Genomic DNA, 71,404 nt, shown 5'->3' with positions numbered 1-71,404 from the left:
TTGTCAGGCATGGCTGCACTCAGCGCCGGCTGACCGCGGGGCCGTACTTCCCGACTGGGCGTCGCCGGCGGCCGCCGCAGCGGCTGAAGCGGCGCTCGTGACGACGTTGGCGGCGTACTCCGCCCGTGTATAAGGCGCGGATGGCGGACAGCAGGCACCACTCTTTCTGCCGGTGTCATGTCGCTCCTGCGTGTTCTTCTGCTGACAGTCGCCTTGAGTCCGGCCCTGCTCGATGCGTTGGAAAGCGCTGGGCAACAATTTAGAAATGAAGATGGCCTGCAACAAGCTGAAGTTTCTAATGGCACCGAGGTGCTCCCTAGCGAGCGGCAGACCAAGTGGACGTTCATCGCGCTACTGGGGGCCCGCCAGCCGGACGGCTCGGTCCGCTGGCTGTGCGGCGGCTCACTGCTCAGCCCGCGTCACGTGCTGACGGCGGCCCACTGTCTGGTCAGCGTGGCGCCCAGTCAGCTGGTGGTGCGGCTCGGTGAGACCCGGCACGGCACCACAGCCGACGGCCAGCACGCCGATCGGGACGTGCTGCGCGTCGTCGTGCACCCGGAACGTGTCGGTTTGAAGAACGACCTGGCCATGCTGACGCTGTCGGCGGCCGTGAGGCAGCAGCCGGCACAGCTGGGTTCGGTGCGGCCCGGCCAGCGCGCCACCGTCGCCGGCTGGGGCGTGACGAGGTTTGCCGGACGCCCGTCCTCCGTGCTGCTGGAGGCGGACGTGACAGTGACGGATCCGACCGAATGTGAGCGCTTGCACCTGGACGGCGCCGCGCCCAACTCGCTCGTGCGCCAGCTGTTCCCGGGCGGCTTCGGTGGCCTTGTGCTGTGTGCAGCCGACGTGACCGGCGGTGGCCGGGACGCGTGTCGCGCCGACTCCGGCGGTCCGCTGGCCGTCGGCCCCGCCGGCCGGCAGCGGCTGGTGGCCGTGGTGTCGAGTGGCCGCGGCTGCGGCGACGCGGGACTTGCCCAGCGTCTACACCGACCTCAGCAAGTATACCAACTGGATAGAGCAGCAGCTGAACGACACACTTGTATTACATCAAGCGTTCCAAAACGCCTTGGACGCGATTCAGCCTATTGACCTAAGCTTTCTTAGATCAGAGGGCTGAATCGCGTTTTTTGTGTGGAAAAAACAGAACTGCGGAGATAAATCCCAGCGGCGCTCGCCCTTCCCGCCAAGGTGAGAGGCAAGCGGCACCATATAGCCTCAGCAGCTGAGTACGTTGTAAAGCCTCAATGTTGACCACCTAAGCTCTCTCAGTAAAGCTTAGGCTGCGATGTTGAGCGCGAAAGATTGTGTTCGAATGTTATCAGTGCGTGACTTGATTGATAGATTCGCAGAGATGCTCATTATGGCAGCGGGAAGATTGGTTTTAAGTAGGTCTAACGTGCGTCTTGTTAGGTGTAATTGTTTCCGCGTTACAACATCTGCTCATTATTTATGCAGGCTTTGAGAGTGTTTGCACGTTGCATGAAGTCTTTAAACAAAATAATGGACATGACTAGTCACAATGTGGAAGCTAAAACGACTACTGACAGGTGAGTTACTTAACATATCGGTATACCTTCATGCAATATTATTTTCCTGCGTCGGCTTCGAATCAGCTCCTTCCTATCTCCTCTCCAGGCTCGCAGGAAAGAGCACCAGTGACGTATGTCCCATCAGCGGCGGGCCACGCGACCAATGCTCTGTTTAGCTTTGTTGAAAATGCGCTTCTCACGCTAGCTGGAGGCTTTGTCAAAAGCCCTTGATACGCCGAACATGTATCAAACCGAATTTGCTAATACAACACACGGTCTGCACGCTGGTGTCTTCCTTCGTCCGCGTTGGAGTCGGACGAGGTTTAAGTGCAGCATGAAGAAAACCAGAGCTGCTTCGAACGTCACTCTCCCGACAACATCTCCATGCACGTGCAGAGGTGTTTGTTTAGTCACGGAATCTCTTTGGTGTGCCATCTCACCACGCCAGGACCACATCTTATGAACACGCGACGTTTGACTACTCGGCTCTGGACTCTGACTCGAAACTCTGCTCGGCGAGGGAAGACACGTAAGGTAACTGGAAAGACGAGCGAGGCGTGGAAGGCATGAAACGCCCCGCTCGTTACCTCCTTCTGACAGCGCCCGGCCGTAACGTCGGGTTTCGTCAGAGCTGCGGTTAGAACCCCACTTGGTGAATCATGGGACGGTTCGGGACTTACAGTCGTACGCGGGCAGGCGTCGGGTTATGTTGCCGGCCGCCCCACCACACCTGTTATGTCTTACTATGCATAACAGCTTATCACACAAGATGTGTGGCTCCAATGGACCCGCTGGTATAACGTTCAGTTGTGGAATCTGTTGGCGTGTAACTGGTTTCTTCATAGCTTTAAGTTAGTTGTAAGCCGATTTTTTTCATTTTCGAACAAGCCTCTCAGGTATCATGGCACATGCGAGCACAGAATGATCCGTAAATATAAAGCTATCTTCAGCGCAGCGTGACCATGTTGGAAGTAAATGACCAATGACGTCTTGTGGACAAGATATAAATTGCCCCCTTTGAAAGGCTTTGGTCGTGTCCATTTTCCCCTCCCTGATTTGTAAGAATTGCACAAACTGCTGTTTTGTCTCTTAACTGCAAGTGAACCCATCCATATAATTCAGCAGTCCGTCCTTTTCAAACACCAGTCTGTCCTGACCTCACGTCGATAAAACGGTCTGTCCTAACCAAACGTCGGTACACCAATTTGTCCTGATGTCTACACGATGATCTGTGCTGACCTGGCGTCGGTACACCGCTCTGTCCTGACCGTATGGCAGTACACCGATCTGTCCCGACCTTATGTTGGCACACCGATCGATCCTCACTTGGCGTCAGTACACCGATCTGCTTTGACCTCACGTCGGTATACCGATCTGTCCTGACCTGACGTCGGTACACCGATCTGTCCTGACCTGACGCCCGGTGTGTCGTGTTCTGTTCTCGCGCTGCCTCGGCACGTTACTACTATACCGGCCTACTTCTACGGTCTATTTTCGCCTATCAAATTTGTTCAATTTTTTGGATAATTCCTAGAACAGACATTCGGCATTCTCGACTTGTTAATTGTTATCCAGCTTGATCCTTTGTTCCACCTTCTGAACCACCTTCTTAGAAAAGAGATATAAGGAGACAAACAAAAATGCGCCTCTGTCTGTGATAGATAATATGAAATTTAAGATGGCGCGTTGATTTCACGCGTGCTTGCGTTTAAGACCTTCTCTTCATTGGACTCATTGATGGAATGATACTACACATACTACACGTAATGATACACAAACTACACATAAGGATCAATTCTGGCAACCGTGTTCAACTACAGCTTCCGCTGCCGTTTTCTTTCGGGTTAAGTCGCGGTCTGTTATATGCATAGGGGTAATTCTACTTCAGATGAGAAATCAGACAGCGCTTTAGGTGACAGGTCGCTGTTGGCGCATGTTGTCGACTGCGCCGAAATTGCTCTGAATGAGAGAGAATGCGCCCTGTTTGGTTTGTTTGGGAGTTTGGAGAGATTTGCCATCACATCGGAAATTTCCCAGTCGTGTGATGAGCTAAATTTTAGCCCGCGTATTGGTTAGTTTTAGAGGTTTCCATGCTACATCCCGATTCACCAATCTTTGAGTGTAGACACGTGAGTGACTCATGTTGTTGCGTTTCCAGCGTCGATTGTGAGTAGTCTAGTTCACTACGTAAATGCAGTTATGATTTCTTAACTAGCGGTATAACCCGCTCAAGAATTCCATTAATTATTCATACTGCATGCATCTAGGCAGGACAAATCACCGATCTGACCTTGGCTGTGTTGTGTATTTCCGCGAGCAGCTACGGCAGGATCCGTGGCATATAGCATAAGTGAGCGTACTGCCAGCCATGAGCTCGTCATTCGATGTGGGTTTGTGGTCACATTACATGACTATATTGTGCTGCATGGTCTGATCACATAAGCGGTCATAATACCAACTTCGGGACCGCTGCGCCAACGGTCGAGTTGATCCATTTCCCCGATCGCATCCAGGTTAGGATTCGCCTGTTATCCACGCTCCCGCCCGGCCCGTGTCGGCCGCTACTCCCGGTTTGATCCATATCCCCGCAGCATTCAGGTGAACACATGCGTTTCGATATGACCGTTTAATTTATGCGATGGTCTTCGGTGATGGTCGAAGATATGCATGCCGATATCTCCGGAACTGGTGTGACGTCATTGACAGGTCTTCAGTAATCGTCATGCACGATGTCTGCGGTTGGGTAACTACCTGCAACTGCGTCATTACTGTGCGGTAGACATGGCTTCGTCGCAAGGCAATGCCGGTTACGCTGCCGTTGGGCGTAACAGAACCAGTGGCGTGAGTGTGTGTGTGGGGGGGGGGGGGGATATGGAGCAATAACAGGACGACGTGCAAGAAGCAAACGTTGAGGGTCGGATGCCTCTAGAGCATAGCTACCGAACAAACGGTGCTGTGTAATTATCCGGTGAAACATTTCATTTAGTGAGATGTGTGATCTAGTTAACTGTACCAACTAGTGAAAAGATGACCTAGTAGATTATTTAGTCTGGGAAAATATCAAGGGAAAGTCGTTTTAGTCCAACTGAATACTGTGTTAGTTGATTTTACAATCGTGCAATAGTCTAGTTCGTGCTCAGCGCTGTTTCCCGTCTAATAGCTAAGGAGAGCGCTGCACTCGAAAATGACGCGTCCAAGAAACTGCCCGGAATTCCCCGCCCGCTACCGACTCTGACAGCGCCTGGTCGTAACGTTGCAGTTTCTCAGAGCTGGGTGCAGAGCCCCAGCTGGTGAATCATTGGTCGGTTTGGGGCATGTGACAGTCACATGCCGGAATGCGTACGGTGCTGTTGTCAAGTAGCCCACCTCAGCCGCGTGTATCTTGCTGTGCACAACAGCTCATCATACAACACGTGTGACCACGTCAAACCGTCTGGTACTACGTCCAATTCTCAAATTGGACTGCGGGTATTATTTTGTCGTGGCTTTTAAAGAAGATGTGTGACATTTGGAGAGGCATCAGATATTAAGAAATGGGCTCAGTTATCACTACTGGTGTACGTCAAGTGGGAAAACTGCTTCAGGCATTGCGGTTCCTCTGTTTAGTAAATATGCTCGTCAATGCTTTAATGTCTGATACCTCTTTGTGTAATGCATAATATTGGCTAAGAGCCAACTGTCGGCCGCTTTATATGCAAATGACGTTCACAAATGACAGAAATGAAAGGCACGACAGTTTATCTCTTTAGCCTCGGTCGCCGCACGGCTAATGGCATGACAAGATTTCAATGACGTTATCATGATATCATGAATGCCTGGGTGACCTTAAAATATTCTCCCGAAAACAGTGTGCACGTCCTCGTCCACGTCCGACGTAAGTCCTCGCGGTCGTTGAGTTAAGAAACTAGAAGGACAGGTCTTGAGATGGGCGGCATTGTGAACCACACCAAATGATCTTGAAGATGGCTCTTTCAGTTCAAAACCACGTACAAATGTGGAACACTATTTTTACGTTAGTCACGAACTGAATTTGATTGTTTTCGAACAAGATTTCAGGTATTTCGGGGGCATGCAAGCCTTACGATCATTCATAGGATTAACTTTGTCCTCAGTGCACTGTCACTATGTTGGTGCACGTTGATAAGATAATCAATGATATCTTTTAAGCCCTACGTAAGTCCTACACTGTCGAAGGCTTTCGTTCGTGCACATATTGCACTCCATGATTTGTAAGAATCATGCAAGCGGTATTTTAGCCTGTGAAATGTAAGCGTACCCTTCCTTAGAACCTGTTAGCCCGTCCTTGTTGGCGCCTTACAAAGTCCAAGCTAAAAGTTGCTCACACCGAGTGAGCACAAAATGCCTCAAAGAGAAGTTTCCGTTGACAGTTATCGCTACAAAACCACGCATCGTTTGTGTTCCCACTCGGAGCCAGTATTGTTACCAGTGGCTGGCTGCATTTTCATGGACAGCGAACAACCTTCTGATTATCAAAACGGTGTATCACAGCAACGCTCCTCTTTCCTGTGCTTGTTTGTGAAATTTGAAGCGTTTCAGGGAGAGGCTCGCGTAAGTTTGCCTTTACGAAAGACGATAGCATTGTCGCAATGCCAACAGAGCGCCAGAAATGCAACTGACTGTTTATTGTGGTGCCGTGTCGTGGCTGGATGCATCCGAGATTGCATCTCCCGAGCCGAACTTCCCCGTCGGCTTTTGTCTCCGCATCGGGTGGGGGACCCCAGGCCCCGGCTTGTCAAGTATGACGGCACCTAGCGCCTTCCAGGTATATACGGCGTGTCGGCGGCGCCGGCTGACCGCGGAGCCGTACTTCCCGACTGGGTGTCGCCGGCGGCCGCCGCAGCGGCTGAAGCGGCGCTCGTGACGACGTTGGCGGCGTACTCCGCCCGTATATAAGGCGCGGATGGCGGACAGCAGGCACCACTCTTTCTGCCGGTTGTCATGTCGCTACTGCGGGCTCTTCTGCTGACAGGTCGCCTTGAGTCCGGCTCTGCTCGATGCGTTGGAAAGCGCTGGGCAACAATTCTCAGAAATGTAAGATGGCCTGCAACAAGCTGCTAGTTTCTAACTGGCATCGAGGTGCTCCCTAGCGAGCGGCAGACCAAGTGGACGTTCATCGCGCTACTGGGGGCCCGCCAGCCGGACGGCTCGGTCCGCTGGCTGTGCGGCGGCTCACTGCTCAGCTCGCGCCACGTGCTGACGGCGGCCCCACTGTCTGGTCAGCGTGGCGCCCAGTCAGCTGGTGGTGCGGCTCGGTGAGACCCAGCTCGACACCACAGCCGACGGCCAGCACGCCGATCGGGACGTGCTGCGCGTCGTCGTGCACCCGGAGCGTGTCGGTCATAAGAACGACCTGGCCATGCTGACGCTGTCGGCGGCCGTTGAGACAGCAGCCGGCACAGCTGGGCTGGGTGCGGCCCGGCCAGCGCGCCACCGTCGCCGGCTGGGGGCGTGACGAGGTTTGCCGGCCGCCCGTCCCGCGTGCTGTTGGAGGCGGACGTGACAGTGACGGATCCGGCCAGAATGTGAGCGCCTGCACCTGGACGGCGCCGCGCCCAACTCGCTCGTGCGCCAGCTGTACCCGGGCGGCTTCGGTGGCCTTGTGCTGTGTTGCAGCCGACTGACCGGCGGTGGCCGGGACGCGTGTCGCGCCGGAACTCCGGCGGTCCGCTGGCCGTCGGCCCCGCCGGCCGGCAGCGGCTGGTGGCCGTGGTGTCGGGTGGCCCGCGGCTGCGGCGACGCGGACTTGCCCAGCATCTACACCGACCTCAGCAAGTATACCCGCTGGATACAGCAGCAGCTGACGACACACCCTGTGTTCCATGAAACGTTCCAAAAACCCTTATTTGCACTTAGCCTATTGACCTAAGCTTTCTTAGATCAGAGGGCTGAATCGCGTTTTTGTGTGGAAAAAACAGAACTGCGGAGATAAATCCCAGCGCGCTCGCCCTTCCCGCCAGGGTGAGAGGCAGAGCGGCACCATATAGCCTCAGCAGCTGAGTACGTTGTAAAGCCTCAATGTTGACCACCTAAGCTCTCTCAGTAAAGCTTAGGCTGCGATGTTGAGCGCGAAAGATTGTGTTCGAATGTTATCAGTGACTGATTGATAGATTCGCAGAGATGCTCATTATGGCAGCGGGAAGATTGGTTTTAAGTAGGTCTAACGTGCGTCTTGTTAGGTGTAATTGTTTCCGCGTTACATCTGCTCATTATTTATGCAGGCTTTGAGAGTGTTTGCACGTTGCATGAAGTCTTTAAACAAAATAATGGACCACTAGTCAACTGTGGAAGCTAAAACGACTACTGACAGGTGAGTTACTTAACATATCGGTATACCTTCATGCAATATTATTTTCCTGCGTCGGCTTCGAATCAGCTCCTTCCTATCTCCTCTCCAGGCTCGCAGGAAAGAGCACCAGTGACGTATGTCCCATCAGCGGCGGGCCACGCGACCAATGCTCTGTTTAGCTTTGTTGAAAATGCGCTTCTCACGCTAGCTGGAGGCTTTGTCAAAAGCCCTTGATACGCCGAACATGTATCAAACCGAATTTGCTAATACAACACACGGTCTGCACGCTGGTGTCTTCCTTCGTCCGCGTTGGAGTCGGACGAGGTTTAAGTGCAGCATGAAGAAAACCAGAGCTGCTTCGAACGTCACTCTCCCGACAACATCTCCATGCACGTGCAGAGGTGTTTGTTTAGTCACGGAATCTCTTGGTGTGCCATCTCACCACGCCAGGACCACATCTTATGAACACGCGACGTTTGACTACTCGGCTCTGGACTCTGACTCGAAACTCTGCTCGGCGAGGGAAGACACGTAAGGTAACTGGAAAGACGAGCGAGGCGTGGAAGGCATGAAACGCCCCGCTCGTTACCTCCTTCTGACAGCGCCCGGCCGTAACGTCGGGTTTCGTCAGAGCTGCGGTTAGAACCCCACTTGGTGAATCATGGGACGGTTCGGGACTTACAGTCGTACGCGGGCAGGCGTCGGGTTATGTTGCCGGCCGCCCCACCACACCTGTTATGTCTTACTATGCATAACAGCTTATCACACAAGATGTATGGCTCCAATGGACCCGCTGGTATAACGTTCAGTTGTGGAATCTGTTGGCGTGTAACTGGTTTCTTCATAGCTTTAAGTTAGTTGTAAGCCGATTTATTTTCATTTTCGAACAAGCCTCTCAGGTATCATGGCACATGCGAGCACAGAATGATCCGTAAATATAAAGCTATCTTCAGCGCAGCGTGACCATGTTGGAAGTAAATGACCAATGACGTCTTGTGGACAAGATATAAATTGCCCCCTTTGAAAGGCTTTGGTCGTGTCCATTTTCCCCTCCCTGATTTGTAAGAATTGCACAAACTGCTGTTTTGTCTCTTAACTGCAAGTGAACCCATCCATATAATTCAGCAGTCCGTCCTTTTCAAACACCAGTCTGTCCTGACCTCACGTCGATAAAACGGTCTGTCCTAACCAAACGTCGGTACACCAATTTGTCCTGATGTCTACACGATGATCTGTGCTGACCTGGCGTCGGTACACCGCTCTGTCCTGACCGTATGGCAGTACACCGATCTGTCCCGACCTTATGTTGGCACACCGATCGATCCTCACTTGGCGTCAGTACACCGATCTGCTTTGACCTCACGTCGGTATACCGATCTGTCCTGACCTGACGTCGGTACACCGATCTGTCCTGACCTGACGCCCGGTGTGTCGTGTTCTGTTCTCGCGCTGCCTCGGCACGTTACTACTATACCGGCCTACTTCTACGGTCTATTTTCGCCTATCAAATTTGTTCAATTTTTTGGATAATTCCTAGAACAGACATTCGGCATTCTCGACTTGTTAATTGTTATCCAGCTTGATCCTTTGTTCCACCTTCTGAACCACCTTCTTAGAAAAGAGATATAAGGAGACAAACAAAAATGCGCCTCTGTCTGTGATAGATAATATGAAATTTAAGATGGCGCGTTGATTTCACGCGTGCTTGCGTTTAAGACCTTCTCTTCATTGGACTCATTGATGGAATGATACTACACATACTACACGTAATGATACACAAACTACACATAAGGATCAATTCTGGCAACCGTGTTCAACTACAGCTTCCGCTGCCGTTTTCTTTCGGGTTAAGTCGCGGTCTGTTATATGCATAGGGGTAATTCTACTTCAGATGAGAAATCAGACAGCGCTTTAGGTGACAGGTCGCTGTTGGCGCATGTTGTCGACTGCGCCGAAATTGCTCTGAATGAGAGAGAATGCGCCCTGTTTGGTTTGTTTGGGAGTTTGGAGAGATTTGCCATCACATCGGAAATTTCCCAGTCGTGTGATGAGCTAAATTTTAGCCCGCGTATTGGTTAGTTTTAGAGGTTTCCATGCTACATCCCGATTCACCAATCTTTGAGTGTAGACACGTGAGTGACTCATGTTGTTGCGTTTCCAGCGTCGATTGTGAGTAGTCTAGTTCACTACGTAAATGCAGTTATGATTTCTTAACTAGCGGTATAACCCGCTCAAGAATTCCATTAATTATTCATACTGCATGCATCTAGGCAGGACAAATCACCGATCTGACCTTGGCTGTGTTGTGTATTTCCGCGAGCAGCTACGGCAGATCCGTGGCATATAGCATAAGTGAGCGTACTGCCAGCCATGAGCTCGTCATTCGATGTGGGTTTGTGGTCACATTACATGACTATATTGTGCTGCATGGTCTGATCACATAAGCGGTCATAATACCAACTTCGGGACCGCTGCGCCAACGGTCGAGTTGATCCATTTCCCCGATCGCATCCAGTTAGGATTCGCCTGTTATCCACGCTCCCGCCCGGCCCGTGTCGGCCGCTACTCCCGGTTTGATCCATATCCCCGCAGCATTCAGGTGAACACATGCGTTTCGATATGACCGTTTAATTTATGCGATGGTCTTCGGTGATGGTCGAAGATATGCATGCCGATATCTCCGGAACTGGTGTGACGTCATTGACAGGTCTTCAGTAATCGTCATGCACGATGTCTGCGGTTGGGTAACTACCTGCAACTGCGTCATTACTGTGCGGTAGACATGGCTTCGTCGCAAGGCAATGCCGGTTACGCTGCCGTTGGGCGTAACAGAACCAGTGGCGTGAGTGTGTGTGTGGGGGGGGGGGGGGGGATATGGAGCAATAACAGGACGACGTGCAAGAAGCAAACGTTGAGGGTCGGATGCCTCTAGAGCATAGCTACCGAACAAACGGTGCTGTGTAATTATCCGGTGAAACATTTCATTTAGTGAGATGTGTGATCTAGTTAACTGTACCAACTAGTGAAAAGATGACCTAGTAGATTATTTAGTCTGGGAAAATATCAAGGGAAAGTCGTTTTAGTCCAACTGAATACTGTGTTAGTTGATTTTACAATCGTGCAATAGTCTAGTTCGTGCTCAGCGCTGTTTCCCGTCTAATAGCTAAGGAGAGCGCTGCACTCGAAAATGACGCGTCCAAGAAACTGCCCGGAATTCCCCGCCCGCTACCGACTCTGACAGCGCCTGGTCGTAACGTTGCAGTTTCTCAGAGCTGGGTGCAGAGCCCCAGCTGGTGAATCATTGGTCGGTTTGGGGCATGTGACAGTCACATGCCGGAATGCGTACGGTGCTGTTGTCAAGTAGCCCACCTCAGCCGCGTGTATCTTGCTGTGCACAACAGCTCATCATACAACACGTGTGACCACGTCAAACCGTCTGGTACTACGTCCAATTCTCAAATTGGACTGCGGGTATTATTTTGTCGTGGCTTTTAAAGAAGATGTGTGACATTTGGAGAGGCATCAGATATTAAGAAATGGGCTCAGTTATCACTACTGGTGTACGTCAAGTGGGAAAACTGCTTCAGGCATTGCGGTTCCTCTGTTTAGTAAATATGCTCGTCAATGCTTTAATGTCTGATACCTCTTTGTGTAATGCATAATATTGGCTAAGAGCCAACTGTCGGCCGCTTTATATGCAAATGACGTTCACAAATGACAGAAATGAAAGGCACGACAGTTTATCTCTTTAGCCTCTGTCGCCGCACGGCTAATGGCATGACAAGATTTCAATGACGTTATCATGATATCATGAATGCCTGGGTGACCTTAAAATATTCTCCCGAAAACAGTGTGCACGTCCTCGTCCACGTCCGACGTAAGTCCTCGCGGTCGTTGAGTTAAGAAACTAGAAGGACAGGTCTTGAGATGGGCGGCATTGTGAACCACACCAAATGATCTTGAAGATGGCTCTTTCAGTTCAAAACCACGTACAAATGTGGAACACTATTTTTACGTTAGTCACGAACTGAATTTGATTGTTTTCGAACAAGATTTCAGGTATTTCGGGGGCATGCAAGCCTTACGATCATTCATAGGATTAACTTTGTCCTCAGTGCACTGTCACTATGTTGGTGCACGTTGATAAGATAATCAATGATATCTTTTAAGCCCTACGTAAGTCCTACACTGTCGAAGGCTTTCGTTCGTGCACATATTGCACTCCATGATTTGTAAGAATCATGCAAGCGGTATTTTAGCCTGTGAAATGTAAGCGTACCCTTCCTTAGAACCTGTTAGCCCGTCCTTGTTGGCGCCTTCACAAAGTCCAAGCTAAAAGTTGCTCACACCGAGTGAGCACAAAAATGCCTCAAAGAGAAGTTTCCGTTGACAGTTATCGCTACAAAACCACGCATCGTTTGTGTTCCCACTCGGAGCCAGTATTGTTACCAGTGGCTGGCTGCATTTTCATGGACAGCGAACAACCTTCTGATTATCAAAACGGTGTATCACAGCAACGCTCCTCTTTCCTGTGCTTGTTTGTGAAATTTGAAGCGTTTCAGGGAGAGGCTCGCGTAAGTTTGCCTTTACGAAAGACGATAGCATTGTCGCAATGCCAACAGAGCGCCAGAAATGCAACTGACTGTTTATTGTGGTGCCGTGTCGTGGCTGGATGCATCCGAGATTGCATCTCCCGAGCCGAACTTCCCCGTCGGCTTTTGTCTCCGCATCGGGTGGGGGACCCCAGGCCCCGGCTTGTCAAGTATGACGGCACCTAGCGCCTTCCAGGTATATACGGCGTGTCGGCGGCGCCGGCTGACCGCGGAGCCGTACTTCCCGACTGGGTGTCGCCGGCGGCCGCCGCAGCGGCTGAAGCGGCGCTCGTGACGACGTTGGCGGCGTACTCCGCCCGTATATAAGGCGCGGATGGCGGACAGCAGGCACCACTCTTTCTGCCGGTGTCATGTCGCTACTGCGGGCTCTTCTGCTGACGGTCGCCTTGAGTCCGGCTCTGCTCGATGCGTTGGAACGACCTGGGCTGCAATCTCAAAATGTAGATGGCGTGGACATAGATGCTATTTCCAACGGTGACGAGGTGCTCCCTAGCGAGCGGCAGACCAAGTGGACGTTCATCGCGCTACTGGGGGCCCGCCAGCCGGACGGCTCGGTCCGCTGGCTGTGCGGCGGCTCACTGCTCAGCTCGCGCCACGTGCTGACGGCGGCCCACTGTCTAGTCAGCGTGGCGCCCAGTCAGCTGGTGGTGCGGCTCGGTGAGACCCAGCTCGACACCACAGCCGACGGCCAGCACGCCGATCGGGACGTGCTGCGCGTCGTCGTGCACCCGGAGCGTGTCGGTCATAAGAACGACCTGGCCATGCTGACGCTGTCGGCGGCCGTGAGACAGCAGCCGGCACAGCTGGGCTGGGTGCGGCCCGGCCAGCGCGCCACCGTCGCCGGCTGGGGCGTGACGAGGTTTGCCGGCCGCCCGTCCCGCGTGCTGTTGGAGGCGGACGTGACAGTGACGGATCCGGCCGAATGTGAGCGCCTGCACCTGGACGGCGCCGCGCCCAACTCGCTCGTGCGCCAGCTGTACCCGGGCGGCTTCGGTGGCCTTGTGCTGTGTGCAGCCGACCTGACCGGCGGTGGCCGGGACGCGTGTCGCGCCGACTCCGGCGGTCCGCTGGCCGTCGGCCCCGCCGGCCGGCAGCGGCTGGTGGCCGTGGTGTCGGGTGGCCGCGGCTGCGGCGACGCGGACTTGCCCAGCATCTACACCGACCTCAGCAAGTATACCCGCTGGATACAGCAGCAGCTGAGCGACACACCTGTGTTCCATGAAGCGTTCCAAAAACCCTTATTTGCACTTTAGCCTATTCGCCTAAGCTTTCTTGGGTCAAAAGGCTGAATCGCAGTCTTCTAGGAAAACAGAAGTACGGGGTTGATTCCCCGCGGTGCCCGCCCTTTCTACCAGGGTGAGAGTTAAGCGACGCCATATGGCCTCGGCAGCTGAGTACGTCGTAAAACTGCAATGTTGACCACCTAAGCTCTCTCAGCAAAGCTTATGCCGCGATGTTGAGCGCGAAAGATTATGTTCGAATGTTATCAGTGCGCGAATTGGTCAATGGATTCGCAGAGGTGTCCATAGTGTCAGCGAGAAGAGTGGCTTTAAGTAGATGTCACGCGCGTCGTGTTAGATGTGATTGTTTCCGCGTTACAACATTCTTACGCAATCGTGCAAGCTGTGCGAGCGTTTCCACGTGGCATTAAGTCTGCAAACACAATAATCAGCATGAAATCACGAAATTACTTTGGTTTATCACCTCACAACATCAGGACCACATCTTATGAACACGCGATATTTGACTGGACTCGGCTCTGAACCCTGGCTCGACACTCCGTCCGGCGATGGAGAACACTTGAGGTAACTGGAAAGACGGGCGAGGCGCACCATGAGTCTGGCTCGGGATCTTGTGGCGCCTTTCGGGGTCCACTCTGGGAGGACCTCAGTGGGACCACAACTTATTCCCCAGTGCGCCCCACGCTGGCGTGGACCGCAACCGACGGCGCCGGCCCCAGCGGTGTTCGGAACACTGGACTGAGTCACTGGGTGGCTCTGTGGTGGCGATAATGTGGTGAAAAACTCTCGCTCGCGCCCACAAAGTCACGGCGCATTGGCTGCGCCAGACTCAGACGGTCGTGTCTGTGACGTCACGCACTGGGATCAAACCAAACCGCGGCGGCATCGGCAGCGCAAAGCCAAAGCTGACACCCAAACGGACGTGAAAGACCCCAAACCACACATCAAACGGCCATCAAACGGTACCACAGCCCCGAGGGGGCCGTGGGCGGGCCGCGGGCCGCGGGCGGGTCGGTGTACCACAGCCCCGAGGCTGCCGACGCGCCGCTGGACTCAGGCGTTCCCAGCTTCAGCTGGCTCAGCTGCTCCAGTTCAGCTGCTTCAGTTCCTGTTGCACACTGCGCCTCTCACATAGAGGACCGTCACCTAAGCTCCTGTTATGAGAGGCTTCACAACGCCTCCAGGACGAGGGCCCGTCATGCGCGCCTCGCTGGCAGGTCAGCACAGTTCACCCCGCCTGGCCGCGTCCGCCGCCGCGCCACTACGGCCGCTTGCAGTGCGCCTGCTGCTGAGCGTCGATGCGCCGCTGACTGGGCGAGGGTGCCGGTGGCGGCGGCGGCGTCCGGCCCGGCAGCTCGTCAAGCTCCGAGGGCGCTACGATCTGCACCCGCTTGTTGGCCGGCGCGGGTAGGCTGTGCTTGCGCTCGAGACTGGAGGTGTTGGCACGCTGGATGTCGGGCAGGCTGCCGGCCAGCGGCACCGGTGACAGCGGGAACAGCGCCTGGTCCCCCTCCTCCGCCGGCTCCTCCTCCTCCACCTCCGGCAGCTGGCTGGCGGACGCGAACACCTCACTTTCGGGATCCGGCTCTGGCGCCGGCGGCTCTGGTGCCGGCGGCTCGTGCCAGTGACCGCGCTGCTCGTCCCACGAGCGGCTGAGCACGGGTCCGCCGGCCCACGACTGCCGGCTGCGCGCGGCGCCGGCCGGCGCGCGCACCCGCACACTCGGCGCCTGCACGAACACGCTCGGCACGGAGCGGACGGTGGCGCTCAGCGGTCGGCGCCGGTGCCGCCGCCGCCACGTCTCGCCACGCCACCCGCTCGCCCTCGCCGTTGAGAAGACAGGTGACCTCCGGCCGGCCGCCGCCGGCGCTGACGGCCTCGGCCAGACTCTGCTCGCTGGCGGCCGGCGGTACGTACGGGTGCCAGATGACCTCGGCGCGCTTGCGGCGCCGCCAGCGCGCCGGGATGAGGTGCGGCGACTGCCAGGAGACGGAGCGCTTGGGCAGCCGGCGCTCGGCGCGGTTCGGCGCCGACATGGAGGTGTGGCGCTCCACCGCGCCGCCGCTCGGCGCCAGGCAGTGGCGCCGCAGCACTGCCTCGTCGCTCGTCGAGCTGGTGGCCGAAAGCTGCGGTTCTAGTTTTGGTCGACAGGTGGCAGGGCGGTCAGCTTGCGCAGCAGCCTCCGGGCCCGTGTGATCCAGCCTTCGGTTTGATCTGTGGTGGCGGATGTGGTTGTTGACATTCGAAACATGGCATCAGGCGACTCGTGAAGGAGAACGCGACGGCTTGCAGATCTGTGATGTCACGGGACTGACCGGATGGGGCGAAAATATACCACCACCACCCGCCAACTGCTACCCGCTGGTTGCTCCCACAGCGTACTGAACTGGAATGGGCGTATTTGGCGACAGAACATGAAATTATTTGGATGCAGCAGGCACTATGGCTGCTAATAGATGAGATGTTCAACTTTGGCATCGATGATCAGGCAGAAATAACGACCGATAACCATCGTGCGAACTCTATGCTCGCCTCATGTAAAGCAGTTTGTAACGAAGTGCATGCCTCATAATGCCCCTACATCTTCAGCCCATTTCACACACAGCCGCTCGTACTTGTCACCTACACTAGTATCCTTCCACCACCTGGAAAAAGCGCGCGCAAATCTCACACGCATCGGTTGCTGCCGCGCGTGAGTTAGCCCACGGGCCACCAAGATCACACCAGGCCAGGTCGTGGACTCCACCACCACCACCAGGTGTAGACTCCACTCCAGGACACTTCAGCGCGGTCAGCAGCAGCACAGAGCGGGGCGGCGCGCGGCGGGGTGGTAGAGCGGCTCACCGGCGTGTGGCGGGGTGGTAGAGCGGCTGACCGGCGCGGGTCGGGGTGGTAGAGCGGCTCACCGGCGTGTGGCGGGGTGGTAGAGCGGCTGACCGGCGCGGGTCGGGGTGGTAGAGCGGCTGAGCGGCGTGTGGCGGGGTGCTGGAGCGGTTGACCGACGCGGGTCGGGGTGGTGGAGCGGCTGATCGGCGCGGGTCGGGGTGGTAGAGCGGCTGAGCGGAGCGGGTCTGGGTGGTAGAGCGGCTGAGCGGCTATGGCGGGCGGGCAGGCGGCGTCTTACCCACAGCTACCTGCTGATTCCGAGTGGCGCTGCGGCCGCATCTTTGACGCCGTGCTGCTGGAGGAGGTGCGACTGCGTCCGGAGAGCAGCGCTTCGTCCGGCACGCTCACAGCGCCCACGCGCGGGTCACGACCTGGGGGCAGGGGGCACGCGGGTCAGCAGCGGCCCGACGACCTGTTCGTGGTGCGATCTGGCGCGGCATGGCCTGGTGACGGATGTCAGGGCAGGTCAGCTCACGTCATTTGGCGCGAATGTCGTGGAAAATGGCCGACCACAGCGTGGGACAAGGCAGAGCAGGGGGTGGGGGGGGGTCTGCAGACGTCCTCCCGACGCGCCTGTGGCTCTCACCCACGGGCCGCCAACTGAGATTAAGACATTCTGGCTTAGCACGGCAGCCCTTCCATACGCACCGCACCTTCTTTTGTCCACGGACCTATCAGCCCCAGCAAAAGTATGCGCATAGGTATGCAGAGACATTATAGAAAAACAGAGCACCGTTTTTAATACATTCCTTTGTTCCTGTTTCAAATCGAACCAAAGTGTTACAATATTTAGTTGTACTAGCCCCACATAAATGTGCGAACTGACCATAGCCGAATCAGTAGCTCATTTTTAGCTGTTAGTTAATGACACCTGCTGCAACCATTCGGAATTGCTCGCATCTGGCGCGAGGTCGTCTCATTCTGGTACGCTGGAGTACCGAACAAAGTTCGGGCACCTATTGAAAAGAGCACGGTTATGAACAGAGGCGGGCAGCGGCGCTGACAAGCCAGTGTATCATCACGCCCTGCTGAGGTAGTCAGACGCTGGCTGAAACACTTCGGAGCCAAGACAGTGCTGGTTTTGTCAGGTAGAATAGCCACCGTGTTGTCTAGACGTGAGCCGAACATATCCTTATTTTTTGGAAATGCTTGCGGCGGACGTTATAAAAAAAACACCCGATTCAGCTCTGAATGGAAAAGGACAATGACGCAAGAAGTGAGAACTGAATCGACCGCAACTTGCGAGGGTCAGAAGGTCAAATGTGCTCAGTGCACGCGATTAAAGGAGTATGTGCACACGTGAACGATGCATCCAAAGGCGGGAAACATATCTGGGCCACGCCATTCATCTGTTGGTGTAAGGCCAAACGCGCAGTACAATTCCACGGTCCTCCAAAATTTCAAGGTTTTCGACTAGGCTATTACCAATGCTTTATTGGCGACATGTTCCACAAATTCAGAGCGTCACCAATTGCAAATTGACGCATAAAAAGCAGTACTTCGGGTGTTGAACTAGTCGAGTGTAGTACCCAAGTCACTGACTTACTGACGTCGAAATTTGCCAGTAAAGTATGATTCTAGGCGGTCGCGAAGCATTGGCATTTGATGAATACACAACGCTTTTTCCCAAGCGTGTTATAAGCACATGTTTTTGCTTACTGAGGGCGCCGTATGTCTACAAACCCAGATCTAATTCGGACACAAAGCTATGTAAGACACAAAGGAATCATCGAAACATCCGAGCATGACAATGAAGCAGTAACTGAGGTGATGATGTTGTGGAACAATCATTTGTTTTCAGTCGCGCCAAGTAAGCGGTTGGCTTTGATGTGACGGGATGAGGTCATGGACTCGTACCAGTTCGCCAGCGTGCTTTCATCATCGGTTCTGATTGGCTGACGGTCGATCGGCCCTCTATGTGCAGCCCTTCCAGCAGGTCTCTTTGTGAGAAAGATACCATCGCATCTGCAGCGTTGTCATGCATGGGTGCAGCCAAAGGGAGGTCCCACGGGGTCATTTGCACTCGCGGATCATTAAGAACTACGGTAGGTTTGTTGGTATGACTTATTAAACGAAGTAATAGCAGTACGCGGACGTGAAAGCTGCTGCTTGCTATATATTTTTGTGGATGAGGGAAGAAGCACGCAAAGTACTTGCGAGATACATATCAAGCAATCTGATAAAACTTGAGCTCGCTGAATGTGTTCAGATCATTAGGTGAATCATAATTACAAATGCATCGCTATTGTTATAGTAAGTAAGCCCAGTCTACCTTACTCCTAAGATTATTGATGACAAGACGAGCTTTGGCGAAGACTTCAGAGATTTATGGCGTTTAGCAAAACAAAACGGCCCATCAGTCCGCTGACCAAACAACAGCAGGCGAACTACGACATCACTGGTCAACAAAATTAAAATAAATATACGGGCTTCAATTCGAACCGGACGGCATGTGAGTGCCGAAAAGCCGGGTACTGCAGAAAATTCTGAGCAGAACAGAAGCCGAGGTAACAGAGCGAAACCTTCTGCGCCACTCGTTAAACGTCACGTCACGTCACGTCACGTCAAACGAGTACCCGATGACGATGGACTGAGATGGATGAACGACAGCAGCCTCGAATCGATGGACCCGTCCGCCGCTGTGAGAGGGCGGGTCGGCCTCTAGGCGCGTGAACCAGAAATCCACAGACACCCAAATCAGAGTAATCTCATGTGCTTGCCGGTGAAGCCAGCTGGCGCCGGCGGCAGTCAGCTGGCGCTGGCGGGGGGGGGGGACAGCTGGCGCCGGCAAGGGTCAGCTGGTGTCAGCGGGGGGGGGGGGGGGCGGGCAGCTGACGCCGGCGGGGTCAGCTGGTGCCAGCGGGGGGGGACAGCTGGCGCCGGCGAGGGGGCAGCTCGCGCCGGCGGCAGTCAGCTGGCGTCAGCAGGGGTCAGCTGGCGTCGGCGGGGGGGGGGGGCAGCTGACGCCGGAAGAGGGCAACTCCACCGGCGGGACAGGGCGAGGGCGGGGGGGGGGGGGGGGGGCGGCAGCTGGCGCTGGTGGAGAGCACTAAACTGACCGTCCATCATGCCGTTCTCAGCGGCGATGCTGCCGAGCGACGTGGAGCCGAAGAATGCACCGTCCTCGTCGCCGCTCTCGTCCTGCTCCTCCTTGATCTCGGGCAGCACCATCGTGTGCTGCCTCTCGGGCACCCTGCAGAGCGGATGGGGCTTCAGCACGAGCGGAAACGGCGCATTGGTGGTGAGCTCCGCTTCGGCGCGGTCTCGCGGCTGATGGGGTGGTGTCCCGGTGGTGTCCCGGGTGGTGTCCCGGTGGTGTCCCGGGTGGTGTCCCGGTGGTGTCCCGGGTGGTGTCCCGGTGGTGTCCCGGGTGGTGTCCCGGTGGTGTCCCGGTGGTGTCCCGGTGGTGTCCCGGGTGGTGTCCCGCTTGCTAGCCGCCCCGTGAAGCGGTTGTCTGAGGCGGACGCGGCACCCCACACGGCTGTGGGGCTCCTGCAGACACCCAGCCCAAAACACCTGTCGTTAGAAGACTTTCATCAGAAGCGTATGGTCACGGCCGTGCTGCCAAATCGAAATTTCTCGAAGGTTTCGAGAGAGAGGTTCGGAGTATTTTAGTGTATGACATGACAGCATGACGCTTTTCAGTCTCCATTCATATTTTTTTCTACCACCTGTAACCCGATCTGGACAAAATCTTTGAGCGTCCAATTATATCGTTAAATATCACATACCATTGTGCGGCACGCTATATCACGTTGATTTTAACCTTCATAAATGAGTCGGGAAATTACGCGCCGATACAATTAAAGACACTCGTGCTCTTGTTTCCTCCCAGGATGTGTTTGCACAAGTACGCACGAGCTGCTGGACGACGGACTGAAGTCTTTCACTGATCCCTATGGTATGCGTCCATCCGAGGCCCGCTGTTTGCTGGCAGGGCCACATCGGGCCACTGACTGTCATGTGGCGAAGCGCCGCCGGACTCCACAGAGAGCCGCCGTCTCCCCCGGGCGGTGCTGCCAGACCACGCCGACCTTTGGGGACCGTTTGCCGACCGCCAACGAAAACAGCAAAGCGGCTTGACCTCGGCGTGACCCGCGTAATCCTCGGCAGCGGTCTTCCTCGCCCTCCGCGCGCGGCTCCGGTCCAGCAGTTCGCACCTCGGCCGCTGGGCGGCGCTGCGGTCGCAGGCCTCGTCCGTCACCTCCGACGAGCCGCTGCCGCCCGCCCTGGACCGTCGGCGGACCAGGCATCGGCGCGTGACGGACTAACGAGCCCCCCCCCCCCCCCCCCCACTCTCGGCGGAGGCCGCGCCGCTGTTCGGGTCCTGACACGACTGGGTGGAGGGCACCCCGCGCGCTCCCGATATCTGGCAGCCGCGCGGCTCGGCATGAACAGCTCGCCACACATGCCTCCAATAGCTCGGATGACTGGATGCGGTACATTGTTCGGCAGCGAAAGCTTTCCGTATGTTTGATGTCGATACACCTAACCTGTCGAATTCAGTGCGGTTGACCAGCGAAGCTTACATGCCAATTAGTTATTGATTTCACCTCGACTCTGATGAGCATGTCGGCCCCTTCTGTTAAACGCTTCAAGACCGACACAGACACGCCATGACACAGACCGACACAGACACGTCGTGATGCGATGACACTAATCGCTCTTTTGCAAGACGGCCCCGTGGTTTGGTGTGCACACAAAGCACCCTTGTGTAACAGCCAACAAGCTGGTGCTTGCACCCACCGGACTACAGCATGTGGACGCGATGTTCGCTGGCCTCGGAGGCGAGCCTCGTCAGCTGCTATTTAAAAGCACCATAGAACCGCACCTCTGGCCCATTCATTTCGCTTTTATCGCCTTGCAGTTGACGGGCATCTCGGAGATTGGGTCCAGCTTATCAAAGATGTTCGCTTTGGTTGGCGGCGGGTAAAGTTCAAAGGTCGCTGTGCCCGGATGTCATGGTGCATCGCAGTGATTCTACAGCCGTCGGTACCACGAGTGTAGAGTTATCAGAAATTGGATGTGGCAAAGGCGCCAGAGCTCTTTTAATGAGGAAATAGCGAAGTCATGACTAGCTTGATGACGTTTAATGTGGCTGCTGCCAAACCTGCCAAACGGCATTCTCCACCCGTCCTCACCGCAGTTCGCTATAAGGTCTGCTAAAGAGCTGCAGCTCCATTAAGGAGCCAATCGAATTGCAGCCCGGAGCTGGCTGTCGGCTTTGATGTAACGTGTGTGGAGATAGAACCTCCAAAACCTTGCAACAGCCCTTGAACGAATAAAGAGCAGCCGTTTTCTGTAACAGCGATGGATTCACAAGCTACAATGAGATCAGTCCATGGAGGCGCCCCTAAAGAGCCACAGCGTCGGTTAGGTGGGCATTAACCGAGCTTACAGTTCCACCATCACCCCGTGTTATCTTTGTGAGCCGCGGCTACGGAGCAGGAACAAAGGCCCTTTATCAGACAAACGGACTGCCACTCGCTTAGAAGCAGCCCGGAGCAAAGCAGAGCAGAGACACAAAGACAGCCCAGGGTGGGGCCAAGTCAGCGCGGCGAAGAAGTGACGTAGTGGAGATTGGTTTGGCCGGTCTCAGAGAGCTATGAATGTTTTAAATTAGTTTGTCTAAGCTTTGTCAGCCCAACATTCTCTAGATAACATCGAAATCACGAGCTCGAAACGCGTGTCTACCGTATAATCAAGGGTCTACCGTATAAGAGTCAGCTTGTCACTTTCTGCTAAAAATTGGTTTCATTGCGATGTTCTAAAAGCAGGTCGGAAGTTTCAAAAGCAGGTTTTCATGTCGGAAGGACGTGGGAAGACAGGGTTGCAGTCTCTCCCGGCCCCGCGGTGCGTTTTGTAAGAACGCTGCATGTGAAGGAGGCTTGAGCCACGTCCAAAGACCACAGCGGTGGCCCCAATGTGCTGGTAAAAACGCGCCTTCGGGCGGCTAGATCCACAGCTGTAAAAACGGAAATGGGTCGAATAGTGGCGTGCACGAAACAAGAACAGCGGAGCGCACCGCATTCTCGACACAAGCATGGGCTTCGAATTCCGGGCATGTCCTCAGAGGGCATGTTCGTTCAGCGGGCCTCTTGTACCAACGCTCAGAGTCTGAGCGCTGGTACAAGAGGCAGACACGCCTAGCACGTGAAAACGTCTCTGAATTTCTGGAGAACAATACGTGTTTATGCGTATGACAATACTCAGCTAGGGCGAGGGGAGCTGTGCGACATACCATCTGTTAATCATCCGTTGAGTGCCCGGTGGATTTTTGTGGTCATGCACGGGGTAATTTTCAAGTTTGTGTTTTATGGCTTATTTTCGTGTCTGTTATAACGTGCTTTCTTCCAACAGGCTTTTGGGCCCACAGGCTGAGCCGGTAGAGTGTGTCCGAATAAGAACATCTTCATATTCATCTACGATAAACAGATAAGGCAGAAACCATACGTTCAACTGAATTTACGCGCTTCGTGAGTTATGACATTGAAACAAGAGGGCTTGTTGTAAAAAAACATGTGATTCTAGGTTGTAGGCGCGGTGCATAGCAATGGGGGGTAGGTACTTACAATACCGCGGTCTCTGAATGCACGGTCTTTCCCACGGCGGCAGGAACACGCACCTAGCACCGACATGCCCCCCATTCTGGCCCTTTACATAGCCTCTTTGGACTCCTGGATTAGGATATAGTTCAGCATTAAACGATTGGGAAGAACCCGTATTTACGCCCTGACGACAAGAGGGCAAAGGTTGCCAGGATTCCACAAAAGTTGACAGCCTCAGCAACGTTGATAGATACGTCAACATCAGATCTTGAGAACCTACGTCAACCAAGTTTGCACTAAGTCCATCAAATGCACACGATTTGAAAATGACCGATAATGCTCAAACACTTTTGCGGCTTACAAACATTTTGCACACTTAACTTCCCGGTGCACATGTTTTCATAGCACTGCATTTTAACAAGGGCTTAAATGTCGTATTAGCTGTGTTTTGCCGCCGTGTTGTAGTTTCGTATTGGTGTTACACAAACCCTTAAAAGGTTTAAGTTAACACATTTCTTGTCAGGGCTTGTAGGAAAAGATCACAATGCTGGGGCTACATGACAGATCCTGGTTGGCTTCTGCGTGCAGTGTACAGCAAAATAAAATTGGCTGTGCAAAAGTGCACCATACCGAGACGACTGTAAAAAGCGCAGGACACAGCAAACACCACTAAGCTGTAGGTCAGTCCTGTGATGCGGTTTGTGATCCGGTTTGCCACGTCATAAAAGACGTCCAATCCCCATTTCGTCTCTGCCGCGCAACGGACCATGACGTCATAAGTGACGTCATACCTCTGGTGAGTCTCTGCCGGCAGCAGACCGTGACGACCGCCTCTGCACGAGCACTCACTTCATGCTGTCGACTGATCCGCGGTACGTCGGGATCTTGTACTGGACGGACGCCTCTGTGTACGGCAGCGTCAGACCCGGGTCGTCGAAGTACATGTCCTTGACGAGCGGCGGCCGGCGCACGTTCAGGGAGTCGACGATCAGGTACGACACCTGGCGGCCGAGGCTCGTCAACGGCCGAAGACGAGTTGACGGCTTGACGAGCGGCGGCCGGCGCATGTTCAGGGAGTCGACGATCAGGTACGACACCTGGCGGCCGAGGCTCGTCAACGGCCGAACACGAGTTAACGACTTGACGGGCGGCAGCCGGCGCACGTTCAGGGAGTCGACGATCAGGTACGCCACCTGGCGGCTGAGGCTCGTCAACGGCCGAAGACGAGTTAACGGCTGAACATTCCGGGGGGCACCTGGCGGCCGAGACTCGTCAACGGCCGAGGACGACTTAACGGCTTGACGAGCGGCGGCCGGCGCACGTCCAGGGAGTCGACGATCAGGTACGACACCTGGCGGACGAGGCTCGTCAACGACCGAAGACGAGTTAACGGCTGAACATTCCGTGGAGCACCTGGCGGTCGAGGCTCGTCAACGGCCGAAGAAGAGTTAACGGCTGAACTTTCCGGGGAGCCCTTACTGAGGGCTGGCGGGGTAGACAAGACCAATGAAAAGCCTCGGGAAGGATTTGGGAAACGTCTGGGAAGGACTTGATCTGGACCAGCGAGGGGATCTGACTTCTTCCAGGTGTGTTTCCTCGCGTTCTGAGCGCCTGAGCGCACTAGCCGATACAGCTGCTCTATCGAGGTGCGTACGGTGACCTTAAAACAAATGAAAAATATCGGGAAACAAAATATGGCACGCGATCTCATCAGCAAAATAACGTTAGAAATCCTTTAAAATGAATGTAATCTGCATGACGGAATATATATATATATATATATATATATATATATATAGATATATAGATATAGGTATATATATATATATATAGATATATGGATATAGGTATATATATATATATATATATATACATATATGCTGAATATATATATATATTTTTTTTTTTTTGGGGGGGGTACCAGAGCGTTCCCACCGTTGTAGAGCACGTATGAAAATAAAGTTCGTAAAAGCAGCTTTTCGACCCGAACAAGTCCTGAGCAGGTGAAATATTGCCACTTTTCGGCCTGGTCTTCGGCCGCAAACGGATGGACGGCATTTTCCGTCCGTATGTCCGATGTTGAAATGAAAGCTTCAGAATTGTATAGCCCTGAGGGAAAACTCTTGGCAAACGGAATAGCATCAAACGAATTAGAGGATTGCATCACAGTTTTCGATGTGCTTGACTCCAAAAATGCTTTGCCTGAATGAAGGCCTCCACCTATGGTCCTGATGGCGTCTGAGGCGTCGACATTATCCGCTGCTGCTTCTGGCCGAAGCCTCCAGAGTCCTGCCGCCAGTGCCGCCAGTGCTGCCCCTCCGGAGCGTGTCGAGCCTCCCGACCTTGACGGCACCCTATTGGACAGTTCACACGGCCCCGACACACAGGCGTCGCGCAGTTGGCCGCCGACGTGGCGCCGTGTTCGGCCGGCTTACACGGCGCGGCTGATCGTGACCACAGGCGTGTTCCGCGGATGGTTCACACGGGGCTCTCAGCGCGCCGCCAGCGTCCGCGCCGCCGCCCCCCCCCCCCCACCCCCCTCCATCACGCCCACGGGGAGCGGAGGAGTGGGTGTGGGGGGGGGGGGGGCGTCGCGGTCGAGCCGGCGCAGCTCTGCCGAGGCCTGGCTCGCCGGACCGCCCGCTTCCTCCCCTCAGACAAAACCCGCCTGGAATGCAGCTGGAGACAGGAGGTGGGCCAGGTTTTAATTTAACGCCCGGCGAGGTCAGCCGGCGCGGAAAGGTCAGGGGTCACCGGCCACGCGCCGGACACCGTCGCCTATTTTGGTCTGCACACCGCGCGCATGAACAAGCCCGCCGGCGGCTGGCCGCGGGCGCCGCGTCAGCCGCCGTGACGTCACCGATCGCCGCCGTCTGGCGCGGGAGTTCCGTACGTGACTCAGCGACCGCGGCTCGCGCCTGTTGTTGCAGATGCGCGAGCGGCGCGCCGCCGCGCCGCCGTTGCCAGATGAGAGGCGCCGCTCGAGGAACTGGGCTGCGTGGGGGCTGCACGTGCTGCCGTGGCGGGCGCGGCCCCGCCAGCACGATACCATGACGCTAAAACTTCGCTGGAAAGCCGGCCGGGGCCGGCTCCTTTTAGAGCCAACTGGTCGGTGAAGAGAGAGCGCACTGGCACGGCAGGCAGATGCCAAAGATGACCGCCAGCTGGGTCACAGGACAGCACGCTTCAAAGACTGGCCGCTCGCTGTCAGAGTCAGTGTATTTCAGGCGCGTTCAACTACGGCACCGATCTCTGGGGGTTTAAGACCGCGCGTCAGCCGCCTGAGCTGTCTCAAGTCCCAGGACCTGTCCTCAAATTAGTCCACCTGTTGTCACATGTCAGGTGACAGAGTCCCGCTGCGAGTGATCACAAATAGGTGGCGGCCCTTGGCCACGGGTTCGACCTTGAGCCCCACCACAAAGGCCGGGACATTCTGGTTTAGAGGACCTATCCCACGAGCAGCGTCGTCTGGCGCTGTGCGGGATTACAGAACGGCTTGTGGGATTATCATCCGGAAAATCATCTGCCAATAACTGAAGCATGAAATCCGACCCTAATATTATGCATCCTTAAAATGTCAGTGGCTCGCGACAACGCTTCGGTACGTTTGCCAATATCAAAGGGATAAATTTTAAGAATTCCAACAAACTCATGCACGCTCTAGCAACGCCACAGCCACCAGGAAGATAGGCCATATGAAGCTCAGTGGCATCATAAGATCAGAATAACGTTCGAGCCAGCCAGTGGGCTTACCTTCACGTGCCTGTCAATGATCCAGTTCAACTCAAAGTCTTCGTCGTCATCCCCGAATGGATTGATCAGCTGTTCTGCCACCTGGGAAACGATACATTGTTGTTATTATATCAGGCAGCCGCTTTATTATGTCGTGTTTATTGACTAAAAACCTTCGTAAGCAGGCTGTTATATCGTGTTAAAGAGCACTTTAAGAACAGGAGGCGACAGCCCTGCTCGCCAATATGCTGTGTCAAATGAATACATGCGGCCTTATTCATACCATTCCGTTACTTACTAGGCACAGATCTATTTCTAGAGACCCTTTATCAATTACGACAGATCCCACATTATTTTCGCCGTTTCTCTGCTGTTTCCGTCGCCTCTCCGCTCTTTGGTTTGCTTCTCCCATACCCCTCTGTCTCCTGCCCCTCTGTCTCCTGCCCAGCTTCCTCCCGCCCCTCTGTCTCCTGCCCACCTTCCTCCCGCCCCTCTGTCTCCTGTCCCTCTGTCTCCTGCACGCCGCTGGTCTCGCTCTGCCAGTGCGTGACCGCGATTCCTTCGCCCGAAATAGACGTGCGGTTAGCGCTGACGCCTCATCGGCTCAACTGACGCCGCCACAAGGACGCCGAGAACTCAACTATAGTACACCGGTGCAGCAGCGGCGTCAGCAGGGCGTCAGTGATGTCACTGGTGTACACCGCGGCGTCATGGGTGCATACTGTGGTCGTCGACCGCCGCCACAGGCTGTTGATTTTGGATTCGAACTCTGGATGCTGGCACGGCGCGGTGCGGCTGCGGTCGATGCGTTGCGTTGTTGACGTGGAGGGCCCTTACTGAGCTAAGCGGCTTGCTTAGTTAGCTTTAGGCGGCTTTACACACACTGAACCATCGCAGTGAACGCAGTTTTATGATGCCGGGTGCAGTCTAGGAGAGAAAATAAACACATTGGGGCGATTATTAACAGCGGAAAGAGACGCTCGTGGCCTCGAGTAACAACAAACTAACGGCACCGCGAACGCCTGCGTTCCATTTCCTCTTGATGCCGGTGAAAGCGCCAACTCTCTGGAGTTAGATCCAACAAGTCCCGCGGCGTGCATCGATCCAGGCCACGGATACAAAGTGACCGCAAAAATCGGCCAAAGGGACTCTCATGCGGCGTACTGTACGGCTCAGGGGCCAAAGCAAATGTTCTCGACGTTTCGTGACGACGATGACGTTATTGAGACGTCACCGGGCAGTTGTTTGGATTCATCTGGAGATAAAACAGGCTGCGGCCGTGCATTTAGCAGCCAGTCAGGGCACACACCTACTCAAGTTTGGCTGTGGCCACGGTCTGAGAATGCTGAGAACAGTTGGTGTGAAAGCCCCCGGAACAAGCAAGCTGAAGTGTTACTACTCAGGGCTGGCTGTGGCCACGGCTTGAGAATGCCGAGAACATTTAGTGTGACAGGTGCCGGAACGAGCAAGCTGAAGTGTTTAAATTACGTTAATTTGCATGGAAAGTGGCGTGGTAAATGCCACACCCACCAAATGCTGTCACTGCCAAGCTGTAGAACTGTTGGATGGTAACTGAAAAGCAAATCGATCGCATGCGTTTACCGTGATACAGTGCGCAGTGAGAGCGTTTTTATTTTTTGGCCTTGATTGTGAGGAGACGGAGGGTTGCACGGGAAAGTCTCCACCTGGTTTCAGACTTCGGGACAGTCAATCAGCGTGCTGTGAGGCAGCTGGCATTCAGTTAACATACGGCGAACGTAAACGAGCCTGACATTTCGAATGGTCCGCCTGCAAATTATGGGCCACACGGTATCCACAAGCCCAGCTTGCCAAAATGCATAATAAAAGAGCAGGTCTGTTTCGTGTATACTCACCGCGTCTACAGAGTCGAGGGACCCGTCACCAGCCCTAACACAGGCTTCCAAGCCCGCGGGCATAGCAAGCCCGACGTATGGCTCGCGAGTGTCACTCTCGTGTCGCGCGACACGAGTGAAGCATTCTTCGGTGAACGAACAACTCATCAGCGCGACAGTGTCAGGGGGCTCACGTCATCAGCATCGATAGTCGTGACCAGACCAGACCTGGCGCGCCTTCCGGACACGGACTGGCGCGGACCCGACGCGCATACGTCATGCCGTAAGTCACGCCGACTGTCACGCTGTCCACCACGTCTTCTGTCGCGCCGGCTGCCACGACTGTCATGTAGACTCTTAGGGCGACTGTCGCGGCTGTCACGCCGGATGCCATGCCGTCTGTTATGATAAATATGCCGTATGTCACGCAGACCGTCATGGCCGTCCGCCGACGATCGCGAACGTCACGCCGTTCGTCACGACTTTCGTGCTGTCTGTCACACCGTCCGTCACGTCGCTCACAGCAATGTCGCCCTGACAGCCCCTGGTGTTGTGGTCTCGACTATCGCCGGGGCGGACGGTGCGGCAGTGCTGGCCGGGACTGCGTGCCGTATGAGTGGATCAATTGATCTTTTAAAGAGCCGTAACAGTTTTAAAGATGCGTAAATCCTTGCGTTTGCTTTGGGCGCATTATTGGCATGTGACCGTAACCGACGCTAAGTTGTCGCTTTCAATACGAATGGTTGTACTATAGATGCGCAACAGCAAAGATCGACGAACAATTTTTCTCATGTCACGTCTCAGTCATTACTTGATGTCTTCGTTTCACTGGTGCAGTCTGGTATAATGAAGGTCGGCGAGTTCCAGCCTAACAGATCGTTATGCCGAAAACTGGTAGCCATTTTGTCCACATCATCGTGGACAAATGTTCGGCATGTTTATCTGAGATCGTACTCGACAGCAATGCCAGCGATTCTCAGCAGCCTCACTCGGCGTGACATTGTGTTTGAGAACCAAGATCAAAGATTTGCTCAGCTGAAAAAAGCACGGGTCTTCTAATGCCATTGACTGCTTTGTCGTTCTGTTTCTCAGTACCTGCCTATAAGTCGACTGGATGTCAATTCTGGTGATCTTGCACCGATTGTGACATCACGAGAGTGGCTTCAAAACGCCGGAACACCAGGAGGAGCCTTTGTCAAGTTCACAAAACACCTGACTGAGTGCAAACAACCGGGGATGCACAAACGTACAACTAGGTCCGACTAGGCTGACACCGAGAGCAACAACAGCAATAGTTAATTGCCTCCGATGTGTCTAATTGATCCGGTGGGTTGCTTACCGACATAAATTACGTCACAACGGTTGGCACCTGGCCCGACGTTACCTGAGGTACTAGTTACCCATCAATTTCGTATAGTTGTGTGCAGTAATTTACCGAACTCCCATTACAGAAACAGGCCTAAGAAGAAAGCACGCCCAAACATGAGCAAACCAGCCAGTATAAAAATTGTCGAGCATGGGTCACTAAGCCTTCGCGAGTCTTCATGGGACCGACAAAGGCGAGGAATGCATCGCATAGAGCGAACATGTGTGTAAGGCATCATCGTGTTGGAATCCAGAGTTTTGAAATTGCGATGGTCTCTGCGTGAATCAAATGTTAGGACTCTGCACATTATGGACGGAGCTGCAGGTAAAAATATACGAAAGTCCCCCAGGTTCTCTGTGATGGATTCGCGGTGCTCAGCCACCATGAATGTGATGCCATCAAATCTCGATATCAACAAACAGGGCTGCCAGAATAACCTTGCTTGTGAAGTTAAAAAGCTGGTGCAGGAATAAAAAAGGCTTGGTAACGTGATAACTGACCGCTAAATGTCACCCTTTAATCTCATGCATACCACATGAAGTTGAGCCGAAGGTTGGCAGGCACTTTAAACCAATCCGACTGGCCTTTCTGATCTGTTGTTGATCGCTCGGCCCCTGGAGACCCAATAGTAAGAGCTGAATATGTCTGCGTCGCCCTTGAGCTGTTCTAGCAGGCTTATGACCAGTGTCCCAGTGCTGAATACATTCACCACCGCATTGGTGCGTTCGCCTGGAATTAATGGGTAGGTGGAGCTACATTCCGAACCGAACCTAACTAGCGGCAAATATAAGCAAAGCATTGCACGGCATGGCGTCGAACTGCGCCATGGGGTTCCGCAGTTCGCGAATATTGGATAGGTCGGATAATTTCAGCTTGATGAACCGATCAAGATAATGCATCTATCCGCAATGATGGCATACATCATGTGATTCTTGCTACCATCTCGAATGGAATGCATACTTGAGCTTGAGCTTGAGCTTGAGTGAACTCATCGGCGGTTTACGTTTTCATCACTTCAGCATCACACGCTGCTGCGATCGCGTGCTTTCCACGCTTTGTTGTACTCGTTTGCATTACACGCTGCTGCGATCGCGTGCTTTCCGCGCTTTATTGTACTCCTTTGCATTGCACGCTGCTGCGATCGCGTGCTTTCCACGCTTTGTTGTACTCCTTTGCATTATACGCTGCTGCGATCGCGTGCTTTCCACGCTTTTTTGTACTCCTTTGCATTACACGCTGCTGCGAACACATGCTTTCCACGCTTTATTGTGCTCCTTTGCATTACACGCTGCTGGGAGCGCATGCTTTCCACGCTTTGTTGCGCCCCTTTGCCTTACACGCTGCTGGGAGCGCATGCTTTCCACGCTTTGTCGTGCTCCTCCGCGCAAACCTACAATCACGCAATGCACGTTGAAATCGGGGGTAGTTAACAGCTGAATAGGACACCACCCAACGGAGTCATTTTTGAAGGAAGTTGAGTGCGTGCCAGTTTAAAGCAATGTAAACTTGACCGTTGTTCCCTGTTTCCGTAGCTAATTTCCAGGCGTAGCTACGAGCGTCACACCAGTGAAGCCAGCTGGAGGTCCGGATGACGGCATGTCCACAGTACACCCACCTTGAGCAGACCCATGTAGAAGAGGAACTGGAGAACGGTGAAGAGCGGAATGTAGAGATCCAGCTGACCGGCGTCCGACGCGTGCAGCGTCTGGCCCGCCTCCTGCTGCCTGCCCACCAGACACGCCACGAAAAACGCGTACGTGGCGATGGTGACAACCTGCGGTGCACACGCGCGACTGGTGACAGTCTGTGGTGCACACGTGCGACTGGGGACAGCCTGAACTTTACTCCTGTTAGCTGTGACAAATTGGCGTGCACACGCACAGCTGGCGGCAGTGTGCGGTTGTGATGCACATGGTGCACCACCACCACACCCACATGGTGACGCGCGCATGCAGCGGGTGAGAATTCAAAGGACATCCCCCACTTGCCATCAATGTGCGGCATGTACCATAAGTGTGATATGTGATGCATGCATACCATCAGCGACAAACTGTGGAGCACGCGCGCCATCAGCGAAAAATCGTAAATATGAGCAATTGGTGAACTATGACACACTCCCCCTATTGAGCCCAATTTGCGGTACATGGGTGTAATCCATGGCATGTTGTTGTGGACGTGCACAATTGTGACAGTTTTTGGCGTGTGCAGCGCTTGGACTCGGGGACAGCCTGCAGCGCACTGGGCACGCGTGTAACACATTCGCAGACGGATTTTGAGTCTCCAGCACACACATGTGCGTGGCTTGTAATGATCATCACACACGAAGCAATTGATCATCACACACGAAGCAACTGAAAGATCGCAATCGCAAGCAGAAGCACGCCGTTGCCACGGCAACCTGATGTGGTGACACCAGTGGGCAGAACTCAGAGGAAATGGCTGCTCGTATGCATGGGTAGAAGGTTGTGTCCTTTAGAGAGAAGGACTCAGGGGCACAGTTTCGCCATATAAGCTTGGGGCGGCCGACTGAGGAGGGGAATGGCTAACCCTACTCTCAAAATGCGGAAAAACATGTTCGTCACGGATTCGGTCCCCTTTTCAAAGCTGGGCAGGGATCCACGCAGCAAAATAGAAAAATATACACACGGAATGGCATCAGCAAAAGAAGAGCTCCAACAGTAGAAGGGAAGTTCAACATGACGAAGGGGCGACCATGGACGTCAGACTCCCGCAGGCCATGTCCGAGTTAGCAAATGGACGATAGACTACACCGCTAGCCACGTCAAGACGAGCGCAGTCAGCAGACAGCGGCGCGCCACGTTGGAACGCGCCGCGTTAGTCGCGCGCCCGGCCATGGAGGACGGGGGCAGCTGGGCTCGTCGGTGAGCTGCGGCAGCTGCTCGACACGTCTGGGACAAACAGCGGCAGTGCCGGCGTCTAGCAGCGGCGGCGGCGGCGGAGACAGGCGTGGCCGACCAGGGCCGACCGCGTTTGTTCGGGCATCCGGCCAGGCACCGGTGACAGCGGACCGGCCCGACCCGGCCGAGGGCGCCGCGGTCGAGCGGCGGCGGCGGCGCGGCGCGGCGCGGCGCGGCGCGGCGTGGCGCGGCGCGGCGGCGGCTGCGCGGGACTGCTCTGGTGGACCGCTGGGGAAGGGAGGGGGCGGAGGCGCGCGGCGCGCTGCAGGGAAAGGGGCGCAGGCGGCGGGCGTGCATCTCACCTGAGTGTAGACCAGGGGGATGCTGACCCAGTCGTAGCTCCACAGCAATCCACAGTTGGCTCGGTACTCGTTGAAGGTCTGGAACGGTCGTGCGCGCCGACTTACACACCGTTCCGACACGCTCGATAGACTGGTGTTTTACGTACAGTTGTCTGCCACGTCACTGGCGGTCAGACACGCTAGCAAGGCGTGCAGCAACGTCAGCAAAGGTAGCGGCTGGCTATTGATCACCCAGTCTCACCGCCAGGCCGCCCACCTGGTTGACATCGCATCTGTGATGTCGCTTCAACATTAAGGCTTGTAAGGTCTGCAGACATAACAGTTACATGTGCATCAGCGCGGAATGCGACACTGAGGACTGTTGCAAGTGCTCCAGGTCGACGCCCTTGTTTGAGAGAGCGATGGATTTGTGAAATATGCGGTAAGTGCGGGGCATCTGCAATGCGCGCACCGAAAAACGGAAGTTGCGAAGGCTAAAGTTAATAGGAAATGACCAGACTCTACACATGTGTGCAAGTGAGCGATGAAAACGTTCTTTGGGAACATATACGGTAAACAAGCATTGAGCAATGCTTGATGTGCACGGGGAAGTTAACAGAAATGTGAAACAGGGCAGTTAAGCGAACAGAAGGTCCAGTGCGTTCAGCAGGTGTGCACTCATTGCAAGAACTGCACAGTGCAAGCCTGCTGATCGCTGACGCAACAAGGCGGCAACAACGCAGTGAGACAGGGCGAAACGAGGGGTGTGAAATGACACATAGACAGGTATGGGAGAGTACCGTCATAGACGTGGAGGCGTGAAAACAGGGAGGTTGGGAGAGGTTAACGGATCAGAGCCTCCTAACAGAGAGGGATGGTGGGAGAGGTTAACAGAACAGAGCGAGCTCTCCCGGCATGGCGTAGGGTGCAGAGTCGGGACATAGGAGCTCGACCTGGAATGGCACATGTTCCACTTGACTCGGGACCGACTCCACATGACCCCACGACAAGGCTGTTGACCTGAGACGGGGGTGACAACACGGACAGGCGCTAATTTGACACAATAGGGATTGCCGATTCGATGCAGGTGACATCACCGCCTCAGCACAAAAGGGTGCCGATTCAAAACAGCAGTGACTGCTGAATCGGCACATCCTGCTGAATCGGCACAAAAGAGGCTGCCAACCAGATTCACAACAGGCGTGACTCGACACAGAAGGCTGCCGATTCAGTACGGAAAATGCCCCTTACTCAACACAGGAAAACTACTGGTCCAACACAGCAGATGCTGCCTGACCGATACAAAAAGGGCCGATTCGACGCAGGATATGCTGCCGTCTAGCACACTACGGGCTGCAGACTCGACACAGCCGGGGCGAAATATTTCAAAACAGACGGACTGTCGGCTGGATACAGTGGAAGCCGCGGACTTGACAAGGCGCGACTCACACCTCAACGATGAGCTTCAGGCCCTGCGAGTCGATCACGTGGTTGGTGATGCGCGCCTCTCTCAGCAAGCTGACGAACCAGCAGCAGGGGATCCAGTAGGTGTTGAACTCCTTCCTGGGTACGCTGCTGAACTCCTCCAGCTCCGTGGCCGTCATGAAACCTGCAGGATTGCCACCGCCGTGTAGTAATGGTGGCGAACGGGCTCCAGTACTCCGCCCGCGGGAGGTGGGAGACATTCGTCAGAGAAACGGAGGGAGAAAGGAAGGGAGGGAAAGGAAGATAAATGTACAGAGAGAGAGAGAGAGAGAGAGAGAGAGAGAGAGAGAGAGAGAGAGAGAGAGAGAGAGAGAGAGAGAGAGAGAGAGAGAGAGAGAGAGAGAGAGAGAGCGAGAGAGATGAGAGAGAGAGAGAGAGAGAGAGAGAGAGAGAGAGAGATATATATATATATATATATATATATATATATATATATATATATATATATATATATATATATACTACATACATACTACCCATATACACCACGCATTCAGCAAAGCAAATCACGTAACTGCATGTCACTAAATGACCCATTGCCCTCGCGTTTCTTTTGACGTTATGCTCATTGTATGCGCGATTTGTCTACGATGTTGCTCCAAAGGAGTAATCAAAGGTTTGTTGCTGCAAACAAATCAGCAAAGGTTTGATGCGGTTGTCTGTTAATGGTGATGTGTGGTCATGAACAGGCACTGATTCCAGAATGTTGAGTTTTCCTGTGTCGTGTGCTGGTGCTGGGATTTCAATACGCTGTGTGAGCATTTGGCGCGTACGACGAGTACAATGGTGGTGTTGCAGGTGATCTCTTAATGCCCCCTCCAAAGCAAAGGTGCATTGCGAGCCGTGGGGACAGAGAGGTTGCAATGACGCCAATGTAACATCCAAAGCGAAGCATGAAAGCTTCGTTAGGAAAATATATTTTGCACAGCACATCTTTGCCCTTCAACAGCTCTGTCGTTATAGGGTATTTTTTCAGAAAGAGATGCATAAGTTTTGCGATCATTGCAATATATCTGCAATCAAAGCATGCTACTGTTAACCTCTATCACGTTTTTTGACACCATAGTTTTAAATACTTCTTCGTCGAACATGCGCAGAATATCACATTTGCCATATGCAGAATCCACAGATGTACGGTAGGAACTAGCTTATGTTGTAGTCGGACTGGCTTTTAGGCTGTTGGTTGTAGTTCAAACGATTATCAAGCATTTATTTCGTTGTCGACTTCGCCATTCGTGCTCCCATTTTTCGCCTGTATTTGTTTGACGTTGTTCAGTTGAGCACGTAATAGCTCAAAGCTCGGACATATGCACAAAGCCCCACGACAAAACGCTCCAACAACGCCGTTTTTAAATCGTTTCGGACACTCACCGCGGGAGCTCATTTTGCTTCTACTCTTGACAGGTCTTTCGATGTGCGGGTGTTACAAAACACCATCTGCGGGCCCTTACGAGTGCACCAAGAAAGGGAAGTTTGTAGCCCGGGCGAAACCCCGCAATGAGGCAGACAAAATGGTTTAACTCCTTTGCGTCCATCAGGATGTCATGCACATATCTGAAAGTCTGAAAGCTGAAAGCTGCAAGTCTGATCGTGAGGTTGCTAAGAAAGTGCTGAATATGAAGTGAACAAGTGGACTAGTATATGCGTTAAAAATGAGCCGTGTGCAAGCTGGCAAACAATGGTTCGTTTATTTCATAACGAAGGTTGCAGGTTTCGTTCTGTGTGCTACATTGGCGTTTTTACAACGTCGCTGTCCCGACGGCTTACAAAGCACCCCACGGACGGGGCACCAAGAACTCACATGCAACGCTGCTATAGCAATCGCCTCACGCGGCAAATTTTCACACAGCATATTGAGATTTTAGCATCAGCACACGATGCAAGAAAACTCAAAAAGCTGGAAACTTCGCTCGTTCATGACTACACACCAGCACTAAACACACAAAAGAATAAAGCTTTTTAGCTATCTCTTTGGGGCAGCTTCGTAACCAAATCACACATAAAATGAACATGACAAAAAAAAAAACGCTAAGGGTCGTTAGAAGCATGCAGTTTTGTGATTTGCTGTGCGGAATGTGTAGGACACAGTGCGTGATGTTTATGATGGATTCGATTTGGCAACACAATGATATGTTTTTTGCCGAGCCAAAACAGTAGGGAGTGTTACCCAAAGAGAAGTCCATTGTTGGTTTCCTGCTCGTACTTTGTGTTATGAATGTAAGTTCGTCAGTTGCGGACATAAGCTGGAGAACCAGAGATTGAAAGACTGGCAAATTTAATAGACAGCTGGTTGGTTATTTATTGAGTTTAAGGACGTGTCAACTGCATTAGCTATTTGCACCCTAACAGAAAGCTATCCAAAGCACGAAATACCCTACTTTTTCATGGTTGATATCTAAGCGAATAACTTCAGCGCATATAAACTCCTTGGTCATATGTCCGAGGCTTCGTATGTACGCCTGTCGTTTTCGATACGTCAGTACAAAATGTTACCCCTTTGGTCATTTCAGCAATCATTTCCTTGGTAATTAAACAATTACACACAGTATATCAGAATGCGTTACTTTATTTTTACGAAGTTAACGCTTACGACATTGGAGGTAATAAAGCCGCATGCGCTAATTTGAGGTGTAATGCTGTACGTTTGAAAAAAGTGTTCTTTTTCACATCAAGTCAATGCTTCATCCGTTTGGTGGTTGGTACTTTGGAGGGGGGGGGGCTGACGTCATGCAGTGGCTTAATTGCGCAAGTTCGAAGATGAGCACTCTGCCTGATGTGCAATGTTTCAAGTGTGGCGAGGCGTCTATGGTCGGTGATGCGTGCTTATATGGTAGTGTTCGTGACCAACACTTTCCTGGCGAGTGTTTAGAATGAATGAATGAGGATGTCTACCTTCATCTTCTCTGTTTTGGATGAGGTGATTTTTCATTATCGGCGAAGATATTTTGTGCCTTTTGTAGCATAACATCGTTGTTTGCATAGGATATATATATATATATATATATATATATATATATATATATATATAGTGTGTGTGTATATATTGGAAACTACTGGCTGATGTACAAAATCTTGCGAAGGCGACGTATACAGATTTGTTTTGCATTTCCATATTACGTGGAGGACTTACACCACACATATGGGTGAATGCACTGTGCGATGACTGGTGGCAGCGCGCCGAACGTGACGGCGATCCGTCATCTATGACTAATGATGTGACAGCCTGTCACGCCTGTGTCACGGTCGACTGGGGTCTCAGAACCATTAGCGATCCCTCACAAAGATCGCTAGCAGTGGGGAAGCTCCAGCTAGATCATAACATCGGTCGTCTTGGAGGAAATAATCCAAATTGAGCAACAATGGAAATCGCTGCTGCTGACTGTCGTGACTGGCCGGAAGCCACTGAACACGTGATGGGAAAACGTGCACGCACAGACAAAAACTGACGCTGCGAAGTGTGAGTCCCTGAACCGGCTTTATATTTTGTAAAGTTAACGAAGCAATTTGATCACGACTCAATTCTGGCCTGTTGTGAAAGTGATGAGAAAATGTTGAAAATTTGCAGCAAGTCAGCATTGCAGCGAGCAGTCGCGCCGATCTACCAGCCATCTTTTCTCGTGAGAAAGTCAGGGTCTCGGAGGTAAAAAAATCGTCCACTTCCCATTCGATTTTTCCCGCGCCCACTTCCTGTTCAGAGCTCAACTTAAACCTGTCGAAGAGTTAGATTTAGGCTTAGGCGATAACTGCTAAACACCAGTCAGAATTTATACCATACCCAACAACATTTTTGTATCACTTTGCTATATCATACTCAATGTAGTCTGATACCTAAGAAATAATTATCGGGACCAGAGCTGCCTCGGTGCGCGCGCATTTGTAAGGCTCATGAACGTGGCTTCGCGCTGCTTCCGCCTTGCTGAAAAATCGAGTGCTCTGTTGCGCACTTCCAGCGCGTGCGTGTTGCATTTTTATACTTTGGCAATGCACATTTTACGTCCGAGCTTATATCCCGCATCCCTCGACCACTGCCGCAGTTTAAACATGGCATAGCATGGAAGGGTCCGAGTCATGACTGACGGGTGAGAGCAGAAGAAAACAGGAGCCGCGCGGGTCCGAGGCGATGGCTGATGCCGGTCTCTGTAAGTTCATGTCGGAATTAGGGTTTGTGCCGCATGCACTGATGTGAAAGTTGTTTCATAATGATGTACAGATGCACAGCCAAAGGGGCGCTTTCGGCCCACATTTTCATTGGATGTTGGCGCCGCGTAGGGCCCCTGACGGAAGGAACGAAAGGCTCGAAATCGGCAGTGCAGACATCTCCAAACGAATCGGATCTGCGATCTTTGTTGAGTTTCTCACGAGTCCTCACTGATTCCGGACACACGCCATCGTCACAAAATCCCGACAACTTTCCTGATAATAGGTGTACAGTACCGATATACCGGAATGCAAATACAGCTCTTTGGTAGCCCATCATTCTGCCCGCACCTTGATCCTGGCTACACCGGCCGCACGTCGGCCTCTTTGCAATCGGCTCGCTCACCAGGCGCTTCTGTGTCACTGGGCTGACCTCCGTACTACTGCAATCGACCTCATCTCGTCGTAATCGATGCCTACTCTTCTAAATTGGAACCCCAGCCCGGCACTGCATCAGCAGACCTGAATCTACCTAACCGCAGTATACTTTGCCTCGTCAGTCCAGTTATGTGTCCCCTTACTTGCGCGTTGATGTATTTATGTCGAAGGATGATTTCCAAGGTGCTGTACGCATCAGTTCTAAACCTTTGGACTACCAAGTTACGCGTATGTTCCTGGTCCCGAGCCAAGTCGACAGGCGAGGAATTGCCGAAGGCAGCAGACAGATGTCTACCATGTGTGAGAACAGTCACACAAGCTGGTCAGACATCGTTTAAGTAAAAGAAGGCATAACGGACATGCTATTTGGACAGCGCTTGGCCGCGTGCTTTATTGGCTGTATTGATAGGCCGCCTTTTACCATATCGACCGCTCATAATCTTACTTGACTATGCCTCGCTACGCCGACTCTGCCTCTTACCGTATCCGTCTTTGATTCACCGCATGTGACTCTTACCCATGCAACGTGACTTACCCATACCACGTGACTCTGACCCATAGCACGTGACTGTTACCCATAGCACGTGACTCTTATCCATAGCACGTGACTCTTACCCATATCACTTGACTCTCTCTCGCCAGGCTAAATTCCGCCTCATCAAGGAAAAATCTGCCCCATCAGGATATTTTCATGCAAACAAGTTTCGATTCTCGTGACCATGAAGAGCTTTGGCTCAGTGGTTTCGGCTCTGTCTCACCAGAACCGGTCTTAGCTCATCGAGCTCAAGGCTACTGCACCATAGCAACTTCCATCTCACCGCACCCGGCCCTATCTCGCCGTATTCGCCTCTAACTCACTGCGCTCAGCTCTGTCCCGCCGCGCCACACCCTGCTCGACCCTCCCGACCCCACCTCTCCCACTCGACGCCTTCTCACCTCACTCGACCGTCAACCGGGCACCAAACCCTACCTCAGCGCACTCGTCCCCATCTCACCGCGCGCGACCCCCGCTCACCGGACTCGACGAGGTGCTCGAGCGTGGGCAGACGTCGCTTAACGGCTGACGAGATGGAGCGCAGCAGCAGGATGAGCGACAGGTTCAGGTAGCGCACCATTGTCCGCCGGATCATCCGGGAGTTCTCGTCCACACCGCGCACGTACAGCGCGATCGCGTGCAGGATCCTGCCGGGGGCGGGTCACCCAGGTCAGTGCGGGTCACGCGAGGGCGGTCCGGGGTCACCACAGGTCAGCACGGGTCACGTGAGGGCGGTCCGGAGTCATTACAGGTCAGTGCGGGTCACCTGAGGGCAGTCCGGGGTCACCGCAGGTCAGTGCGAGTTGTGTGAGGGTAGTCTGGGGTCACGGTAGCTCAGTGCGGTTTACGTGGGAGTAGTCCGGGTGCAGCAGAGATGTCACTAAGGAGAAGAAGCAGATGTGTCCCCCAATAATCTTGAAGTTAGACATTACGGCATGGTGTAACATAAAATGAAAATAATTTACGTAAATAGCCTTTATTTCTCGGCGGCCTGCGACACTGTCTGCGCATGATTGCTGTCCAGGGCCACTGTGCACGAGTCAAATTCATTTCGAGCGGAACTGAGGTGATTGGCGATTATTTTGAGATCGTATCTGGTGATCGTGTGACACCGAGATCACGCCAGTCAGCTTGTTTGAACAGCATGTCCGTATTAAAACGTCTGGAAGTGGTGTGGTATAATCACGGCAAACGCAGTAGCCTTAGGTCGCATAAGATCCTTTCAAAGACATTAACAGACGACGTGTCATGCATGGTGACGTGTCAGACAAAACCGCCGGAGCTCAATAGAGTCACACTGTCACCACAGTGGCATGCAGTCAATTAAGGCTACATTTCCAGGAAGCAATTTCCACGTAAAGAGCTGAGTTGCACTGTAGATTACGTGGCAGGTTAAGGTGTTGTGATGGTATTACAACGTTGGCGCATGGTTCCCATGCACAGACAAAAAAATCCAGGGATGAAAAGGGTACGTTGAATCAAACTGGATAAAGTAGTGGTGCAATATATTTTTGTTATAAAGCAACATTTATCCTAAAAATGGAGGCCAGCATCTGGATTTTCAGAGAAGGGTAGTCAGCCGGAAAATTTTAATCACTTAGAGCTTCCGAGCGTGTCTGAAAGCTAGGGTGAAGGCATCAGTACGTTTACTCAAACACTGCGTGTTGCGTAATGTATAGGGCGCCGACCACGTATACTACGGGACCGAGGTGGTTGGTTTGTCTCTGATGGCACAAAGGAAGCGCCCTTTAAGCCCTAAGTAACACAGAGAGACTAACGGGAACATTCAGAAGAACAAATCATCGGGGTCATTAACCCGTACGCCCCGTACACGGGAGGCGATCCTTGGGTTTAAGGTGCAGCAAAGGTCCCAGTCTGCAGAGAGAATGCCGGAGTTTTAGGTTCAGCAAGGGCCCGATCTGCGAAGAGAGTCCTCAAGTTTTACGTTTGGCAAGGGCCTCAGTCTGCAAAAAGTTAGGGTGTACGAAGAGTGACAACGATTCGTCAGATTATTTAGGTTTGACCAAATTTTTCTAAGGTATTCTTACATGTTAGCTAATTGCTCCTAAATCAAGCAGCTATGCTCATGTGGTTACAACCTTTGGAAAGTTAGCTTAAGAGGCTGCCTCTCGGTGCCACCGCGTGCGTCATCAATGGATCAACATGGCTAAGAAAAGCTATTCATTTCCGGAAGTGCTCCGTGCATAGTGCGATAGCTTGGGTTCATAGATGATGCGCCTTACATCATTTAAAGTCGACGCAGCATGGCGTTGTAGAGATCTTTACTAGCTTAAAAAGCAAATCAGAATTTTCGCTTTATGGGTGGTTTAATAATGACTGCTTCACAACTCGATGGCTGGGGCTTGTGTAAGTCTGACAGCCCCCACCCCCGAACGAAATCACGAACACGCCGCGAGTCTTATCAGCGATGTCAAAACGTGTCATCGAGGCATGTCAGGCCGTGTCGGGTGTCAACGTCAGCGCTGCGCCAGCGGTCAGCGCACCGCTACTCTACCGTTTAAACCCACCGGATCCCAGGCCCCGCGACACCAGGGCTTCCCTCCGCCCCCGCACGCTGAGGTCACCAGCAGCACAGTTCCGCAGGGCTGCGTCGTGTCACCCGCCCGCGACCCGTCCCCGGGCGGCGCCACCGATATCGACGGCGTCTCGGAATGTCGCGCCCCTCCGCCGCGACGGGCGTCGACGGACGGCCGCCGGCGCGGCTCACTTGTCCGGCCACGGGATGGCCATGTACTGCTGCCACCAGCGCTGCGCCACGAAGCTGACGTAGAAGCCGAGCACGAACGACAGCGGGATCAGGTTGATGAAGGTGTTGCAGTACGCCCGGAGAAGGTCGAAGGTCCTGACGGCGGACGGGTGCAGACGGGTCAGCAGGGCGAACCAATTTGATACACCCATTTTAAACGGAATTGTTTGGGTGCATTTGGCTTGTGCTTGGCAGCGCATTGTAGGCTAAAACACAGCGAGCTAGTTACAGGCAGCTGGGCGGGCACTGCAGATCGGTGTCTGCTGGCCTCGTGACCTTAAGGTTTTGGGGTCGGGATGGTCGTGACCTACGCATCTGCGACTAACTGCAACTCGTTTTCGGCGTTGCCTGCCCACAGTTGGCGTGGGAGGCATTGCCGCTGAAAGTCCTATATTGGAGTACGATGCGGTGGCATACGCTGCAAAACAACATACACCGTGATTAGCGGACATCTAGGTGGGGAGCGTAATGGGTTTTTGCTCTTAACTAAAAAGGGCATGTCAGGCACCACATAGGGGTGAGGCAAAAGTGGTATTGATGGTGAAAACATGGCAACGCAAAAGCAATTTTGTAATGGCATTGACCACCAGCAAATTTGCGTTTTCACTAATTGGCATTCATGGTATGTACCTGTGCGATAGTCGTAGGGCGGTGGATGTATTGCGAATTAATTTTTAACTTTTGAAACCAACTGTCTTGGACCAGAAAATGTTTTATGATTACGTTTTACATGCTGCGTTTATCTGCATATTTCAGCGATGTTTGTGCGATCTTGTACAATTTTGAATCAACGAGGAGCAAGAGGCTACTGCTAAATTTGTATATCATTCGGAACCATAACTCGTCATTTGTAGCAGCTTGGTATTTGAAGATATTACATTTGATATTGTTTGAAAGCACTGTTTGAAAGCACATAACTCTATGATCAGATCGGCATAAAGTTAGCATTATTTATCCAACAAAAGCGCGAGCAGAGTACTTGTGCAGTATTTCACCATTGCCCTTCATGTAATCGGAATGTTCAGATCACCCAGCACCGTGCGACCTACAGTCACTTTCATTCACTTACTCCAAGAGGATCTCAAGCCTCATGAGAGTGCAATCACATGTCTGCCGAATTACGTCTGTTATCATGGCTGTAGAATTTGAGGTCGTCCAATTATCGAATACAAACATGAAATAATTTTTGCTAGTGACGTTATTATTCACTTCAGCGTAACTGCGGGTCAGTTTGGTAGTCAAAGCAGTGCTGTGTAACCCGTTCATGATATCAGGTGTCCTCAGAACATTGCCAGCTTACGTGGGTTGTACGTGGCGACAGTCTGTGGCCCAGTGGACGAAACACCGACATTTCTGAACATTCGGCGTCCCATCAGACTCAATTTGCCGATACGTAAAGCAACGCTAAGTTATGCAGTCATTTTTTCAAGACGTTACCGAATGAACAAATCTAGAAATCAAATTCTTACACATTGCTCAAAATTTAATTGTCTGATTCTGAGCTTTGAGCTCTACGTCTCTGAAAATGTTTATGTTACGCGACCTCTCCAGAGTTCTGGAGGTTATAACTCTTGGTGTGCTGCTTTGAACATACCACAGCTTTCGGAATGGATTTACAGCTTGCAATAAATCCGCAAAATAGTTTTATCAATATCTAAGGAATTAGTTCGTCAATCGACATTTTTCTTTTGATTTGCCACAGATCCCATTCGCTGATTATCTTGAACGGCCTCGCTGAGACCTTTGCATGATATTCATGGTCCATACAAAGAAACGGTCCGCTTCCATTCGTCACACATATCCTACAGCATCATCGGCTTATCCCCACATCCTAACCGAAGGAGACACCTGTAGTGAATAACGCATAGAGTAGAATATGGCAATACATTATGCACATACACGAAGTTACAAATGCACATACACAGAATACAAAACATGTGGCATGATAATACACAGACATGCTACATGGAAGCACTGAACAGCATACACACCGTCAACAGTTCTCCGAGCTTCCGCTATCGGCCCGTCATTCCAGTGAACTGTGCGCTAACTGATAAAGAGTACCTATGAAATTCCACCAGAGAACGCCGCGGTACGACGACGCGCAGCCGCGGCTCTCGTCAATCGATAGTTTACTCGGGTCTGGAGGGCGAGCCGATGGCATCAAACGACAGGCCGCCATCAAAACACGCCGAGCCGGCAGCGTAGCGCCGCGGAACAAACCTGGCTCCGACAGACGGCGTGCTATGGGACTGACATGGGGCAGGCCGTGGGCGTTCAGTGGAGCCGACATGGGGCGGGTCAAGTGCGTGGCATGGGACTGACATGGGGCAGGCCAGGGGTGTTTGATGGAGCCGACGTGGAGCAAATCAAAGCCGTGCCTTGGGACCGAAACGGGGCAGACCAGTGGCGTTCAGTTGAAGCAACATGGGGCGAATCGAAGGCGCGATACGGGACCGACGCGGGCGGACTAAAGACATGTCTTGGAACCTGCGGAGAGCACACCAAATTCGCGTCATGGCCCTAACATGCGGCTTAAAAACGCGTGCTGTAGCACTGGTACGGGGGCAGATCAAAGACGTGTCATGGAGCTAACATGAAACGTACCGATTATGCGCCATGGGACGCCCTGTTACAGGCTGTGCGAGAGAAATGGCCAAACATAGACAGGCAGACTTGCTGCGAAGGGATAGACCTGGCCCGGCAGCCTTCGACTTTGAGGACACAGAGGTCACAGATGTTGCCTTGTCAAAATATAAAAAATGCACGTGAGCACGTGTCTCGTTTTTGGGCACATCCCGCAGTTTCGGGATACAATCCACGCATGTCGGCCCCAGATAGACTATGTCGTTTGCGCTTGGGCTAAAACAGGCATGTCATGTGTTGTGACCATCCAGACCAAGGAGTGCGCGCTCCGGAAATGTCAGCATATAAATGTCCGCTGCTGATATGTGAAAAGAGGCATGTAAGGCATGTTCATTGCGCATATGTGGATGGAATTACGTCCTTTGTGGGCCTGCGAATGAGAGTATACCCTCTCTGCACACGTGAAGATAAGTATGCCTGCTGCCCATGTAACGGCCTGTCCTAGACGTGTGGACATGAGCACACGCGAGCATGTGGGTAAGGAAATGACGGTCTGGTGCCGCCGGGTAGCCAATCCGTGGCAGCTTTTAATTGCTGGTTTCAGGTCTCGTCCCCGCTAATCTGTTTAAGACACGACATTTCTCACACAAGGATATCTCCATCACCGTCACATCGCTACAGGTCCCATTAACCGAGTTTTGGCGTAGCATGGCAGGCACAGTCCGGTCCCGTGTGTTTCCTTATCGCACAATGATAAACATAACTGGAGTTTAAAATCATTTTTCAACTCGTGGACGGAGTCGCCCCGTCAAAGACCACATGCTCCGCATTCAGAAATATTAAAGGGAGTGTTCCATATTTGTATGGGGTTTTGAACTGAAAAAGTCATTTTGCAGATCATCCGGTGCAGTTTACAGCCCTGTTCTGCTCTGGAAGACCTAAGCCCTTCTAGTTTATGAACTACACGACCGCAAAGATGTGCAGACTATTTCATGGGGACTACTTCAAGGTCATCCAAGCATCCATGGGACCATAATAACGTCATTCAAGCCCAGTAAAAAAATGCGGTTGTCGAGTCGCTCCTGTCTGGCGTATATGAGCAGAATTTCCAGATATAACGACCGTCAGTTGAATTAAACAATGACGTATTGAGAAGCATATTTATTAAAAAGGGAGTGTTTTGTCTAGAGCAGTCTTTTGACCTAAAACAGTTAAATACCAATGCCAATAGGCGTAATATACATACCAATAGTTGTAAGTGAGCTTATTTCATCATATCTGATGTTTTCTTCAACATCTTTAATTGCGGAGCATTCCTTTTTATCTGACACAGCTTGACGTGGGCCATCCGGTAGGATCTCGCGTTTGACTCAACCTTGTTTTTTAAAGATCAGTGGGGTATGTAGGGCACCGCGCAGCCCCAAGAAGATGACAACAGCGCCTGTCCGACAGGAATTGCTTCTTGTTGATTTCTTGTGTTGGGGTTGACGTGTCTTTGGTTTGATTTTGAGTCCATTGCACTGTGACTTTTCTTACGACGAAACAGTTGAACTTACACCAAACAGTTGAACTTACACCAAACCTGCTGCATGCGCCAATTTTTTATTCCGCGTATGACAGTTGCTAGGTATATACCTTTGCATTTATTACTCCTTTGCCATGGCGGGCGCTTAGGCACGTTCCAGACGCACTCCTCTGCCATGGCGGGCGCTTAGCCACGTTCCAGACGCACTCCTCTGCCATGGCGGGCGCTTAGGCACGTTCCAGACGCACTCCTCTGCCATGGCGGGCGCTTAGCCACGTTCCAGACGCACTCCTCTGCCATGGCGGGCGCTTAGGCACGTTCCAGACGCACTCCTCTGCCATGGCGGGCGCTTAGCCACGTTCCAGACGCACTCCTCTGCCATGGCGGGCGCTTAGGCACGTTCCAGACGCGTTGTATCGCAGCGTGCAAGGCTCCAAACCAAGTTGTTCAGCGCCCGCCGCGTGGTATGCGCCACACTTGCAGTCTACTCGTCCCAGCGCACTGTCTGTGTGCACTTGTGTGTGCCACGTACTGGTGCTACCGCTCGGCTGTGCCCGGTAGCAGGCGCACGTAATAGCCCACATGTGGCAGTCAGTGGCCAAACACCCATCTTGTGCTCTACGTTGGGTTTCTTATGTGTATCCGCTATCAGATGGTGACAGCTTTGTCACGTACTTTCAGAAAGACACTCAATCCCTCACGTCAGAGAGGCACCCGCCTCTTCTGCGTTAGTTCTTCAGCGCTAGAAACTCCGACATTTCTGCGGCTACCGATCGCCGTGAAACGTCGTGTGCCGCGAGCATAAGCTATCGCCAAAACCGATATGTGGGAATAAAAAATTATAGCATGCTGTTCCTTCTGACCCATCCTCCAGGAAGACCAGTCGATCTCGCGTTGACGGCCTTAAGGTCATGACTGAGGCTGCAGGCTCACTCTCAGGGTATAAATCGTCCTGCAGAGCAGCCAAAGAGGCCGATGAACTTTACCGGTTGAGCCACGCATCAGTAGGCATCAGTTCGGCTCCCCCACGTCAGCTATTGTTTCTGGCCATTTACACTTGCCTTCGAACTTTTACGCAGTTTTGGAGCCAGATCTGTGGATAAGCCCTGTCCAGCGACGCATCCACCATGCCCCGACGCCCTCCCCACTCCACCGCTGCCCAAATTCGAAAATCAAACAACTGAAGTCTGGAAGTCAGCAAGCAAGCCAGACAGTGGCGCATGTGTGCTCAGACTGGCTGGTTTCAACGCCTGAGCACTGTCGTTGGTGCAGCTGCAGACATACAGCGTGGAAACGCACGGAACAGCGGCCGACAAGTTGCTGTCGAAGCCGCGCTGTGACGTCCGCAAACAGGGGCACGCTCAGGGGCCGCCCCTCGCCGACCCTCTCAGCAGGGGCACGCACAGCGGCCGCCCTCCGCCGAGCCTTCCAGCAGGGGCAAGCGCAGGGGCCACCCCCGCCGACCCTCCCAGCAGGGGCACGCACAGGGGCCGCCCCCCGCCAACCCTCCCAGCAGGGACACGCGCAACGGCTACCCCCGTCCCTCCGCTGAGCCCCCCAGCCGGCAGCGCGCTGGTGCGAACCGTGCCAGGTACAGGTCGTCAGGTCTGCACCCCACGTGGGGTCCCGGTGCTGGCTGCAGCCGCGCCGCAGTCAACTGGAACGGACCAGATCCGTGTCCCGTGGTCATGGCAGAGTTAAAAACGTAGGCTCAGACCGTTGGTGAATTTAGACGGCGGACCGCAGCGTTGGGCGGAGGTGTTAACGAGGCAATGAAACCACGCCACCATCTTTTATGAATTTCCCCTCCTCTCTTTACCGGTTTCACTGCCAGCGACCGAAGAAAAACGACGCGTTACGGATACCTATACAGGCTTCGTGACGCCGTGACATCAAGAGAGACGCCAAGACATCAAGAGACATCCAAGACGCCGTGACATCAAGAGACGGCAAGACGCCGCAGTACCAGACCAAACCCCAGTACAGAGCAGGCGTGAGAATGCGCATGCGCTGGCGGGAGATCTCATCTCTCGGAATAGACATAAGCTCGATTTGTTTAACGCTCATACTATGCATACTATGCATCTACACTCTGTACTGTCGTCTGACTGGATTAAACATTCGGCCCAGTTTTGTTTCTACAGCCGTGTTAATAATGCAATCGACGTACTTCTGAGATGCATGGCAAGGCACGTACGGCCTTCACCCCGTTTATTTAAAGGCTGCTATTTGGCCGTATAACTGGATATAACTTTGTTGAGAACCGTTGCATCAAAAGGTTTCAACATACCTACATACATACTTTTATATATATATATATGACATTTGGTCAAATAGCATGCAACATTGCCTGGTTCAAATGCTCCTTTTTATCGGAATGATTCCAGATTGAGCTTATTCACCTCTTCTCTGAAGACATCATTGGAAGGCTTCCCTTGCACCCTTTGCATGTACTGACTGACACTTACTATACTGCACCATTGAATGCTTAAGCAATGTATACCTGCCGTCGTTACGTCGCTTCTTCACCCCAGTGCACACCGCACTTCGAACCACCCAACCTTCTTTGTTCTATCTTCCCTGCCGACCCCAGGTCAAAGGTCAGTCATGTCCTAATGTCTCCATCTTTTCCAGCCCCCTCTACCTCCCACATCGCCCCCCCCCCCCCTCCCCCCCCCCGGCAAAACTGACCGCCTCTGCGCCTCATCCATCAGCCTCCAGTAGATCACGCTGACGGCCGCGTAGGCTATGCAGAAGAGCGCCAGCTCGCGGTAGATGAGTTTGTAGAGCGAGCCGCGCCACTTCACCAGCAACCGCGTGAAGCCGCCGCTCGTGGACGAGGCCACTTCGTTCTGGTACGACACCGTCATCGCGGCGCTGGTCTGGCCTCACCGCTGATGTCACAGACGGCCTGGCCTAGCCGAGGTCACGGCGGCGCAGCATGCCACCAGGTCGCCAGATTGTCCACCCACTCGGCGGCGGCGGTGACCGCCAGCGCGTCGGCGCCGCGGCGATCCCCGTCCGCTTCCGACCGCCTCCGCGGGCGGGCCTCACAGACCGGCAGGTAAGGTCGACCTCAGCCGGAAGCGGGCCACTTCCGGCCGGCGGCGCCGCGGCCCGTCACAATCTCGGCGCCATCGGTTCCCAGCGGCGGCGGCGGCGGCGGCGGGCGTGACGGCGGCCGGCCCGCGGGACCCGCCCAGATCACAATCCAGCGCTGACGTGCCGCGCGAGGACCGCCCCCCGGCTCCGGCGCCGGCGCCGGCCGCCGTGCCGCTCACGCCGCACGTCCAGGCCGGGTCGCGCCGCCGCTGAGATCGCGGCGAGGTCAAATGGTCGCCGACAGCCACGTGGCAGGCCACGTCAGCAGAGCCTGTTCGGCGTCCACGTGGCACGTGCCGGGTTTCTCCGTCCGGTACCGTCCACGTGCCGCGGGAGCACACGGCACTGATTGAGCGGCACCGCGGGTGTCGTCGATTCGACGCGCCGACGACAATATTTGCTGCCGGGGCCCGATGCGTCGGCAGCCACCATCGGACACGAATTGACGAGCCGGCGGCGCGGCCGGCGGGCTCTTGGCGTCCGGGCGGCCGAGGTAAAATTAACCGGCCGCCTCTGGTTGGCACCGCGGGGCGTCCGGGGTACTGACGGGCCCCCGAGAGGGCACACCGACTGGGGCCGGCCGAACAATGGTGGTCCCGTTCGGTTGTGCCCGCCTGGCAGCGCGCCCAGCTTGCTTTGTGTTGTCACGCCCTCCCGCTATCGTTGTTTTACTGTTAGTGCTCAGGTTCTGCGCGGTCCTTACTGAGCGACTTTCGCTCATCAACCTGTCAGCGCGCTGTGAGACATTGCTCCACGTCGCCTTGGCTTCGCATGTTCTGCATCTGATCCGGTGCAAACATGATTTACGTTAGGTGGTACAAACCTTAACTTACCTTACGTGGTATACAATTTAAACGCTGAGGCATTTTGCCGAAAATGTTTGGCGTTAAATATGCCAGTAACTGTTCGTTGGTTTAAGTATCATTGATGGGCATGGTTTATGACAATGATCGACGTTTTAAGGCAGTGCTTTGGTCACTAGTAAACATGGGCACCACCTTAAGGCGTTGGGAGTTCTCATAACATATACTAATAAATGCTCCATAATTCCATATGAGCAAGAGAGGCCTTGATCTCCCGGTTTCTCGTCATTGTGTGCTGGAAGATCCTATGCTGGCAATAATCGACCTTCAGCATGCCAGGAGCTAATGTTTAAACGACGCAACTGAACAAGCACTGGTTATATTAAAAATCAAATTTCGATTGTCGCCAGCATAGAATACACAACTTAAGCTGTTTGATCACTTCGTTTAAGCAGAACCCGCTCGTGCGTAGCACAGACCGGTAAGTTTCACCAGAATGCTTCATATTGCTAAAAAACGAGGCTTTAGTTCTTGTTTTTCATATCAAGTTGCATCACTCTTATCTAAGTTGTATACCTAAATTATATCTCTTTCTAAGCCGATGCAGCTAGATTTGACAGCTTTTAAGTTCTGAACAGGCAATCCAAATTTGTACCTTACAGCTGACCTGCCAGGTCGGATCACGTGCCACCAAACCAGTTCGTGCACAATAGTTGTGTGCTACATCTCCACAGTGATACCAGAAGGGTCACCAGAAGGAACACCAGAAAGGCCCTGTCACCACATTCTTCTATCAGGTCAAATCAGGCGCGCAGCTAGAGCCTTGCAAGGAAGGGGGGGGGGGGGCACAGGGTTGACAAAGCCCATATATTTGACAAAGTTGACAAACCCGAATATTGCCGGATATGGTCCAGTTGTTAATGACGGCGTGTTCCTCGTTGGTATTTTTATTTTTAGGTCAGTGACTGCAATAGAAGCCAGAAGCTACCGCGACATCAATCCTACCTGAAGTCTCGTCAATAAACCGCAAAAATAATGCGTTCAGCGACTACATGAAATGTGCCACCGGCACTGTTAATTTTGCAATGGTTCAGTGGACTCTTTCTAAGCCGTTAGAACTCAAAAACCTGGTCAGAATTTGCATCTGGGTTGTACAGAAATATCAAGGACCTCGCGAACGTAGATTGAAGATTAAAATGGCTCAACAACTTGTATCAACATGGCCAAGCCATGCATGCCTGGAAAAGTTTTGCATTCAGTCAGAATAGATAAGTGATACAACTTATGTAACGTAGTTTTGAGCGTGCACGCTGGCGCACCTTAGCAACAAAAACCTCGACGCCAGGCGTTGCAGTTTCCGCAAACCGTGCAGCGTTGGCCCTGCGGCTAACACTAAGCGGTGGCCAACGGATGGATCAAAATAATGACACATTAGAAGACAGTACTTTTGAATGCCTTAGGTCTTAAAATCGTACATCTATAAGATATTCCGGACGAATGTTTTACTTGAGCAATATATAGATTGATAATACTTAGGATTGGTATTTGCGGCGCGGCGTAGTGGTGGTAGAATTTGATGGAGGAACTAGAAAAGTTTTTTTTGTGTGTCCGTAACTGTTTATCGGCCCAGAGGAAAATCCCATCAATTTAAAAAAAGATTCGCCCAGCCTGATCTTTGAACACCCTGAATTAATTTTGAAAGACATCCAGAAGCGTTATTTTACGGTAATCGTTCTTGCGCACACGGCGCCTGTTATTTGGTGTTACTTGCATTGGCCAATGCCACTCGGCTTTACGGAAACTGCAACTCAGGACATCGCTGTTCTTACTCCCGGGATCGCGGGCGCGCAGGCCCAAAATTGTTGATGCAGTTTACTTCACTAGTTGATTCTGCAAAAGAATGGACCTTCTTCGGTAAACATGGGCTACCTTGTGCGTTTTTTGCACTAATTTCGACACGCTTTATTCAACACTAATGAGGCCTCTTTTTCTGTCCGGGAAAGGGCCCCTTGAATAGAACATTACGAGGTGCATTATTGTTCCCGGTCAAGGGCTGATGGGCCATTCTGTCCCACCGCGGTGTGTTTTCTGGCCGTCATTCTAGCGATACGGGGCGGCATCCCCTGGTCAATCCCGAGGCCATAAGAGGGATAGATCATATCACATTGGTCCGTTCACTGACGCGGGAGGCCCTCTGACCCACGCAGTTGACCCCGGATCGACACAGGAACCCTCATTGGTGCAACAACGTCCCTGATCGCTGCAGGTGGTCAAATAATTGGCACATAGACTTCGGCTCGGCTGAACGGGCCCATGCTGGAATTGTGTTGGAGCGCCAGCTGTTCGGTACTGGAGCGCTGACTGGCGCAGGCCTCATGGCCTCAATGTGGGCACTCATCACAAGTTCTCATGTTTCCTTCCATTGTCGAGGGCCCCGACCAACGCAAGAGGCTCTCCGTCCGTCCCTGTTGAGCAAATCTTTCCCTGACCGACCCGAGGTCCCCCGTTGGCACCATGGTCCACTGAACGATGCAGGAACACCGACCAATGTAGATCGCAGGCCCGGCTTTGTCCTTGATTGGGAAATGGGCACGCAGAGCTCAGACCAACACGGAGCTGACTCTTCGTTACTGGTGATCTCTGGCCGAAACAAAGGAAGGCTTTGTCTCAGGGATCCCAACCGGTGCAAGAGGTCCTCTAACTGACATCTGAGGTCACGGCCCTATGGATGGGGGTTCTTAATGTGACCTGCAGCCAGCCCTTCGGACCCTTCAGCCTTTCAATCGCATCTTTGATATTTGGTCCCGGGAGACCTTTCAGCCCCTCTTCGGGCTCCTCAAACACCGCTCCAATTCGGGATCAGTTGCCGCCACAGGACCCCAGTTAAGCACTGTGGCCCCTGACCGACACAGGAGCCCCATATTGTAACAGGGACTCCGATCATTGCACGTCGGAAGTCCCGACCTTGCTACTGTTTGGGAAATAGGTCTGAAAGGCTCGGACGGACATGGAGCCGACCGCCCGATGCTCGTGGCTTCTGACCGACTTAGACTCCCACATTTTCTGGGGGGTTCTTCAAGCGATGCAGGAAGACCGCTGACTGATATTTCAGATTACGACCCCACGGGCCGCGATCTCTTGCGTGACCTACAGCCAGCCCTTCAGGCCCATATGCCCTCTAACCGGGCCTTTAATCGTCGGCTCCAATGGGCCGTCCGGGATCCTTTTCGGGCCTCATCGATTACTGCTCTTGGCCAGCTCGGGGCCACTTGTGAGCACAGGAACCTTTGTTAAGCGATGTGGGCCCATGACAGATACAAGGCCCCAACCAGTGTGAATCACTCCGGCCCCGTAGGTCTGGTCCCTAAACGCGGCCTACGGCCGGCCTTTCCGGCCGTTCGTGCTCTCAAATCGGGCCCCTAATCGTAGGTTCCGAGGGACCCGAAGGGCCTCACGAAACCTAAGGGGGAGCATGTGCCCCTTTGGCCCCTGTCTGCGTTACCTGGTCAAATCATCGGGTCAAGTCGTCTCACATCCTTTCGTAGGGGAATGAAATTGCATAAGGAATTTTGTGAGAGTGAATGGGTAACGAAATTTATGATGAATGTCATCGGAATAGATGATAGACTGGCCGCTCATTAAACCATAATTGTTTCCTGACCTTACCATCTTACCTTACCTTTACCTTACCAGCTACCTCACCATACAAATCTTTACGGCCCTAGAGGACTCAACAAACAGTTCGATCCCGTATCATCAAGCAGTATCAACGGTTTAGATGGGTGATTATCCTCGTTTCCTCGTTCATTCGCAAACGCGCGCAAATGCCATTGTTGCAGGCGCAAGGGTTCAAGGACATTAAGATAGTTCAGGTTGTCTTTCCAGATTTGTGCCGATTTTTCCATTTTTACTGTGCAGCACACATTAACATTAACAAGGACATTAACATTAACAATCGACGGTTCTGAACTTATCAAACAAGACCTTACCACAGTGCGAACAACAACAGCTTGTATTCTGAAGGCTCAGGAAATATCTCCAGAAACGGTGGTGTTGCCAGGTTATTACGCAGGTTTCCCAATGGCCGCTCACAACTTACACCGCGAAAATCCCTGACACGGGTTGGAGTTTCGCCCAATAGTCTGTTGCTGCCCGTGGTAACTTGCGTGGCTGCATGGTTCCACTTTTTTAACCCTGCCGAGTAATCCCCTTCGGAGAACCGTGCTTGAAGACCGAACTGGCAGCGCGGTCCCGCCAAAGCTCACGAATGCGGCGTTTTTAACAGGATTTTGAGCAGTTTTTCCGTTCTGCTGGCCTCCTGTTGGCCGCGTTTTTGGCTGTATTTTCCGCAACGGCTCTAGGAAAGCCGGCGAAGGGCTGGCCGGCAGGACAGAGGCCACGTGACGCAGAGCGGCAGCGATCAGAATTGCAGCAGACACGGGTAGCGTTACGAGCCACGCTCGCCCCCGCACGTTCACCCGTGCATTAAGATTTCGTGCTGTATGCCGCGGCTGCGAAACTCAGGAAGATTGCACAACTTCCAAGTAATTAATGGCCACGAGTAGTTAGTGACGCAAAATTGGTTTAGGCCAACTTACTCCTGTGTTGTAAGCCATGACAAACGCATGCGTGAACTCGGCGGCGGATATATGCAGAGGTCTGTGTGTCCGAGTGCTAACTTCCAAATTTAAAGCACATCATATTAAGCTTAGCCAAACTGGTGCAAATCCGCGCATTTTCTACCGCTCCTGGACGAGCCGGGGTGCTGTCGCTCCCCTCCCCCCCCCCCCGCCCGTCCCCCGGTTCAGCTCTAAAAGCCACGTCGCCGGGTAGATCATCGCGGTCCCATCCGTGACCTTGAGTTCCACCACCCCACTCCGAGCACCCCTCCCCCAGCCATCACCCGTGACCTAGTAAGCCGCCACCCCATCCGGCGCGCCATCACACCCGTTCAGCTCCCGCGCCCGGCAGGCGCCGGCCGCGACGTCGGCCGTTAAAATGATGAAGGACACCCCAGGCCGCGCCGGCGCCCACACTGCTGGCTGATCGCCACGCCTGCGGCTATTCACCGGCCGGCGCCGCGCCCGCTGCAGCACTCGGCGCGTTGGCAGCCGTGTATTCAGCTCGCCGGCGTCACGCACAACGGTATCACGCTGCTATGAAAGACCGGGCGTCTGGCGCCGCGCGCCGCGCGCTGTACATTTGGCGGTCTCCAGACGCCGCTCCGGGCGCCCGACCGCCGCTCTGGAATCGTCCGAAGATGGAGCCCTGCCGCGAGGGTTTGTGTCACGTGAAAGCATCACACACCACGTGCTACGCCAACGCCCCGAAACCGAACTAAGCTTCTACCCCAATCCACACAGCGTTCGTCAATGCCATCTCCGACACGTAAACCCCACCTAGCTGTCGTTCGAATACGCCTGACGGCTCTGCTTTGAGCCAACAGGCCACCGCGTCACCCCAGAACGTGAGCGCAAACACAACACGCGCCGTGCGCCCACCACACGGCAAACAAGACATGCAACTGGAAGACGTTTGATTTGTTGCTGTGGGAGGCAGGCTCCAAGGCCACCCCCGGCACCATTACACTGCAATCGAACACGTGCGCGGGCAGGTTGCACATCAACCGCTCGCCCGGAGCCCGCGCGCCTCGCCGACGCTTCGCGGAGCGAACTCATGCTGAGATCAAGTGTTCCGTCGACGGACACCAACGCCTCTTTGATTCCGGCACGCCCACAGCGCCTGCTCAGAGGCGGGGCAGTCTCATCCACCACGCGGCAGATGTCGCTGGCGTGCGTACGCCAGGTGTCGCCGCCATCGGCACCGGCCGCCGTCGCCGGGGCCGTCACCACGGCCGCCACGAGTTCGGGTCAACGACGGCGCCCTTCGCGGCCACCGGCCGAAACGCCGACTTGGAGAGGTTGATGGGGCCCTCGGGCACAGCGGCGGGCTCGGCCGGGTCGGCCGGCTCGGCGGCGGGCGCGCGCGCCACCGGGCGAGGTGGCGCGGCCGCGGGCGGCGCCAGCGCCGCGGCCGGCGGCGGCAGCACACGCAGGGGCGCCGCCAGTGGGGCGGCCGCCGGCACGGACACAAGTCGGTCCAGGTGTGAGTTGAGCCGGTGAAGCACGGCCCCGTCCATCTCCTGGTGCGTCTGCAGGTAGTCGTTGACGATGGCCCGGGCTGACATGTAGCCCTGGTGGAACATCTTGACCTCAGTGTACGGGTCCGGGCGGCGACTGGACCTGGGGAGAGGAAGGCACGTCAGCCTCGTACCGGGCGACACGGCGACCCCTTCGAAAGTCGCCAGAGAGCGGGTCATGACCCGTCGACATATCGTTATTGATTTTCAACATACAGTCCGTGCAAAATCTTGCCGTAGTTTATCGTGGGCTCCAATCGGTGACGGCCACATCAACATTAAGACCTCGCAACATTCACATTTGCATTACGCTACATTGCAAGGTCGTGGCTCATCTGTTAATGAAAGGAGTCGTTGACACATGCAAATCCCTCACGGCATGCAGCAAGTTAACATCGCACGTGACCGCCCCAAGATTCCCAGACGTTTCACTGTCAACGGAATACGAGAGAAATCGACACAGCAAACAAGTGAGCTCACTGAACTTGAGCAAAGCTAATCTGGCCACAACACATGCTTGTCCTCGGGCCTTTCGTGTATTTCCCAGAGACCGTGCGGCGTTTCGGCGCCTGCGCATGGTGACTGTACGGTTTTGTACATTTGTGTGCTTTAAAAAGCACGCATGCGTGTGATTTGCACCATCGTCTCTGATATAAACAGGAAAGTCTTTGCCCACCTGTTTTTTCGGCCAAATGAGCTCAGAGTTCCTATGCACAGTTATCAACCTTCAGTTTCTCTGGGGGTACCCGTTAAACGACGTTAGTAGGCAACTATAGATTATATTGCTAAAACTCGACTTTCAAGATGTGTTTGTGATCAGCCGAGTACACGGGTTCTTAAGCGAGTAACCATAAGCACAGCTTTAAGCGCCAAGCATGGGGAAACAATCACTGTCTGTTTGATGACACCGCCTATCCAGACCTCCCCATGTATATACAAGGCTGATGACCGTCAGCATAACAACTTTTCTGTTGTCAGTAAGTCTTTCCTCAGTGTACTGAATAAGTCTGCCATATGCTTATCATGCTTAAAATGTGCGATAAGCGTAAGCGAAATGCGCGCGATTAGGATTTGTCACATGACTGCATACGCCAGCACACGATTGGACGAACGTTATACATATTTTAACAATGCTGCGGACTTGATTTAGTTCCTTCAATGCCAATGAATTCGAACGTCTTCATTTAACAATGTCGATCAACGTTTTATCTGACGTCGTTATCCCTCTCACTCATTATCACACACCTGATGCCAGACGATCGGCTAGTTCAAATTCCGTCCGCAAGAAAGTTGGTCACCCTCGAATGCATTGTACTCAGAGGGTACTGAGAAGATGCGACCCACGTGAATGGCTTGAGAACGTCCCGCGGTGTCAAAAATCATTATTAAACGGGACATTGGCAAACATTTTGGGCGACAAATCCCGCGTATGTCCCGACGAAGTCAGCGTTAGTTGCCCATTCAGCGCGAATATTGCAAAGTGCTTGAACGCTCACTCACAACAACGGCTGACTGGATTACATTGATTGCTCAGAGAGATTGAGCCCAACAGTGTTCCCATTTTATCTTTACTAGAGTGCACAGAAAGATACGATCTCACGTACCACATTCTGTATCAGTTTGAACTCCCGTCGAGACCGATTCACAGGAAAAAATGAGCTGAATTCCAGCTGCGCCACGGCCCTGAGCACTGGCATGGGTGCTGCAGTCACTGGCGCTCTATAAAAAGCTTAACTGAAATTCTGCCCAGTTTGCGCCTGTCGCCGGCTGTGACACCACACTGAAACCATATCGCAGCTTCAGTGAGCAGCGTCCGTGTGCCAGTGGGCATAATGAAGTAAACGGCATTTCAGTGGGCATCCAGAACGCGTCGTTTCCTCCAGTGGGGCCGCACCTTCTCCGTGTCATCAACAGCCCGCTACTGACTAACGAGGTGTCTCACTAGCAGCAGGCCGCAGCAACGATACCGCTGCACGAGAAAAAGCATCCAATGACCCGGACAATTATCCCTATCAGCTGATCTCTATCTGGCTAGTCGTGACCAGCTCTTCGAGCGTGTGGTTTGCAGTCAGCTGATGGAGTATTTGTCATCGCATGACATCACATATCCTCTACAGCGCGATGACGTCACTGGTCATCGCTGACACACCCAAGACGTTGAACAGCTAAGCATAGTCGCCTTCTGAGGCCGTATGTATGCTGATGATACCCAGTTTCTTGACGCCGACTCACCCGTAACATTCCGAAATTCAAAAAGCGCGTGGAATATTCATCAGCATGAAGTAGGCCTCCTCAAAGCAGTCTCAAGCTCGAGCCTACTGACATGGAACTGCTCATCCAACCCCGCCGGCTACACACAGATCTGCGTGCTCTCGTCGCATTAACCAGCAATGAAATCAAATCCCCACACAGCGTACACATTCAGAGTGACCAAAGTTCGTGCACCTCATGAGTACATCGCATATCTATCACCGCGTGCCACTGCTGAGGTATTCTCATCGCATTTATTCGGATACGTCCTCGCCATCCCAAAGCAATCAAACGGCTTCTGATTTCAGTACTTGCTCTCCACGCACGGCACTGTATGCATCGACGCGGTGGTTAAAACGTATAAAAAAACGCATACACAGAACTACCGAATGGAAGTCCTATACTTCAGCGCTGGTACCGTTAAAATCCGGTGCCCCAGCTAAGTGACACCCACGGAGCGTGAACTAGGGTGGACCCAAATCGACAAACCGATATGTGAACGTGATACCGCTCTTGCACCAGATATCCTCAAAGCGATCAGCGCACCGAGACGCTACGTTGGCGTTTAGTGCAACGCTGTGATGTGTGAGCCCGTGTCATTCCGCAACGGCCCACGAGCTGCTGCTGCCACCACGCGTCCCGAGTGCGTAAGGGCGTCGACCGTTTAGGCTTCGCGCATCTGGTGGATGGAACGTAAGGCCGCCAAGGGCAACGCAACCATTAGATACCCTAGCCTCCTGTACGCCAAGGGGGTGAGTAGAATTTCTACGGTGTTTAACTGTATTACCTTCCAGTGTACCGTCTTTACCTCCCGATGTTTTTTATCACCCGTGCATCTTAGGTACACACCTATCGTACGCTAATATGCATGCCCGAAAATCTACCATATACTAGGACTTAGATCCATATAATGTCCAATTTTTGCCACAGCACACTCGCTTCTCGTAAGCTCACTGGTTACTGCCACGTCTTGATCTGAAACCGTGTTCATCGAAAAATCGTTTTGGTTTTGAATGCGTGGAAGGTGTCGACACACTCTCCTCATTCCGTGGAGTGGACACAACATTTTGCCGTGGATTTGTTCTTTAATCACTAACGGTGGAATCGGGTTGGGGGGAATAACCGGGACAGGCCCCTCCCGATTTTCCGAGTTGGTATTCAACCCTACATGGAGTTCCATGAGAGGTTATCATATAAAACCGCATTTGTCCCCCTGTCCGCCCACTCTGCAGAGGGTACACAATCACGGGCGTGATGATTTTGACGATGGTTTCGTCTGCACGTGGAAATCACGCGAACGTCGCACTTCCAAATAAGGCAAAGTTTAGCTCCAGAGCGTTACTGTAGGAAAGTCCACATGCTTCATCTGTTCTGGATGTGTTGGCGCTTACACGCCCTTTATTAAGAGTTTGCTGAATATCCTGGTAGAAACAAAACTGCAAAACTTTGCTGACAGGCTTGAAAGGACTGGGCACTCATCACCTCTAATTTCACCTGTCTATTTATGTGGAGAGATTTGGTGTCCATGTTGGGCTCATGGCGAAATCCAGCCGACCAAATCAGCCGTAGACGAACGGTAAAGATAGCCCTCAAATTATGTACAGCCGGTGTCCAAGGTCGAAATCTGCAGCGCTTGGAATAACAATGAACGATGTTAGCCATTAGCACATAATACCTCCTTACTATTTCACCCGCGGTGCAGTAGCATGAAGTCGTTAGAGGGCTTCTATCACCGTAATAAAATGCCAAAAACGCACCGACCGTAGGCGCCTCTCATGCTAACGAATCATGTAATGGTAGATCGACTGTCACAGCCGCCGATCTGAAGGGCGTTATCGGTGGGGAGCACTCCAAACGCGACGACTACGAGGACAATCCGGTTTCCATGCGTGATGGCTTGAAGGATGCTTTGACCTATTGGCAGGGGCCTGCCACAATGCTTATCTTGGTCCAGTCAACATCTAACTGGTCACCGAACTTTCACAGGGACCACAAAAAACGAGGTTTTGGGGAAAACCCAGACTTCGGCCACCATGACCTCTGAGGCTTTAGCTATGTGACGACTGCATGTCTATGTGGTTGCACCACCAGATTATTATCAAAGTGGATTACAACTCATCACGGCTCATACCCACGTGGCAAGAAGACATCCCCTCCACAAAGCGGCTTCCGCGGCGAACGCCTCGTAACACGACCGCGAGCGCCCTCCACGTGCAGCAGTCATGGGGAAGGCATACCCCAGAGCTCCCAGCCGGAGCCGGGCGACGCGGACGCTGAGTGTTTTGACCGCCGTTCCCACAGTGCCGCCGGGCCGGCGGCAGTTTTTCCCGCGCCGCCGACCGCGCAGCACGCCCCGCCGCGCGCCGCGCGGGCGGCGCCCGACCCAGCCCGACCCGCTTCATCAGCAGCCCTATTAAACGCGCCGCGCTGTTAGTTTTTGCGCTAATCTCATTAGCTGCAATCGCGGGTCGTGATGGAGCTATCCGCGGCCAATTATCTCGCGGGAGCTGCCCCTCGCGCAGACCGCGCCGCCTGATTTATGGCCAGCAGGGACAGACACGCCCTCTGGTGCTTAGCCATTAATGACTCGGTGGCATCCGATCGCTGCAGGTTGGACGCGCTCGTACGCCGGCCGCCCCGGGGCATGGTCCGCGCCAACGGCGACCGAGCACGTGGAACTGCTCGAACGCATCAGGCAGCCGGCGAAAATGCACGCGAAGCAGTGTTTTAAATGCACACACTCGAATTCGTGCGATAATTTTTTTTTCAGAGGCATCCGCTGGATGAAAATGCCGGGGAATTGTCACGACCTTCACAGATCGCCGAATGCGTGCCCGCTGAATGCACCAGTGCGCGCCGCTGCTGCCCTGTGGTTTGGTGAACGCATGCAACCCGCGCTGGCGCGCGTGCAACCCCCGACAGCGCTGCAGCAGGGCATCCGGTCTGGTGACAGGCGCGGGCCATGTGAGCAGCAGCGTGGGACAATGTCTACCCCTCCCTCCCTCCCCCACGTGTGAGGCGGCCGGGCCCGCGGCGGTGGCCGGCGCGGTTGGTGGCAGCCCGCAGGCACCAGTCACTTCTGCACCGGCCGCTAAGGTTTGAAGATTTGAACGGCAGCCCGAGGACCCGCCGACGGCCGGCAGACGGCGCCCGGTGACCGCCGGTGGCGCGCGCAGGGAATGCTGTGAATTTTCACAGGAGGCGGGCTGGCCGTCGGCCACCGCAATCCAGCAGCTACTTAAAACGGCCGAGTGCCGCCAGACCACGCTACCGCGAAAAACATTGCACACGAACCTAATTTGGAGCTGTGTGATGAGTCTAGAATGTGTTCTGACCTACCCACGAAGCATATCGTGCGTGTACTCCGCACGAAGATCGGCGTCGCGCACGCACGTGACCTGCGTGACGTCACCTCGTCCACGAGCGGTTACTGCGCTTGCCCTTCAAGCTACGCCGACCGCGCCGCATCCACAAACATCACCGACCCATTTCGGGACGAAACGGTCCAGCCACCAAAGGCCAGGAAAACAAATGTGACGCCACACAAAAACAAAACATAAAATAGCGCGAAAGTGTGACGAAATGCGAAACACGTGTGAGACGCGAAATGGACAAAAGAGCACGACGCCCACCCGCAGCAATCTGTCCGCACCAACTCACATCAGCTGTTTGTGGATGTGCTTGACAGCCAGCTCCAGCACCTCCGCCTTGTCCATGCGTGACACGAGGTCATCGTCGCGGGGTGCGCGCGGCCCGGGACCGCCCAGCTGACCCGATATCAGGTCCCGGATCTCCTCGATGCAGAGGTTCATACGCGCCCGCCGCTTGCGCTCCATCAGCGGCTTCATCAGCTGTGGGCAAGAGGCTGCGGTGAGCTTCACACGATACGTGGGGTCCCGGCGGCTAGAAGGGCTCGCAAGGCTAGGGCGGGGCTAGGGCGGGGCTCGACGCGGCCGGGAGGCCAGCGCTAGTGCCAGTGGGGTCGTGTTACGGTGGCGGGAAGGGCTCACAGAGCTAGGGCTGGGCTATGGTGGGGCTCGACGCGGCCGGGAGGCCAGCGCTAGTGCCAGTGGGGTCGTGTTACGGTGGCGGGAAGGGCTCACAGAGCTAGGGCTGGGCTATGGTGGGGCTCGACACGGCCAGGAGGCCAGCGCTAGTGCCAGCGGGGTCGTGTTACGGCGGCTGGAAGGGCGCGCAAGGCTAGGGCGGGGCTAGGGCGGGGCTCGACGCGGCCGGGAGGCCAGCGCTAGTGCCAGCGGGGTCGTGTTACGGTGGCGGGAAGGGCTCACAGAGCTAGGGCGGGGCTAGGCGCGGTCGAGAGGCCAGCGGGGTCGTGTTACGGTGGCGGGAAGGGCTCACAGAGCTAGGGCGGGGCTAGGCGCGGTCGAGAGGCCAGCGCTGGTACCATCGGGGTCGTCTTATGGCGGCGGGAGGGGGCGGAAGGGGCTCGCAGGACTAGGGCAGGGCTCGGTACGCCCGATAGGCCGCCGCTGGTGCCAGCGGGGTTGTGTTACGCCGTTCAGGGGTTGCTCACATCAGCTTCGCGAGGTCAGGATCGTGGCACTTTGCCTTCGGGTGAGCAGATTTGTAGTTGTGAAAGAGCCTGTGCTGGAAAAACACCATGAGAAAGCATCGGGCGACGGCCTCGCCACATGCGAACCTGTCCAGAACTTCCAGCGGGCGGAAATACCAAAACGTCTTGATTCCATCTTGCGGTGCCTAGCACAACCACGGTGATAAAATTTATGCTTGCCTTTGACAGGCAGAAGTGACTGTCTTCAAATTGCCAGCCACCCTTGCCATAAGCGATAACGCAACAGGTCTCATCCGACGAAATCCCACCCAATCAGTTGCCAAGGCATGATCCCACAATTACCCAACACGACGAACAAGGTCTAAGCCGATTTTTTCCCATTTCGCAACACAGCTAACACGTGTCGCGCATCACAAGGCACTTCATCAGCCCATCTTAATGACGGGAGCGGCCGGGGAGAGCGGAGCGGGAGCGCCTGCCGCCTGCCCCTCCGCGCTGGCCAAGACGGGCGGGCCCGCCTCGCACTCTGGCCTAAGACGTATGCTGTGCTCCGGAGAACGAGGAGACCCGAGTCAGCTGACCACTGTCAAATCGTCACCGAATCAAGGCTGGACCCGACCCTCAGTAAACGGCCTACTCACACCTGACTGCAGCGGCTGCAAGCCCGCACGGGCGTGAAGAGCCACACTAAAACGGGGCACGTTCATCGCACAGCGCAAGCGAAGACCTTCCTCGAATCAGTGCCAACAAAACATCCATTTACTCGTCACTTCCCTAGTGAGACCAGGTCAACATGTACAGGGTGACGACGTATGACGCCAGATGTCGCACACGCCGATGCAGGCCAACCGCAGCCAAGTGGAGTACCCGTCCACTTCCGCTACACCCCGTCCCTCGCCTATCGTCCTGACGCCAAACAGTGTCTGGATATGTGGCGCCTCCGAGGGGCGAGGCGCGCCGGCGCGCCGGCGCGTCGTCACTTCTCACATCGGCACGTGACGTCGCCCACCGGGCCCGCAGCCGACACCGACGAGCCGCACTCTCCACTTAGTAAGCCACCACACCCCGCATTAGCATAGCAGGCCGACGCCCCGCTAGCTTGTCGAGCGGGGACTCGAGCCCACCCTGGCACCCTGGGCGCCTCTCAGCACGCGGTAGAGCACGCGCTCCAGCCGCCGCAGCCGGCCGACCCGCCGGCGGCACTCCCGAGCTCCGAGAGACCTCACCGACCTCCCTGCGCTTGATGACTTGACGGCGCGGTGACGTTCGGGACAGTAAGCAGCTCACTCTGCTCACGATCCATTTCGTCATCTTCATGTAAGAAATCCTGTCACAAATGGGAGCGAGGGGCGGGGAGGGGGATAATCCGCAATCCACATGCCTGCGGTTATGTAAGGTCCTTGACTTGGCCTCCCCCAAGTCATGCCCTGATCATGAACATTCACACCCAGCCCGACGTGCCACGTGTGACCCCGTGGACCGTCTGACCCGTCGTTACCCGTGAGACTCAAACTGCACCCGTCGACACTACCGCCGGCCACTTTTGTTTCCCCTCGCACTGCACCGATTTGTGCTGAGTACTGCCCTGTTGTGTCCGTTGTTCCATAAAATATCCCTGCGCAGGGGGATTTTATAGCGAAATCGTGCCGACCCAGTGAAACACCAGTGGTCAACCCTGGGACGAGACGGTAAGGCTCACACTAGGAACAGTTCGCTTGCATTGCTGGCGGGCATTTCTGGCACCAGTCAATGCCGAAGCGCTGTGAACCGTTTAGTAAAATGCTGTCATGATAATATAAAGTGTCGACGTTATAAACTATCACTTTTTCGTGAGAACGGTATTCTGGGAGGCTGACGTTTTTTGGCTCACCATTGGTCTCGTTTTAGCTTCAGAACATAGTCGTTGAGAGAACGGGTCCACGTGAGAGCTGTAGCCCATAATAAAGCGAAACAGCGATTTAATCATCGCAAGCTTGCAAGGCCTCTTGAGAGATTTTTGAAGATAAGAATGGCCAATACAGAGCAAGCTTTAATCCATCACAAAACCGCGAAACTGTCACTACGCTTAACGCCGCCACCAATGTGACGGGAATAATGTCTCGGGAAACTACAGCACAAACATAATTCAACGTTCTTTCGACGGAGCGTGGCGCATTGGCGGCAGCTGCAAAATGCACCGGTTTTGGAGTATGGGAGACTTCAAGAGCACCGCGCACACTCACAACGCTTACGCTGCGCATACACGCGAGACACGCGAGGACCGAACAAGAACTTCGGTAACAGAACGCTGCCAATGTGCCAGAACTTTGGCAACAGGGCCCTGCCAATGAGCGAGAACTTTGGCAACAGGGCCCCGCCAATGGGCGAGAACTTTGGCAACAGAGCACTGCCAATATGCGAGAACTCTGGCAACAGAGCACTGCCAGAGAGCGGGGACTTTGGCAGCAGAACCTTGCCAATGAGCAAGAACTTGGGCAACGAGAACGGGCAACAAAGTCCTGCTAGTACCGGCCGCCACGTCAGTTTGTTCAGTCAAGTCAAGTCAGTCAAGGTCTCTTTAGCCACCCCAGGTCCTTCGGCCCCTCAGGTTCCTCGTGTCGGCTAAGCTCAGGTCAAGTTAGGTCAGGTCAGGTCCCTCAGACGACCGGAAGGTCATGGAGCGCCTCTGAGCTCTGACCTCTGAACGGTCACCTGTTCACCTGTTCACGTCACACCTCACCTGGACAGACCACCGGTCCCTGCCAGCGAGGGGACGTACGGACACAGACACAGAGGACACAGGGGACACCGCAGTCCACTGGGCCGCCGCCTCAACGGATGGCGGGGTAAACGTCTGCACAGCCACCAGCCGCATTGGGTGAATTGTCACTAAATGCTAAAACATAAGTTATCAGACATGGCTGCGTAGGGAATGCAGAAGGCGCGGTTTGTAAAGTCATCACCCAGAATAGGTGAACTGTTACCAAGTTCTGAAACATTTGTTATCTGTCATCACTGAGTAGGGAATGCAAAGGGCATGCTTTTATCCCTCGCCCTGACAACGGGTGGGGGGGGGGGGGGGGGAGGGGTCGATGCGACACCTCGAAGGTTTTTTGGGGATACCTCTCTGACATGTTGTACAATCTCGCCCAAAATTTTGGCAGCCTATGATGGGGCATCCATTGCGCGTGTTATGACGCCAGACGTGCTTCTTGCTTCCTGGTTTCGGAACATCGGGAGTTTTTTAGCAACACTGCGCGGCGATCTACGGCCGGCGCGGGCGATGGGCGTCAACCGACGAGTCGGTTACCGCGGAACGCGCGCGGCGGCCGACACTTATATTAACAGGACCATAGCCCATAAAGGCATCTTGAAGCGCACGAAAATACACACCACTGTATTCAGAATTGAACAAGGTACACGCCTGTTTAGGCTTTGCGTATCCACAAAGTACGAAAGTACGGTCTCGTGTGTATGATGCTGTAAGCCGAAAAAGCGTGATTCTTTGGAAAACCCGAACTTTGACCCCCCATAATGGGATTAATTATTGGCCTAACAACATTAAATTGATACCAATCACCGAACCTTGTTCAGACCAATCCACCTGTTCTTTCCCTAAATTCTACAACCATGAGCTTGGAAACACCAGGATTCATCCCCCCCCCCCGGGCACCAATCCGCGTTACGAAAAACGGCGAACCGGGGCCATGATTAAAGGCTAAAAACCATCAACCAGACTGAATAAATCGTCGCAAAATTCAGAAATATGTATATATATATATATATATATATATATATGACCTGGCATTCCAAAGCCTCAAGATCGTAGGCACACACCATATTCCCCTCCCCACAAAGGGCCGAACGAAAACGAAAAGCATTAACGAACCGCAGTAAGCAGCTGAAATCCGACTGCGCACACTCAGACGTAATTTGACTGTCCAAATCTTCACAAACCAAAACGAAGGAAGCGCTACCTAGCGTAATCTCCTTGCGTAACACTTGCAAGTTATTCACAGCCAACACGCTCGTCTCTCTGCCTCTCTTTTCGCCCGCGCGATAGCTACGACCTATTTACACGACGTAGGATGCAGTACTGATACCGACCGTCAAAGCCAGGCAATAGCTACATGCTGTTCAGTGTGGCGGGTGGTGGCACTCATCATGCCAGACGCGTCCGTGCGCCGCATGAGGGGACGTCATTTAATGACACGCGAGACGCGTGCGCTGAGCCCGCGTGCATCCGTTACGACAGTGTTCCCAGGCTGACGCACGATAAGCATGCCAAGACAGCGACGGTCTCGCCTCCAAACGCAAGAGATGTTCCACGACTTGATGGCGGTCATTTTGTCGCTTATCTTGTTTTTCCGGTTATCTTTCTGTCGACGTCGAGATGATCGCAAATAATTTGGCGCAAGCGTCCGTAAGGCATAGCGTGCCTAAGCGACACCACACGGGAGTGATAATTAGCCGGATCCTGGGTTTGAAGCACGCTGCTGGCCCACAAACGAGCGGATCAAATTTCATCACCACCTCGTCCATATCTCTAGCGATACAAAGTCTGACAAAGCCTCTCCGCGACTCACAAAAGCCAGAAGCTACTCTCTTGAGCTTACTGTTCCAGCCTTCCTTCACGAGCTTCCACACCGCATTGACCACAGGCTAGTCCAACCGTCTAGTCCACCGCGAGCAACGGTGCCTAACAACCTGCGCCAACTTTCCACGCCTTCAACAAAGACCGCGAACAAAGGTCAGCATTTCGGGCGGCTCCCCGGGTGCGCCCGACGTCATCTTAATCCAAATCCCAGATAACACGCGGTGCACGGGTCTCCCACGAGCCGCACCTCTCCATTTCAGCGGCGACGACCGTAACCACGGGCGGGTGCCGCTCCCGAACCGACTGATCGCCGGCGCCCCGGCGTCAGCGCCGGTCCGCTTGGGATCATCCCCGCCGCCGCCCCGAGCTATTCTCGGGCAAGCCTGCTGCACGTGCACGGGCGATTACCGGTATAACCGCGCGGCGGCCAGCTCCCGGCTGGCAGACATGCCAGACGAGCTCCCCTGCCGCGCGTCTCCAGCCACGATCCCGCGGCGCCGCCGGCCGCATGCAAAACACGCCAGCCGCGTAAAACCTCAAACTGGACGCCGCGTGGAGGCGCGGTCGCCACCCGACCCCTTAACTCTCCATTTCGCCCGATCCGCTGACTGAGCGGTTTAGGAGCTCGCCTCGGCAGCGTTTGAGCCGTTCGCCGCCCCGCCGCCGCCGGAAGCCCAGCTGCCCGGAGTCACGCACAGCGCGGCCCCGGCCGCTCTCATGACTCAGTGGGGAAAACGGCCGGCGCCCGCGTTTCCTGCGACTCAGGACTCGGAAATGACACAGCTTCACTGGAGCTGAACCGACGGCTAGCCCCGGTGATCGGCGGCGATGGGTCACCGGCGGGTGCTGACAGGTCCCCCCGGTCACCTCCCGAGCAAGATCCCCGGGGAAGCCCACCCAGAGCCTGCGAGTCACGCCGCGTCAGGCGGCCACGCTATCGAGAATGGGAGGTAATCGATGCCCTGTTTTGGCCATGTCGATGGGCGGACGCCTTCCAGTGACGGAACATTCCGCACGGGGGGGGGGGGGGGGCGGCAGCGGAGCCGCTGCGGGGGGCGAACCCTCGGGAGGGGCGTTCATTTCGAAAAACCCAGGGGCCGCAAAGCCCGAGCTCCCTCGTCTGATTCACTTTCACGCAGGAGCAGGGGTGGCGGGTTGACAAGACTTGTCGAGCGAACCACAGCACAAACAACCATCAATACGTTTTCGAACAGTGATCTTCTTGGAAACGCAATTCACAGCACGCACAATCCAGGTTAAGGTCGCTGGCGTTAGAAATCGCGCCAGACCACCCCAAGACCACAAAGAAACACCCCCTAATCAGACGCGGCGGACAGCAGCTCCTTCTCCTCACAAACAGCACCCACCCCACCAAAGCCTCGCTGCTCACCTTCTTGTACTCGTGCGTGCGCGACGGGGGCACATAGCCGCCACCCGGGCCGCACTTGGACGTTGTCGGGCTCAGCGGGTTCAGATCCATGGCGTCGATCCAGGAGCGTACTCGCCCTCAGCACAAGCCACATGCCACTGAGGAGGTGCCGCCCGCCGCCCGCCGCCCGCCGCAGCGCCACTCTTTGTTTTGATCGTTTGATCTATTTCGCGAGTTGGCGGGGAGGCGTCGCGCCGGCCGCCTACAGGTGAATTTGGTAGCCAACCGAGCGGAGGCTCCGCCCCTGTCGGGCGCGAGGCTCGGGCGCCGGCACTGTGCACTGGAGCAGCGTTCCCATTGGTGTGCTGGAACAGGAAGTTTTGCCTATCACATGCAAGCTACGGCAATCTTGAGATTGCATGGTCGGGGTTGCACGAAAAATGAGACAGGCGGCGTGCTTGTTAAAATGGATTCTGCGGCGCACGGGTGCACAGCGTTGGCGCATGCGTTCGTTTTCCCACGCTGCCTGGCTGGCGGGACTCGCGTGAATGGCCGGGGGCGCTGGAATCCTGGGAGATGGCCGAGCCGTGAGAACTGCCACATTCCCACAGTCGGTGCGCCACCTGTTGGCCGGTCGGCGTCAGATGAGGCGGCCAGGGTCAAGTGTCCGCCGCGCCGGGGCAATATGGCAGCGATCTGGCAGCCGCACGGGGGCCGTTCTCAGGGCGGCCGGGTTACGCCGGTCTAATGAGGGGTCATCGACGGTGATTAATTGGACGTTCGGGCGACCGCTCCCGGGGGTTCCCAGGCGGTGCGCGAGGCGGGCGCAGCGTGACCTCGGACCTGCCCGCTGGCGATCGCGGCGCACGGCCTCGGGGTCATGCCCCCACGCGGCCACCACCAGGCGGGGGTCATCTCCCCGGGCGGCGACATAAATTCGACCGGGACCACCCATGGACGCGACAGCCGACAACAAAATGGCGCCTGGAATGGCGCCCGGCGGCCCGGGATCGCGGTCTGTCTCCCAGAAGCAATCACGCTGTCAGCCGCGGACGACCGGGCTCGTCAAGAACCTCGACCCGGACACGCACTCCCACGGAACTTTCCGCCATGCAGGGGCGCCCGAGCCCAGACGGAAGTAGATTTTTGGCCGGTGAACGTGACGTACTGCCGAGGTAATCCGCCGGGCCGCCGGCCGTCCGCCGCCGCCGCTCTCAGCATTGTTCGGCCATTTTTCGTCCTTCTTTCCACATCAGATAGGCGGACAAAGGGCGCGGCCTCCCACGATCGGCGACCGCGTCGGCGTCGGCCCGGACCGGCTCGACTGACCCGCGCGTGACCCGCCGCCGTCGCGCGCCTCCCGTCGGCTGCGTGACCCTCCGCCCGTGACCTGCGGTCGCCGCAGTCGGACGGTGCAGCTGCAGCTTCCGGACCCGCGGCGTCGGACGCGAGCCCCCGGTGGCCGACGCATTATGCAAATGACGGCTTTAAGGCCCCAGCTGGGTTATTATCCCATCTGAATATCATCCATTCCGGCGGGGTGCTCGTGTGTTTCTGATCTCGGCATGTTGCCGGATGTCATGGCGCTGGGCAAAAAGCTGGGGAGAATAATCGGAAATGGTAATTGTATTAATTATATGGCGGACAAAAAACGCCCGGAAACCAGATGATAAAACTGCGCCTGCGGGCCTTTTCTATGAACAACCAAAACTGTTGAAGAGCACAAAAGACGTGCCCGTCTTATCGTATACCTGACAGCAGTACCGACCTAGCACCGCTCAGCCGTTACCAGTTGTCCGCACGCGGCATGGCTTACAAGACGACGGCTTAGCAGTGGAACGAAGCTTGAAATCAGCTTCGCTCTGTCGGTCACAAGACGACTCT

At 54.2% G+C, this 71,404-nt stretch overlaps 3 protein-coding genes across 3 annotated transcripts in view; all 3 read right to left on the bottom strand.

The window, feature by feature from the left end:
* Positions 1-6,891, bottom strand: part of LOC119096599 (bestrophin-1) — a 43,134-nt gene extending 36,243 nt beyond the window's left edge. Inside the window, exon 1 of the mRNA XM_037219500.1 lies at positions 6,760-6,891. Coding sequence (XP_037075395.1) covers positions 6,760-6,891 — 132 coding nt within the window. The remainder of the gene's footprint in view (positions 1-6,759) is intronic.
* An 8,060-nt stretch (positions 6,892-14,951) lies between these two features.
* Positions 14,952-49,645, bottom strand: LOC119096598 (bestrophin-4). Its single transcript, XM_037219499.1, has 12 exons — positions 49,439-49,645; positions 42,598-42,732; positions 40,350-40,516; positions 34,726-34,883; positions 33,296-33,373; positions 31,691-31,849; positions 26,878-26,958; positions 23,974-24,125; positions 19,636-19,769; positions 16,815-16,947; positions 15,608-15,802; positions 14,952-15,153 (listed from the first exon to the last, which is right to left on the bottom strand). Exons 1-12 carry the CDS (start codon positions 49,615-49,617, stop codon positions 14,952-14,954), a joined length of 1,773 nt encoding a protein of 590 aa, XP_037075394.1. The 5' UTR covers positions 49,618-49,645.
* A 7,059-nt stretch (positions 49,646-56,704) lies between these two features.
* Positions 56,705-69,706, bottom strand: LOC119097036 (enhancer of split mgamma protein; the record flags this gene model as incomplete). The annotated part of the gene is made up of 3 exons (XM_037220056.1): positions 69,542-69,706; positions 62,702-62,892; positions 56,705-56,894 (listed from the first exon to the last, which is right to left on the bottom strand). Coding segments are annotated over exons 1-3 (471 nt in total), but the record flags the coding sequence as incomplete, so codon positions are not given.
* Between the last annotated feature and the right edge of the window lie 1,698 nt (positions 69,707-71,404).

The sequence above is a fragment of the Pollicipes pollicipes genome, unplaced genomic scaffold (genome assembly GCF_011947565.3).
Source record: "Pollicipes pollicipes isolate AB1234 unplaced genomic scaffold, Ppol_2.1 Scaffold_4295;HRSCAF=5057_pilon_pilon_pilon, whole genome shotgun sequence".
NCBI classification, from domain to species: domain Eukaryota; kingdom Metazoa; phylum Arthropoda; class Thecostraca; order Pollicipedomorpha; family Pollicipedidae; genus Pollicipes; species Pollicipes pollicipes.
Note: the sequence above shows the minus strand (reverse complement) of the source record. Positions and strands in the feature narration are given on the sequence as shown.

Excerpts from the sequence above, each read along its gene's own strand:
- LOC119096598 (XM_037219499.1), bottom strand. The coding sequence starts at position 49,617 with ATGACGGTGTCGTACCAGAACGAAGTGGCCTCGTCCACGAGCGGCGGC. Across the intron at positions 40,517-42,597 it reads GCCATCCCGTGGCCGGACAA|GATCCTGCACGCGATCGCGC; the intron begins GTGAGCCGCGCC and ends CGCCCCCGGCAG. Across the intron at positions 16,948-19,635 it reads TGAGAACGGCATGATGGACG|GTCGTGACCCGCGCGTGGGC; the intron begins GTCAGTTTAGTG and ends CCCTGCCCCCAG.